Source organism: Lissotriton vulgaris, chromosome 12 (assembly GCF_964263255.1).
Source record: "Lissotriton vulgaris chromosome 12, aLisVul1.2, whole genome shotgun sequence".
Lineage (NCBI taxonomy): Eukaryota > Metazoa > Chordata > Amphibia > Caudata > Salamandridae > Lissotriton > Lissotriton vulgaris.
Window position 1 is genome coordinate 705,024,199 of NC_141700.1, and position 72,089 is coordinate 705,096,287.

The window sequence follows — 72,089 nt, forward strand, 5'->3', positions numbered from 1 at the left end:
GTAGGGGTTGGGCGTAACTCGTGTAATTAAGTGTAGCATAATCACACGCAATTACCTAAGAATTCCGCAAGATTATGCAAAATTACATGAGAAGAAACATCCTACGTCTAGCGCTATTTCTTAGCACAAATACCAGCCCTCTTATCCAAAATTAATGCAAGATGCATGTTGCGCTAATAAATAGTGCTAAATGCAACGGAACACAAATAGCAAGTGTAAGCAACTGCTCACACTCGCTCAATGTGCTCTTGGTGTAGGATTTTCCCCCAACCTATTGCCAGCATTTAGTGCAATCTTCTTAGCACAAATTGCACCCTTACATATGCATTTTGTGCTAAGAAACAGTGCTAAATGCAGCAGAGCACATTTAACGAGCGCGAGCAGCCGCTCACTCTTGATAACTATGATATGGAGGTAGGATTTTTCCATTCAATTGACTCCTAATTACGCGAGCAACACTTAACTAATTAAAAGTAATTCCACATCAGAGTAACACAGCATTCCCAAAATTACTCTGATTACTTCAGCATTATGGACATTCTGCCCAGTCTCAGTTTTAAGACAATAGAGTTTTGGCACTGCTATTAATCCCGGTCCTTCACCCCATACAGAGAGCTAACACTGGGGCTGATTCACAGAACTAACTTGGGACCAAATCCTAAACGTACTACTTTTGGTATTCACAGAAGTTAGGATTTTGTCTTAAGTTTGTCTTAAGACAGACTTAAGACAAAATCCTAACTTAAGTCTGTCTTAAGAAGTTAGGATTTTGTCTTAAGTTTGTCTTAAAACAGGCTTAAGACATACTTAAGTTAGGATTATGTCTTAAATCTGTCTTAAGTTTGTCTTAAGACAAACTTAAGACAAAATCCTAACTTCTGTGAATACCAAAAGTAGTAAGTTTAGGATTTTGTCTTAAGTTAGTTCTGTGAATCGGGCCCACTGTGTCTTGAAAACATCAATGAAAGCATCCAAGATCAACCCTTCTGATGGGTGGTTCCCACCCATATATTCCAACTCTTGCAGTTGAACTAGTGCACTGGTCTTTCTCCAGCACACCCTCCCTGGATTGCCTCCAGGTGACTGGATGTCGATTGGAGTTGCACCATGGGTGTTCACCTCTATATTTGTAGAGGGACCCCTAACAAGCCCCTTCAATAAAACACCACCAAGCACCTCTTGTAGTTGCCATGTTGAGATTCCAAACCCTCCTTAGTTGAAATGCCATATAGTGGGGGCATGGAGCAGAGGTAGGGTGCCTGCAGAGTCATCCACAGTTAATTGTCTACCTCCCCTCAGACCTCCTAGTCCACAAATCATCATCATAGTGGGGCCAGGCCACACCCCAAATCTGATAAGGGCTGTACCTTTAATATTATTTTAAAGTAATACCACACTGCTCTCTGGGAGTTTCTGGCAGTATCAGCACAGTATATGCTCCTGTATATTGTGAATGGCAGGTACCCACGAATATCAATAATAGTAGGTACCTGCTGGCTCCTTGCTAGTTTCATCTCCTCTTCTTCCACCCTGTTTTCCAACTTAGTTTCTGTAAAGTAGTTTAAACACATTCCCTTGCCAAATCGTCCCTTAAACTGTGCAACTGGTGGGTGCCTGGAGGCATCAAGATACCATTGTACAATAACCGTGCATCACATATGGTGTTGATGTCTCCAGTCTCTTTTACATCTGAGCCTTTGTAATTTGAGCCCTGCTTCTCAGTAGTACAGTGCCTGCCTTTGAACTCTTGGGTTTGGTGTTCTTGGTGGTAGCAGCTTTGGTCTGCCCCTAGTTATATTGGTATCAGTGATTAATCCTGTTCTCTGTGACTACTCCACTCACTCCCCTCATCACTGCCTTTTCTCTGCCTTTTCCAAAATAGGCATACTTTTATTTTTTGACAAGAGAGTTGACTCGTGCTTTTTAAAACCTCTCAAAATAGTCCTCATTCCTCTTCTCCCCTCGCCTCGTAGGGCTCGACCTTCTCCCAGATCCGCTGACCTCATACCCCAATGGGAAACATCCTTAACAACGAAGATTGTACAACGACTTACCTGAACAACGAAGCCAGAACCACAACTTACAAAAACCACGAATTTAATTAAGCACGACTTCCCTAAACCACAAGTCTCTCCATTACACTCTGCACCTGTAAAAAATCACTCCAAAGAATTAAGGGATAAAAGGAGGGGTGGGGGCTCTCCCCCAACAAAAAAAAGATAAATAAAAAAAAAGGTTCACGCAATGAGTATTATAATTACAATAGTGCCATCTAACGGGCAAAAACGAGATATAACATTTCGGAGAGAACGACTCCTGCTGGAACTGCAATAAGCAGAAGGGGGACCTGGCACACCTCCTCTTCCACTGCACCAAGATCAGGAAATTCTGGGACTCAATAAATACTCTAATTAATGACGTAACAGGCGCCACACTAACTCTGGACTTTCACTATCTAGCACTGGGGTACACCGACCCATCCAGAACATCCGAAAATGACAGGGACCTGATTGACCTCCTGCTTACAGCGGCGGTCAAGACGGTGTTGAACAATTGGAAAGACACAGCAAAGGCCTCTTTTAAAGCCTGGTTCAACTGGGTTATATTCCTACGAGGAGCCGACACCATAACAACCAACAGCCTACCGAGCTCAGGAAAAAAAAGCGAGATGTGGCTGTCGCTAGACTACTACCTGTCCTCCCATAAGCCACCCTGAACGTCCAGACTAAGCAACACGGCATAAACCACAGACATCACCTACTCTGCGACACAATGTGCCTCCTCTCTCTCTTTACTCTCTATATCTCTACAGCTCTCTTTTCTCTTCACACCACCAGGGGAGCGAAAAGACAATCAGACAGTCTGTAAGGGGCATGGGGAAGTCTGAAGGATTGACGAGAAGAAGCAAGTATGAGAACATGGACAAACGGGTACAAGCCATTCGAGACAATGCTTGCATACCCCCCACCCCACCCCCACCCCCACCCCCCCCCCCCCGGGGCGCTTTTCCCTGTCTTTTCCCATCCCCCATGTGTTTCACTCTGCACCATGTATATATGCTATTTTTCAATAAAAAATTACTTTAATAAAAAAAAAGAAAAGGAAGTCGTGGTTCCGGTAGTAGTTGTTTAAACATACAACCTACCCCAATTCATCAGTATCCTCGCTGAAACTCACTCCGTGTAAAAAAACTGGGTTATAAGTTGAGAAGTTGAACACCCTCTCAAATAATTAAACACAGTCCTTGTTAGGGTGGTACCACAAAAGTCTCCACATTAACCTGTGTTTAACCCTCTGGTAGCATGGCACAAAAGCAGACAGGCTGAACTTGGAGGCATTGTGTAAAATATTTATGCAGCGCTCAAACAATATTAAAGTGTAAACACAACACAAGAAAAATCCCAAACCAATTTAGAAAACGAGCAAAGCAACAAATAAAAAAAATTACCACATAACAACAAAATTCCAATCAGTAATACCAAAAATATGAGTTTTTATGTTTTAGATGAAAATTGTGCCATAAAAGCATATAGCACCACTGGCAGTCACCTTGTCGCACTGGACTGAGAGAAAGTCACAAGTTCAGGCCGACTACGATGGAGCGGGAGTTGGATACATGGGCCAGGTTGGTCCTGCTCAAAAGTTACCTTCTCAAGTCCAGTGCGAAGCATGCCCTTCCCATTGGCGGGAGCAGCGAGGAGGAAGGCTGCTTGAAAATAACGTTGGGTGCGAACTGCCATAGCATGAAGAGCCGGTCTTTGACGTGGGTTCATGTTGACGGTCGAAGTTGAGCTGTTGCGGTCTACACAAAGACCAAGTCTTACTGGAGCCTCTCATTAACTGGTGTCATAGACAGTCGCTCTCAGCATTAAAAGCAAAACCCGCCTGAGCTTTGCGTTGGCTGCAGTAGCAGGCGACTGATTCTCTGAGCAAAGAGGTTACTTCGCGAGCCCATACTATTGGCCACTTCTAAATTTATTACACATTTAAATTATAATGATTTGAAATAAACTTATCAAGGTAGGGGAAAGCAGAAAAAAGGGGCATGACAGGGTGTGAGCTAGATGAATACAAATTTATATAAATACAACAGAAGAGGGTACAAAGGCATGCATCAAATAGACAAAAAGCGACTGAGAAGAACCCTTATTTTCACACAGATTTTTTTCACAAGAACACTTTTGTAAAAGCCCATTTCTTATACTAAATGAAAAAGGAAAACATCATTCAAAAACATTGAAAAGTTTGTATGTAAAAATACAAATGAAACTGGATTGATAGTGTCAACGTTTTGGTCTTAACATGTGAAGTCATCTACAAGACCATGTAGTTCATTAATAAGTTAATTTCGAATCATTACAATTTAAAAGTGTAATTTATTTACAAGAGGCCAAGACTAAGGGCTCTCACAATTCATTGTATACCATTGAATAAGTTTGTATCTGAAAAAATTCCCCTGGGGGCATCATTACCTTATATTAGTACATTTATACCAGGGGTTAGAACTTGTGTGGGTAATTCCCTAGCATACTCCCAAAACTAGCTATGGTCAGTTCTTCCCCTCCCAGTGAGATTGACTCCAAACTGTCTAGGACGACAAAGGCATGGGCAGACCTAGCATCAACTTTTGCCTGTGTGCTGCAGGCAGGGCCCTTGGAATTATAATCAGGAAGGGCATAATTCCTCCCCAGACATCTTGTCAGAAAGAACCTCTCACTCCACCTATAGGCCTCTTTTGTCTCTATGCCTTGAAGCAATATAGTAAACACCACAGACGAGTCATTCACAGTCATGAGACGCTGAACACATGCAGAAAGGCACAATTGGTTTAGGGCAGAAAAATGGCAACTTTCTAAAAGTGCAACAGAAAAAGGGGTTTGGCCCAAAGGCGGCTGAGTAGGGCCTATACAAAGTATATAACAAAAAAAAACCTAGCTGTCACATTTAGGGTGCTGTTTTGGTTTTACCAGACTGAGGACTATCGCTGATTCGAATAGTCTTAAGTATTTACCACCACATGGCTGTTGCATTGAATTTTGACTGGATTTAAGCCTAATGCAATTTTGTCTAAGTTGTACTTTGTATATATTGTATGTGTAAACTGCATGTTTTGTACATTGTGTATATATGTATAAAGAATTGGTGAAGGTGGTGTGTCTCACGGAAGGACATGCTCCATTAATGAAATGAACTTGCAAAAAAGTCTCAAAAGAAAAGGTAATAAATTCTTAAGACTACGAATCAGTGATAGTCCTAAGTCTATTGAAAGCAAAACAGCACCCTAAATGTGACGGTTAGGTTATTTTTTGTTATATAACATTCTAAAAGTGTCATTTTCAGGGTAGTAGCTAAAACAATAAATCAAACTTCACCACTAAAGAGGATTTTAAATTACAATTAATTTGAATGTAAACGCATATCTGTATCTGGTCTCAAACTGAAATGAGCACTTACTAGGTGCAATAGGGTGAGCTAGGGTTATTCTATGGGAGAGATAGTTTTACAGCTGTGAAAACTATAGTCAGGAGATTTTCTGTGCAAGGACACGTAAACTATAAACCCTCATGTCCTACTTTGTAAGTACCAGGCATCCTGCCCTATAAGCCTATAGGACCTGTCTTAGAGGTGAATTGTAAGTATTAAAAGGAAGGTTTAGGCCTGGAATTAAAGTTTATTTTCCTAGGTCAAAATGGTAGTCTAAAACTGCACTACAAGTGGCGGTAGTAGGCCTGAGACATGTTGTACAAATGCTACTTTTTGGGTAGCACAATGAGTGCTGCGGCCCACAAGTAGCATTTAATTTACAGACCCTGGGTACGTATAGTATCATTTACTTGGGACTTATAAGTAAATTAAATATACCTATCAGTTGTAGGTGAGTTGTACCATGTTAAAATAGAGAGCACATGCACATAAACACTGGTTAGCAAGAAAAAGTGTACAGAGCCCTAAAAGTCAACAAAAATGGCTTTAACAAAGGGAGAATATGGAAAGGGAAAAGTCTGGGATTACCCTGCATAGAGGGACATGTTCAACACTCCAGAAGACCTTCCTCTCTTGTGATTTCTTCAACAAGCTCACCCTCTTGTCACATGCTGTCTCTGGGCCTTCCTCTCAAGCCATTGACAACTGTCATTTGTCTCTAGCTGGCCAACTCCCCACCTCACATCTGAGATTCATGCTTAACATGTGTGTAACACCCTGCAGTTTTGCAGATAACCATACACCTTTACACGTTGTTCTTTCACCCTACCACATTGGTGACCACTCTTTATTTCCTACATCCTGTTATGCACCGTCAACCCAACCTTCTGCCCACTGATCCTTGGTAATTTTTCTATTTCACCTTCTTTAAAGCTCTCCAACCCTGTAAAAACCCTGTCCTCCTCCAAAATGTTGTAAATTATATGTGCCTTGCAACCTGAAAACTGTCCTGAGGCGCTCACGTAATTCTTAGATGCTACATGTTTTGTCCTTGTAGATGTTTCTTTCTCATATGTGCCAACTAAAAACCTCACCACATTGGCACAACTTTCCTCAAAAGTGCCTACTCTTTGTAGTACAGTTTTTGGCCTGTGTCTTTTGCATCTGGCCTTATGTCATCAACCCCTGGATATTATTGATGGAGTAACCTCTTCTGTACTCTTGCATCCGATGTGAGTAGCGGTGGTAGCCCTGGTCTGCCTACTCAGCATATTGACATCCCCCATTATCCTGTTCTGAACAAGTATTCCACTCAAACTCTCCCTCATTCCTTTGTCTTTTTCCTGAACGAACCTCCTGTTCATTCTTTGATGGATATGTTACCATGAATCCCAGTATACTTAATGAAACCTCTCAAAATAGACTTTGACTGTTCTGTATCTCTTAGAAAGGCCCCTCTCATGGCTCAACTCATATAGCATATCTTTTGATACTGCCTGGTTCATTCCACCACAGGCAGACAGCATGGCTCCACCCCTTCGGCCAGGGTGTGCTTGGAGCTGTTGCGTTACCTGTCTCCTTGCGCAAAAGAAAGTTTGATAGCAGCGAACTCCTGGTTCATATATTGTGGGTATTTGGAGGTAACACTAGACATTGATGGGCAGACAGATGGGATATCAAAGGGGCAGCAGCAAGAGGCAAGATTGTCCCACCCAAGAGAGATCATCCCACAAAAAAAGTTGCGATGACTTGCACTACTGCAGTAGTGTTGACAACTAAGTAGGTAGCGAGGGCATCTGTATGAAGTGGGTGGTCCATTTGGAAATCTTTTGTGATGATCCTCTCGGGCTGTACACAGTGGGCGATGAGCAAAGCACAAAACACTCTGGCTGGGCGTGGCCCATGGAATAAATAAAGGGGATCTGTGTCACCTGGGTCAGTCCCAGTAGCAACTCTGTGTTGTGTTTAGCATAGGCAGGGCCACTGGAATTTTGCGATTCTGTGGCCACGAATAATTAAGGAATTGACCCATTTGCCACATAATCCTTCATCTGGTGCATGCATAACCTGCAGATTTGAACACAAAAAGATGTTTCTTGCTCAAATGTTTCCAAAGGTACTGGAAATGTGGTGATGTGTGTTCAAGAGTGTTGGATGATCCTTCACAAAAGTTAACTGTTCATCTTCCCGTTTCTTATTTGTGTATTTTTCTGTTAAACTCGTACTAATAAGGCAAAATCTTTGCCCAGGCTGTATCCCCATGTGTAGAAAATGACAAAATAATAAAGTAATACTGTAACAAAAGATGCCTCCTTATATTGCATTATTTCTCTTTTCTTGCCACATAATTTGTCAACCCTGCCATATAATTTCGTTCTTCCCTGCCACATAATTCCAGCGGCACTAAGAATATGTTACCCCTCAAACATTAGTTAGAGTAGGCCTTCCCATACAAGGGCACACAGGTGATGAGGCCTATGGTCACCCTTCCTCTCATGCATCACGCACCATCGCTCTCCGCGAGGCCCCATGACTGAGAGCACTGTAACACCTCCCAGCACCTCCTGGCACACATTGAAGAGTTACAACACAGGCAGGGCAAGGAGGTTTCATTAACACGCATGCAATGAGTACAGCACGGAAAGGGCACGCTTGCTTCATACATGCACAACCGTCAGCAGAGCTAGCTTCCATCACTCACTGACAGCACAGGTACAGCCAGCATCCACCAAGGGCAGACTTCCACCATGCATCATGAGATGGAAAGGTGCAATCTTCTCTCACACACTAAACATGTCCATCACGGGGACCGTGGATCCCAGAGGTGTATCAAGTCAAGCAGCCAGGTAATGAGCGTATTCTTTAAACACAACAAAAAGGTACATTAATAGTGGTGCAAGCTTCCTTCACAATCAGGAGAAATAGTATGGCAGAGCAACCAATGATATGTTGTCTTCAGTACACACATGTTCCGCACACATATAATCACAAACACAAAGTAAGAAGAACAGAACAGAAAGTGTGAATTTCCTAAACACATAAATGCAGGCAAACACAAAGCGACATACACTCACTCACACACACACACTCCAACTCCCACATAGCATAAGAGAAGCACAGGAAGTGAAAGATTACTTCATTGGCCCATGGACATATCTTTTAAGCTCAACAAAATCAAGACTGCTGTTATGTGTTGTAATCAGTTACTTTTTTGCAGATTGTACATAAGGCACTTGTGGGACATATTTGAACAGTTAAGGAATGTGACTGTAAAACATGCATTGGAAATGCAATCAGTCTTGCATTTGTTCGAGTTCGGAGCTATTGGTATTGTAAATGCCAGTGTTTTTTACCTAAAATTGCAAAAAACACAGTTGATGGACAGAATGCAGAACAATGTCTTACATTCACCCCAGTACAAAGATCTGGGCCTAAATCCATCATTTTTTTGCACTCCACACCACCCTAGGTCAGACAATGGCTATATGCAAATCAGTCTTGACCCTGTGCCTCATGGGAACAGTCCAGCCCGAACTGCCAAGCCATGTCTTTCCTAGACCGGAATCAAGCATCCAAGGACCGGTTTCTGGCTATCAGCCTTCTTCAGCCTGGATAGCTTGACTCCAGTGATGTGGAGAGCCTGGGACTCACGTCTGAGCATACCCAGCCCACTCGGGGTGAAAATTGCAAAAAACACAGTTGATGGACAGAATGCAGAACAATGTCTTACATTCACCCCAGTACAAAGATCTGGGCCTAAATCCATCGTGGTTTTTGCAGTGTTTTTTACCTATGAAATAGATTTGCCTCCTCACCCTAGTAAAATAAAGAACTCGGTCATGTGTGTTTTTATGTAGTATTAACACAGTTATTAAAATAAAAACATGCCCTTTCCATAATAAAACATAATCCAATCCAGACTGGCACAGTCTGAAGGAATTAAAATGTATTCCTGGTATAAAACAAGGCCCACAAAAAACTTGACATATTACAACATATGTTGATTGTTTTAATTATTGAATATGTTTTCGTTGTTGTTAATACTAGACTATATGCATCCAGTGTCTATAGTGCTGATATGCCAAGAAATCAGCTTCAAAGCACGTACATAGAAGGAGCAATAAATACAAAGTAGACAAAGGTACACAAAGGAGGACAACAAGGTATAATAACAGGTTCATGTGTGTAACTGCTCCATTTTGTTTGTATTGCTGAGTTTTCGGCTCCTCAATTTGTCATATGTTTAGTAATTATTGCCACAGATATTGTTCGCAGTAAAGCTCTCTCACCCACCCCCGTGGCCGTTCATGCTCTACTAAAGAAAAACTTCAAAATAAACATAGATGCACGGACAGACGCACACAAATGTGCCAGCACAGAAACACACATACACAAAAGAACACACAGTCATGTACACATTCGGGAACACAGCCAGCTGGAGCCGCGTACAGAGATACATCCAAACACACAAGCATACATACACATGCACACATTCATGCACACACACAGTCACATGCAGGCACCAGCACATACATACAAACGAAGACACATGCGCACATAGACATGCATATAAGCAAGCATGCACATACATATACAGCATTACCAAGCGGAGATACATCTACACACTCACACTCGCATGCACATATGCAAGCAAACACACACATGCAAGCACTCCTACATGCCTAAGTAAACAGTCTGACACACACATGTATGCAAACATGCACTTGCACACAAACACACACACACATAATTATCATGCCATCAAGTTTGTTGGGATATGATACGATACCGTACGAACTGTTAAGTATGTATTTTCAGAGGAGCTCTGCAGCTGTATTTCTTTTTTAAGGCAAAACGCAGATCGGTTTCAGGGTGTATGTGGGCTTTCCTTATACAGTTCTGAGTCTGCTGAAGTTCAGTTGAAGACAGCAGCCTTGCAGCCCTGTTGCTGCCAGAAAGGCTGGGTTCTCCAGGCTCTGGCTTTGCCGTCTTGCTCAAGCACGGACATAAATATACGCGCACTGCATACATGAACATGCACCCACACAGTTCTACATAGTTACCTACACATGCACGCTCAGACACATACACACAACAAAGCACAATCACACTCGCATGTATGCATGCTCACCCATGTATATACAGACATAAACACAGACAAGCATGTACATACATATATGCACATACACACACAAAAGCACAATCAAACACACATTAACAGGCAACATGCATGTGCATACAAAGATTCAGACCTGTATGTTCGGGACTGGTTCTTGTTGCATCATTCTTATGCCTAAACCTATGCAGGTAAATTATGTTTCATCCTGTTGCTAAATAAGTCTTCTCTAGTTATCTGATGATGTCGCCTGTGAAGAGTTAATATTTAAGGCAGCATCTGTAAAAATTATCACTAATTGCTAGATTAATGGAGGGGTTGGTAGGACTGACATATGGAGGTCTCGACCACTGGGGATGGTGGACACTGAGTGATGGACATGGTGTGGGCGCTGGTCTGCTCCCCACAATACAAAGAGGAGCTTGGCAGTAGATGTGCATGTTCAGCTTGCGAGCCCCCTCCCAACACTTTCCAACAAAGAACGAAAATAAATATCTAACCTACCACAAGTACAATCAGAAACAGAAAAAAACAAGCAAAAAAAAGTTAAAAACCTGCTGCATCATACTGTTGCCTCTCCTCCATAAACTTAGCAAATGCTTTAGTCCCCGGTGTAGGGAAGTCAAGATCCGTAAATAACACAATAACAAGGAATGTGTTTGTAGGAGAGAAGGTTTAATGCAGCTTCTCAAATCAGAGCCAAACAGTTAATGATAACCTTCTCCCCGTGATCCAACTCCCCCATGCAAAACATAACAATTCTTAAAGAGAACACTATCTTCCACGAGCACAGTGTGCACGTGGAAGATAGATGCATAACAGTATATATGGAACACATCTTCCTCCCTTTTTTTTTTTTTACTTCTCTATAGTCATAACAAAATCTTTGAACCTACCCGGCACATGATGTTCCCTTTTCTCCCTTTGGTTTTCAACATTTTCTTTCGAACAACTCGGAACAGACTTAGGAGAAGCACAAGATCGTACATTTTCCCCCAACTCGGACTCTTTTGCAGTTTTGCCAGAGCAATCAAATCCTTTATACAATGAAATCCTATTAAAATTCCACACACTTCCACCTTCTATTCTGACTGCATTATTAAAGACCTCAATAACCTCCTTAGGATCCGACTAACATTGAGTTCCTTTAGATACATTGATGTTTCCTTTGAGTCAACAAAGTCACTGATGACCACCTTTTGCTTGCTCAGATGACCTCTTTTGTTATCCATGTTCACTTTCATTTTACTTTTGTACCTCTCAACTCTATCCTTTACCACACCATAATCAATATTGTTCCATTTACTACTTGAGACTTTCCCTTTTAACCACCATGGAGCCAAAGTAGTACTAGGCTTCCTCCCCCTCAAAAGTTCAAACGGGCTGACTAAAGTAACCGAATTAGGAGAAGTCCTGTAAGACAGAAGCATGAAACCTAAAGCATTCTTCCAATTCAGACCCCTCTTAACAGAAAGCTGAATAGCCTCTTTCACCACCTGATTAAAGCGTTCCACCTGTCCATTAGCTTCAGGATGGAAAACAGCAATCCTCTTGTGAGTTATTCCACACTTATTGAAAAAACCTCAATGTCCTTACTAATAAATTGCGGACCATTGTCCTTGACAATTACTTGCGGAATACCCTCTCTGCAAAAGACGCTATCTAAAGTCTCAATAATTATCTGAGATGTGACCTCTTTTACTATTTTTATTTCAGGCCATTTAGAAAAGTAATCGATCAAAACAATACCAAAACTCTCTTCCTTAGGCAACACATGAAAAGGCCCAACAATATCAATGCCCAACTTCCTCCATGGCCCATCTGGAAATTCCACAGGAATAGATCCAGCACGCAAAGGAAAAGCAGATTTCTTACTGTTTGCACAACTACCACAAAATCACACAAATTGTTCAATAGAAGAATCAATCCCCAGCCACCAAAACCTTTTCTTAATATGCCTTCGCATTAAAGAGATACCCAAATGTCCCTCGTGGCCAATCTCCATGATGGTGCACCTCAGATTAAAAGGAGGAATTATTTTATCTTCCCTTAGAACAATGCCATTTTCAATAGCCAACTCACCATTAACTTTAGCGAAGCTCATTAACTCCCCAGACAATTTCCTCGTCTCAGGCCAACCCTGAACAATACACTTCTTTACTTCAGTTATCACAATATCTTTCTCCATTTCAGAAATCCATATTTCTTCCCTCAAAACATGCTTATCACTTCCAATCAAATTCACATCCCAAGCAGTTAACGCTAGCTCACAATCATCTTCCTGAAACACACCATCAACAATGGGCAACCTGGACATGCAATCAGCGTGGATATTGGCCTTACCCTGGACATACTCAATACTGAATCGAAAGGGTTGTAATCTTGAGGAAAGTCTTGCCAACCACGCTGACATAGACCTACCTCAACGCGGGGAAATTAGAAACACAAGGGGCTAATGGTCCGTTTTAATTACGAACTCAGTTCCTCAAAGGAAACTCCTAAAGTGCTCTGCCCCCCACACACACGCTAGTAATTCCCTCTCGATCACAGATTAATTCTTTTCAGCTTCCCTCAACGCCCTAGATGCATAAGCCACTATCCATTCATTATGATCATCCCTCTGTAAAAGAACTCCACCCAGTCCTAAATTGCTTGCATCCACCATCACAATACATTTCTTACCAGGGATGAAAGGTTTTAGGCACGGAGCATTGACAATAAACTCCTTCAGTACATTAAATGCAACCGACATCTCGCCAGACCATTTTAAAACAGCATTCTTCTTAAGTAGGCATCTGAAAGGATCAACCTTGACTGAGTAGTTAGGAATGAATTTAGCATAAAACTCAGTTAAGCCCAAAAACGCCACTAATTGTTCCTTAGAAGATGGAAAGGGTGCATTCACAATGCTTTTAATATGCTTCCCTTTAGGCCTAATACCATCTCCACTGATAGTATGACCTAGGTACTCAACTTCCTTCGCCTTGATGTTACATTTATCTAACCTGAGAGTGAGACCCTTTTTGGCTAACGCAGCAATAACACAGTATAAATTGCGATCATGATCCTCATCACATTTCCCATATACCAAGATGTCATCTTGGAAAGCGAGGGCCCCATCCAAACCGTCTAAGGTATCCTTCATTAATCTCTGAAATACAGAGGCTGCACTCGCAAGACCAAAAGGCATGCGGCAATACCTGTAGAGACCCTCAGGAGTAATGAAAGCAGTCATATTTTTAGATTCTTCCGACAGTTCCACTTGGTGGTACGCACTAGTTATGTCAATGCACGAAAAAACTTTCGCGTCCGCTAAAGTGGAAACCAACTCATGTAAATTAGGTAACGGATGGGCATCCACCCAAATAGAGCGATTCACACTGCGTAAATCGACACACAATCTGAGCTCACCAGAAGGTTTGACCGAAATCACAATCAGAGAAACCCACGGTGAGGATTCAATATGTTCTATTATTCCATCATTACATAGATTTTTCAACAAATCCTTTAATTTACCACGAAAAGAAATTGGGACATTTCTTACTCTATGTCGTATGGGAACAGAATTCTCGTGTAGCTTGATAGTGTGCTCAAACCCAAGATACTTGCCCAATTTCCCACTAAATACTTCAGGAAATTCTCCTCTTAGCTTCTCAACCAAAACAACACTATTTTGCGTAGATGGTTCAACAGCAAATACAGGCAGATTTGCCCTAGGGTCAAGCTTAACTCCTGAATCAAATTGTTGTGGCCATCCAAGTAGTGACTTCCCACTTTTTGTCACATAAACTTTGCTTGATGCATGGTTTTTGCTAAACTCCAACTCAGCTGAGAAATATCCCACTAAATCAATTTTCTGGCCCTTACACCCACCAGGAGATACATCCGGTGATATTAAACACCTCCCAGGCCAATTGTCCTCAAAGATCTTGCGGGAAATAATAGAAAACCAAGCACAGGAATCAACAAAGAAGTCTAACTCGATACCATCTACTTTGACGATACAAGATGGGAATTTGGAAACACCATCAACACAACATACATTAATAACAGTGTTGATGTCATTCTCGACATTACCCATACTGAAATCATCGTCAATTGAAATATGCATGTAATTAACTTTCTTCGGTGGTGATTTACAGAATTTAGTAAAATGCCCTTTTCTACTACATTTAGCACAAACTTTATCAATGCCAGGACAATTCTTGTAATTGGCTAAGTGCGAATTACTACTGCATCTAAAACACAACAGTGTATGACTCCGTTTCTCACCATACTGATTCGTACTTTTATGATTAGTATCATTTTTGTTAGAGGTGTAACTCCTTTGACTGGAAGTCAATCTTGGCTTATTCTGTTCTTTCAGTTCCTTATTTACATTAAAACATCACTATTGTCCTTACCCCTAATCTCTTTAACAAACTTTTCTGAATGCTCAATTGACTTATCAATATCAATCGTGGCATTCAAGGATAAGTCAGGAGTAGACCATAGTTTCTCTTGAACTTTTTTACTATTCGTACGCATCAAGATCTGGTCTCTTAACACCTGGCCATAAGAGATATGTTCAAATGCACAAGAAGCTGCGAGTGATCTTTTAGAAGATACATAATCTTCAATAGATTCCTCATCACGCTGTTTGCGAGAATAGAAAATAAACCTTTCCATCACAACATTTTTCTTTTTTCTAAAGTTGGGTAAATGCATACTGATACACATTCATTCTACCCGGGTTAATTAAAGCAGGAAGAGTTATAAATTCTTTAAGTCCAAAACCACCCAAACAGTGTTTCAAAAATGAAAGATTCCTCTCTGCTTCACAATCCTCACCTTCCAGGACTTCTACATATGCTAAAAACATGGGTTCCCAAACTTCCCAAGACATGGGAGGTTCACCTGAAACTGTCAAGAATGAAGGAGGTGGTAATATACCAGACATTTTACCAAGAAAGAAAAAATAAAAATAAAAAAAAATAGTAATATGAAAAAAATAACTTAACTCATTGACTGTGTGTAAATTCGAATCACCAGTATTTTAGTTGCAAATGTGGCAAAAAACAATGCTAAAACCCCTTTCATGTTACCATAGAACGAGCATAACAGTAACTTAACAGGTAAACGATTGACGCGTTACCAAGGAAACCAAGAACAAAAAAAAAATGATTGCCGACGTGCTTAACGTGATGATGTGGGACCACAATGCATCGCCTTCCCACAATCCTTAGCGTGTCAATCCAGGACACAGAGAAGACGCAGCTGAGCAACTACGTGAATGTTCGTACGAAGAATCTCAAAGAATCAGTTGATCCGTGTCTGCCATGCTCCAAAATGTAAGTTCAATTATACACAACAGCATTCAGAGGATGTCGTGAAGAAAAAAAAAACAAAAAAACAAATCAATCCTTAGATTCACGAAATCAGCCGCAGGTGCTATCAAATGCACAACTATAAAGCGCAACTGTAGACTGCCGCAGGAGCGATCAGAGCTCAAGTAAAATAAATTGTAATATATCTCCGGAAATAAAATACGATGTGCAGTAGAACAACACGGTTGAACTAAAGGAAAGCAATACGCCACCGCTCGATTTACGCGGTCGAATTAATTCCCAACAGTGTAGCACCACCGCTCAATAACTGCGGTCGAAAGTAAAATTGAATAAATAGTCTCACGTGAATATACTCCTTATGCAGGATTCGTACCCCTCGTCGCCAGTGTAGGGAAGTCAAGATCCGTAAATAACACAATAACAAGGAATGTGTTTGTAGGAGAGAAGGTTTAATGCAGCTTCTCAAATCAGAGCCAAACAGTTAATGATAACATTCTCACCGTGATCCAACTCCCCCATGCAAAACATAACAATTCTTAAAGAGAACACTATTTTCCACGAGCACAGTGTGCACGTGGAAGATAGATGCATAACAGTATATATGCAACACCCGGGCCAAAGCATCTGCCGAATTTGGAATTAGCAGCCTTCCTAACGGCAAGAAAAGATGCGAAGATGAAGCACGGCAGCTGAAGCGAAACAAAACAAGCAGTGACAGGCACAAAAGCAACAATTTAAAAATAAATTTTCCCAAACCACAACATAAAGGGGCTAGGCAAAGACCATGTAAGGACAAGGAGGAGAGGAAAAGAAATAGCAGCCGCATCAAAGAGGACATCCACTAATTAAGGGAAATTAATATATAGTTCAGTAGTGTTCCTGAGCTCCAAACGGAAGTGATTTATCAGGAGCACGAACGAATGAGTAGGCAGCAAAGAATAGCTATGCTGGAGTAAGCAGCAGGCAGGAATACACTCAGTATAGTGAGCGCAGCAGGTCTTGCAGACAGCGCATGCGTGCTGCCTAGGCTTGACCTAAACATGAATGTGTTTACAAAACTTGCTTAAGTGTTTCTGGAAATGACAAATGATAAAATATAGAATCATGGCTGACCGTGTGAAAGTCAGGAGAGAACCGAGGGTAGAATGTAGCAGACTTGCATGGTTCAGGATTTTTAAGGGACTTCAGATATCCTTTTCCATCACTATCTGTTCCTTCCAAAATTCATATTTTTTGATGCCCTCACAGAACATATCTAATGTTTGGAACAACTCTTTCTCCATGTAGAGACAGCAGCACAATACACTTCCGGAAGTTATCTCTGCACCCACCAGTAACTGGGCAAGGAGATGTATCTTTGCGCATCTCGGTTCCGTACCAAATAGATTGATGTCAAATCGGTATGCGTTGTCCCCAAAGGGCACCTTGAATGGGTGGGAACCCAGGCTCAGGAAATTTGGCTCATCTGGGCTGTCAGCCATCCAGCTGACAACATTGGCTAGTAAATAGTCCACGTTGGATGTGATCGGGAGAACCGGCAGCCAGCCTTGGATTAGCATCTTTGCTGGCAGAAGCTTCTCTATCACCTTCTCGTTAGTGTAAATCCTCCTCACATCCTCGAGCTCCAAAGTCACAGGTGGTTGGAAGAGTTGTCCCTCCTTCTCCAGTTTTGTGATGAAATGATAGACAGTCTTCTCAATTTCATCAACCTTGAAGATCAGTGACAGAGCAGCCTGCAAACATATAGGGGGACCATTACTACAACATCAGGGAAACCATTATTACAAACAATATTACGTATACCATTAGTACAACATCAAGGAGGCCATTACTACAACATCAGGGAGGCCATTACTACAACATCAGGGAGGCCATTACGACAAACACCAGGGAGACCAATATTACAACATCAGGGAGGCCGTTACTACAACATCAGGGAGAACATTACTACAACATTCTTTGTTTGACACTAAGTGCTAAATAAATATGGGTGAATATAGATAAAATGAGCAAACAATAAATATGGATAAATACAGAGGGGAATGTCAACAAAATAAATATCATAAAACTAGAAGCCCTTAAGATAAATGAGTTCATTTCTTATTCCCATACCAATATGCATATACGTTTATATCTTTGGGAATTTACATCACACATATGCAGGGTTACAAAACAAAAGCAAAACTGTTCAACACAAGGTGCCTGTGTTGTTGATAATTCCGAAATTTAAAACCAATTTTAAAAGTAATTCTAGGTGATTTTAATTTCCATTTAGATAATGCTCTTTGCAGCAACACGCAATCCCTCTTTGAAATTTTTAATGGTTGGGGCTGCTCTCAACTAGTCAGAAGTCCCACACATATGGCGACTCATATTCTGGATGGGATCTCTTCTAATGACCCTCAAGTTACTGAGGGAGACCCTGTTCCCCTGACTTGGTCAGATCATTTAGCGGTACCTTTTCATCTTTTTACTGGTTCTTCCAGCAAAATTATTGTTTCACAGCTTAAGCACTGGGTGGAAAGAAGAGATTTTAGCCGCATAACAAATGAGGCCCTCACTAGTTTGTTAAAAAACTACTCTCCTCTTGAGCATCATGATGTTAATCAGGCTGCTATGGCGCTGTCGCAAAAAATGTCTGAGGCTTTTGACTTTTTGGCTCCAGTTAGGAAGCACTATTCTGCTGGACTCAAACCCTCCGCCCCATGGTTTTCGGAGAAATTAAAAAAACTGAGACTAATCTGTCGGCGACTTGAAAGGCGATGGCACATTAACTTAAATTCCGCTGATAAGTAACTCCATAAGGTTTCTTTGAAACATTATAAGGAAGCTATCATGGAGGAAAAAAAGGTTTTTTAATCCAAAATGATCATTTTGTTTAAATCTCCTAGGGAACTGTTTAAGGTTATCAATTCCCTCTCTGTTCCAACAACATCTCACACCGGGGACGTCTCACAGTCTTTCTGTGATAATATCTCCGACTTCATTACTAATAAGATCAGAGATATCTATCTGGTCCTTCAAGGTTCAAATACAGCGAATTCCACCTCTACACTCACAGTACTGAAGGAACCTGAGGCCTTTGAGTCTTCTCCGGCGCTTATGATTTTTCCACTATTAAGGCCTGAAGACATGGATAGATTGTTGAAAAATGTTAAATCGGGCTCTCCCTTAGACGCCTGCCCTCTTAAGATACTTAAACGTTGTCGGGATTTTATTATACCACATCTTTCTGCGGAAGACGGCAGTGGTAAAGCCGTTGCTAAAGAAGCCCTCCCTCGACCCAATGGAGTTGAAGAACAACTGCCCGATATTATTGCTCCCGGTGCCTACTAAGATCCAAAAAAGGCCTCTTAACTCTTGCCTCTCTTCTTATCTGATTGATCACTGATTGCTTGATGATTCTCAACATGGCTTTAGAGCCTTGTATAGTACGGAAACGGCCCTTACAGTGGTTTTCAATAATATCCGTAGGCAGGTGGATGCAGGCCATACTACGTTGCTTATCCTTTTGGACCTCACAGCAGCCTTCGATACCCTCTCCCATGTGAGGCTAGTAGAGCGCCTCAGGGAGAAAGGGATCGGGGGCTCTGCGCTGGATCTCCTTGCCTCCTATCTGAATGATCGAACGCAGATGGTGAACCTTGGACCTTTTTTCTCTGCCCCTAAGACTATAGTGTGTGGTGCCCCTCAGGGCTCCTCTTTGAGCCCTACGCTATTTAACATTTATGTGGCCCGCTCGCCAAAGTCGTGAGATCATTTGGTTTGGATTTCCTATCTTATGCAGATGATACGCAAATTATGGTATCAATTACTCACTACACCATAGTTGCTTCTTCCAACTTTAGGCTCTGTATGGAAGCAGTTGCTTTATGGATGAGCTCCAACTTCCTGAAACTGAATGGGGAGAAGACGAGGTCTAGATTTTTGGCAGCAGCATTGATATCTGGTCCAGCGATTGGTGGCCCAACTCGCTTGGTGCTTGCCCCTGCCCTGTCTCATTTGGAAAAAGCTCTGCATTTTTGTGGACGACTCTCTTTCCATGAGTCGGCAGGTGAGCAGGACAGTTTCCACCTGTTTCGGGATCATCAGAACGTTAAAGAAAATTTCACCTTATCTTTCACTTGATCCCCGCAAACAGGCTATGGCTGCACTGGTGACAACCAGACTGGATTACTGTAATGCCCTTTATTTGGGTTGATTCAGCGGCTGCAACTGGTTCAGAATGTAGGAGCCAGCTTTGTGATATGTATGTTTAGTCCATAAGGCTTTGTTTGGGTCTGGCCCAGAGGGTATCAAAACTCTTTTACATCGCTATATACCCCCTAGGAACCTTAGGTCGGCAGATAAAAACCTGATTATAGGACCAAGGTTTCGTAAGGTCAGATGGGGAGGTCGATCTTTTTCTTCAGCTTTTTACAAACTTTGGAACTCCCTCCCTCATGATCCCTCAGGCCTCTCCTCTCATCTACTCATTCGTAAGGCCTTGAAGACGTGGCTTTTCACTCAGTCTGCAGATTAATTCTTTCTGCCTTCCTTACGCTCAGTTCGTTTTAGCGCCTTGATGCCATTGGGTTAAGTTCGCGCTCTATAAGACCCAATTTCATTCATTCATTCAATTTATTTCTTGATTTTTTAAAGCTTGTTGTGAAACCATTTGGTCCTGAGAAACAAGCATTTTTTAAATTTATTTTAGTATCTATTCAAATGATTTTTTTGCAGTTTTCTAAGACTCAAATGTTGCCCAAGGGCATTAGAGGGCTTTCCTTTGAGAACTAAATTGTGCAACATTTTAACATTTTTATTATTACTATTCTCTTATTTTTTTTATTTTAAGCACAGTGATCTGCCCAAAATCATACGATATTGAGTAGAAGTCAGGACTCAGACCTGGTTCCTTAAAACCAAAGTCGGCAGCTCTGGCTGTGAAGCAACATCACCTCCCCATTGAGGACCCAACATTAAATGCTTGTTTTTGTGGGAACACCAACTAAGACCAGCCCTTCACCCTAGAGGACTGAGTATTACAATAGCTGGTGTCAGTCGCCACAGTGCAGGTGGTCCTATCCCTGCAGTGGAAGCGTCATTGTCTTTGCAGTACGGCCAGCTCCAATCTGCTTTACTAGCTAATACTTTCTCGCCTGAACCGCATGGGCATCAACTCACCAAGTGGCAGGGGTAGCTGAAGTGAGTGACATCACACACCATTTGAACTTTATTTTGACTCAAACACACTAGCTTACAAATACACACACATTCACACACTCTCTCTCAGATAAACACACTAACCTGCAACCATGTATACAATATACATTTAAAAGCATTTTTTACTTACCTTAATTGCCAGATAGGGTCATATTCCAGCATATTATACTTAATTTTCTATTACACTAATATGGAATAATGTTATACACTGTTTGTGTAATAAAAAAATTTGACAGAAAAACAGGGAAAGAAGCTCCAGCCAAAGTCCAATAGGACGAGCTGCCAATGTGTTGCAGGCACTGAACCTTGCATTTGTGAGGCAAGGGGTCGCAAAGGCAGTGACAAGGGCCACACGGGGCAAGCCAGGGGTCAAACCTCCAGAGGGCCCTGATTGATGTCCATGCTCCAATGGAGGTACTCTTGCAATCGCAGAATACTCACTCACTCTGACAGGTAGGCAGCTACGTGCGAGGTCTGTCCACAGTCTTAAGCGGTTGCCCAAAGGCAGAGGTGGAGCTCTGCATTTTTGCTCCCCAAAAGGGCAATGTGCCAGCACTGCACAGGCGTGGTCAGGAGCTGTGAAACTGAGTAAGAGTCACTTCCCTGCCATCACTCCATGTAGTCTCCCGTCTGCCCACATGGGGTGAGAAGTGAGGGATGATAAGAGTGAAATGATAGGGAAGGTCTGGAGCATGAGGATCCGGGAATGAGCGATGAGGAATGAAGAATAAGGATGATAAATGAGGGCTGGTGGATAAGGGATAGAGGGATGAGGAGTGATTAATTAGAGAAGAGGCAGATGAGGAGTGTTATACTGTGCGATGCAGTCTAGTGTTTGGGGGTGGAGTTAAGTAGAGGAATAGGAACGGGAGGAGCCAAAGGACGGACTCGAGGGGCGGTTAGAGGAGGTGCATGGTAGTGAATGGTTACGATGAATAAAGCTCCTTGAATGAAGATAGTGTCTGCCTCTTATTTGTCAGGACGACACTACAGCTGTCGACGAGGGTGGGATCATCGAGCTGTACCACTGCGCGGATCCCCAGGAGCTACGTGACCGTCCAGTGAGGCACATGCTGAAGGTCGCCGTCGCGACAAACGTGCCCAGAGCGAGGACCTCCGCCGGAACTAAAGCGGACAGTCTCGCCGTAGATGCCCTGCAGCTCCGTAACCGGGAACCACGTGGAGCTAGATTGTGAAAGCGCTGTCGAGCGCTGAACTTGGGTGCTCACCCCGGATGCGTGGTGCCCCAGTGAGCTGACCTGCCTATGCGCTGAAGCGTGTGCAGTGGTGCGGTGGTGCGGCGAGCGCGGTTGTCGGGGTGACTACCCCTGTTACAGAGACCGTGCCGAGTGCGCGCTGATTGCCCCGGATCCAGTCCACGTCGCGCTGTGGAGAGCGGTGCCCGTGAGCGCGGGTGCGCGCTGAGGCCTGGGTGTCCACCCCAGCCTTGTGACCTGAGAAAACTGCTGCCGGGAGCCCACTCCAGTTTTGCCTTGCTGCCTAGAAGTGATCGCTGATACAGCGAGCTCACCTGAGCTGACGCCGCACACTGCAGAAGACTGACTGCCCGGTACATGCCTGCATGGAGACACCGAGGCCCCGAATGTGAATGCAAGCCAAATCTCGCTGAAAATGTGATCTCAAAGACGGCGGCCATCTTAGAGTCAGGCGCCTCCTCCTATCCCCTGTTAAGAATATTGATCGGCCATTTTGAAGTCAGGAAACTGGAGTTCTGAAATAATCACAAGCAAATGCAAGAGCCAAAAGCAAACAAGCACAAGTAAATGCATGCTTCAAACGTAAACAAACCCAAGCACATGCAAGTTCTGAAGTAAACAAGCAAATGCAAGCTTCAAACGTAGCAAGCACAAGTAAATGCAAGCTTCAAACGTAAACAAACACAAGCAAATGCAAGTTCTGAAGTAATTAAGCACAAGCAAATGCAAGCTTCAAACGTAAACAAGCACAAGTAAATGCAAGGTGTGAATACAAGCACAAGTAAATGCAAGTTGTGAATACAACAAGCAAATGCAAGTTCAAATGCAACAAGCCCAAGCAAATGCAAGACCTGAGTACAACAAACACAAGTAAACGCAAATCGCGAATACAACAAGCACCAGCACATGCAAGCTTCAAACGCAACAAGCCCAAGCAAATACAAACATCAAATGCAACAAGCACGAGCAAATGCAAACCTCAATGTAACAAACATGAGCAAATGCAAGTCCGGAATGCAACAAGCACGAACAAATACAAGTCCCAAAATAAATTGTCAGCACCAGGTGAAAATAGGCAACTGAAACAAAAGGGAGAAAGAAAATAAACGATCTAGAAACACGAGTAAACAAATGTCAGGGAAGCTTTCTCTCATCAACCATAGTGACTAGTAACCTGCATAAGCCTTTAGAAAAAGAACAAGATATCGACATCGCCAAGTACCAGTGCTGAGGAAGCATAAACCGCCTGCAGTTGAGTGGCGACCATGTTGAACTCAGGAATTCCAAGTCTACCTCACTGAAGCCTACTGAGACAGACATAAAAGCTGGAACATCGAAGAGGGTCAGCAAAACATTACGGGAAGCATAGGGAACGGTCCTATGACACTTTCATACCAGAATATTCCACCATCATGTCGGTGAGAAAAGAAACACATAAATTTAACCCCTGCATTGGAGTACCATCCCCAGTGACACAGACCGGCACCCAGAGTTTAAGTCAGAGATGGAACCGGTGGTTGGACTCACTGGATGCATTTCTCGAAACAACTGGGTTGCGAAGAGATGGAAAACGTCTACTATTATTGCTTCAGTTGGTGGGTCATGAAGGCCGGCGACTGATCAGAACATTTTCAGCAAAGGACACAGAAACATATGGAAAACTCAAAGAGACGCTACGTGCTCATTTCGACACAAAGGAAGACGCGGATCATGAACGCATCGTCTTCAACGCGGCATGATAGGAATCCGGGGAATCATTACCAAACTTCATAACAAGGTTATAAAGTCTGGTGCACTACTGCCATTTCAATACATTCGCAGACGAGGAAGCAATTCGACTCCGGATAATCGAAGGCTGTTCAAAACCTGACACAAAGCGCAAGATCCTTCAAGGGCAGTTCTCGCTAAAGGAAATCATCAGGAGGGCCGAAGCTGGAGAGCGGGCCTAAGCAAGAGAATTATCAAAAGGATTGCACCTTAATGCAAGAAAGGAACATAAAAGAAAGGAGATATCTCTCATGTCTGTGCATAAAGCCCAAGAAACAAACCAAACCAGAAAGAGGGAGGGCAAAGGCAGACTAGAGATAAGACAGCATGAGACACAAAGTGACATGAAATACTCTAATTAAACAATACAAAAGACAGTGGAGGATGGCAAACAAAAGACCAGGATGATCCAGGATTATGACAGTCTCACTGATATAACCTCAAGGAGTCATTCAACGTCAAAGAGTCACTCAACAAATGTTACAAACTATTCTGAAGAAGCATCAAGTGGGACAGACCACACAAATGGAACAGATGACAGCCTGCTCAGCAAGTATGAAGGAAAGACAAATTACAGAAGACTAGACCAGTCATGTCAACCCTGGAAACTGGTACCCGAACACACCCGAGCAACCCACTGTTTATCAAACTGTGTAGACGAGTCCGAAGAAGCATCAAGCAGTGGGAGACGTCACACCCATGGCACAGACGTCAGTGCACCCAACAGGCGAGAAGAAGAAACAAACCACATACGACGGAGTGATTCACTCAGACACCGGAAAAGGGTAGGCAAACACACTCAAGACACCCGTGACAATGAGGAAACTGAGAGGAGACAATTAACATCATACGAGGGAGACAAAATGTCTTGGGATCAAACAAAAGATAGCAATAGCACAGAAGACCATTCGAGAGATGTACCCAAAGAAATGTCCCAAAGATAGCTCTGACTCCAAGAGCAGTACGTCATAGCCTACCAGCAGAAGGGGCTTACCAGTCAAGACCCACCCAAAAGAACGTTCTCAAAGGAAATCAGTAAAAGACTCCTCTGATTCAGAAAGCCTGTCTGTGCAATCACTCGGGTCAACAAAATCAACGTCACGTAAACGCCGATGGCATCGATCACCCGAATGCACAATGGAAACAGAGAACGTTCTCCCTGTCCAGAGCAACATATCTCATGCCGATGATCCAAAATGTTCGATCACCCCGCCACGCAGCATGTCACGTCAGTCACAGTTATATCAAGACACGAATAACATACCGTCACCCCGGATGGGGTAGGCGAGGCTGACTCAAAGGGCTTGCAGAAGGAAAATGAATATATGGGACATTACCAACCACGTTACGAAAGGACTGTCTCATCACCCTGCAAGGAAGGAAAAATGTGTTGACAGAGATAGATCATTCTCAAAACACAAAGGGATGAGAGAGGAACATGCACATGCCCGGATGGTCAAGGAGTTCAACATACCCAAACGCGAGTGGGAGCGGATAAGACGAACAGAGCCAGTGAATGAGTCCCAGAACCGAACCAGGACACTCAGTTTAGATAATGCCTTACTGTCTGATACGCAGGACTGTGAACATGAGGACATTGTTGCCCCTGACCGAAAAGACAAAAGAAGTGAAACCACAAGAGGATGCTCTTGTTAAGACAACAGAAAGATTGACCAAAGACATGCCCACCTCTGATTCGACACTACTGATGCCTGAAGAACGGACTGAATATGAGCTCATACACGGAGATGTAATCCTGCGGCCCAAACAGACTGTCTGCCGACCTGTGCGGCTCATTGAAGAATTACAAACACGGTAGAAGTTAACTTCATTTTGTTAAGAAAGGGGGAGATGTAATACTATGCGATGCAGTCTAGTGTTTGGGGGGGTGGAGTTAAGTAGAGGAAAAGGGACGGGAGGAGCCAAAGGACGGACTCGAGGGGCAGTTAGAGTAGGTGCATGGTAGTGAATGGTTACGATGAATAAAGCTCCTTGAATGAAGATAGTGTCCGCCTCTTTTTTGTCAGGACGACACTACAAGGAGTAACAGGTTAAACAAGCATTTGCAAGGAGAAGGCACTGGAGTGGATCATCTCCTTCCTCGCCGGTAGGACACAGAGAGTCGGCCTCCCCCCATTCAGATCAGAAGCCACCGAAGTCATCTGCGGCGTTCCTCAAGGCTCCTCGCTCGGCCCAACCCTCTTCAACGTCTACATGAGTCCCCTCGCAGCCATCGCACGCCAGCACAACCTCAACATCATCTCCTACGCCGACGACACCCAGCTGATCCTCTCCCTCACCAACGACCCCGCCACCGCCAGAGCCAACCTACACGAAGGGATGAAAGAGGTAGTCGAATGGATGAAGAACAGCCGCCTGAAACTGAACTCTGATAAGACGGAAGTTCTCATCTTGGGATCCTCACCCTCCGCCTGGGAGGACTCCTGGTGGCCCCCGGCCCTAGGCAGCGCACCCAAACCAACGGACCACGCACGCAACCTGGGCTTCATCCTGGACTCCTCCCTCTCCATGACCAGACAAATCAACGCCGTCTCCTCATCGTGCTTCAATACCCTACGCATGCTACGCAAGATCTTCCGGTGGATCCCCACCGAGACCAGGAAGACGGTCACCCAGGCACTCGTCACCAGCCGACTGGACTACGGCAACTCCCTCTACGCCGGAACCACCGCCAAACTCCAGAAGAGACTCCAGCGGATCCAGAACGCCTCAGCACGACTCATCCTGGACATCCCCCGCCGCAGCCACATCTCCGGACACCTGAGAGACCTGCACTGGCTCCCGGTCAACAAGCGAATCACCTTCCGTTTCCTCACCCACGCACACAAAGCCCTGCACAACCAAGGCCCAGGATACCTCAACAGCCGCCTTAACGTCTACGCTCCCAAACTCCAGCTTCGATCGACCAGTCACACCCTCGCCGCCGTCCCACGCATCCGAAGAGCCACCACAGGGGGAAGGTCCTTCTCCTACCTCGCCGCCAAGACCTGGAACTCCCTCCCGACCCACATCCGCCTGACCCAGGACCACCTCGCCTTCAGGAAGCAGCTCAAGACCTGGCTATTCGAGCAGTAGCGGACCCCCCCCTCCGCTAGCGCCTTGAGACCCCCCGGGTGAGTAGTGCGCTATACAAATGCTATGATTGATTGATTGAATGCAATAGGTCTCGAATTTGCGAGAGTTTCAGCTATTGGCGTTATAAATGACAATACCTTCTATTTATCTCTTTTGAAAATTGACACAAATAAAAGGCAATGTCATTTTAAATGGCAATTGTTCAAACTCATTAATGCGAGACAGATTGCATTGCATAGAAGCGTCCACCATTGTCAAGGGCTGCTTGGAAAGTGAAAGCGCGCATGGTGCGCTGAATGTTACAGGAAAGCACATCGTGCCTGTAGTAGGACAAAACTAATTAAAGAAAATAGTGCTTACAGACTAAATAACAGGTAAACATGGTGGGGCGGGTTGGGATCGGAGGCCCTCATCTGTCGACTTCCCCCCCTGCTGTGCCCTACCCTGCCCCACAGCGCATACCTGTGCCAGCCGCTGCTGTAAATAAAGCATCCCGTGTAACAACAGAAGTGAAAGGGTCAGTCCTCATGGAAGGTTACAAATGAAGACAAGGCGGTACTAAGGCAGGATTAACAAGCCTATTAATGAATCAGAAGCCAGCATTTACAAAGGACAATGACACAAGCCAATGAAAAATATGGGTGGAGAGTGGGCGGAGCTTCAAGACCATACTCTAATGCAGCATGCCTCGCACAGCAGTGAATGTGCTACGCAGGCTCGACCTAAACATCAGAGATGTGGGATAAGGAGTGTGAAATATGGTGTTATGGATGGGAAATGAGGGGTGTCCGATGAGAAACAGGATGTCCTAAAGTGGATACTGTACATTGTGCTTTTTGTTAGATCTGGAAATGTTAATATGATCTTTTTGCACATTTTTACTATCCCTGAGTCAATATAACTCAAAATAGAGTCTACTCCAATCGCTCAACATCTCACTTTTTTCATCTAACACGTCTCTTATTATCTCACCATATGCCGCATTGTGTCTTTCTTCTCCTTCTACCTATATGTAGAAAATACATTAATGCTGATTTCGAGTTGGGTGGTAATTACAAAATCTCTATTCCTGTAGCAATTTCTACCTCAGAGGCGAGTCCACTGATGGTATTTCCTTCACTACATTGGTAGTATGTGAAGGAAAACCAGAGGATTTTCTTATACGCCCAATTCTAAACCAAGCCTTATCTTTTGCCTTTCCTATCATCCACTAATGTGTTTTTCTTCCCTTGTCCTGCTTTCACGCTAACCTAGAATGAACTCCTGAACATGGTTTGGTCACGCTAAGGGTTGGTTCTGTTCACTGCCAAGAATTTTATAAGTATTTTTTACCATCTCTCTATCTAAAACCCTTTTACACATGTTTCCTGTGATTGATTCGAACTTGTATATAGACAACAATCGCACTATCCCATTTAGAATTACACTGGGCACACGACAGGGGTGCCCATGCTCATCCCTGCACTTTGCACTTTACATAGACCCATTAATTAAGAAATTGGAGCTAAATGATCGAATTAGGCCGCTAGATACTAAAATGGGACCGATTAAGGTACTAGCATACGCGGATGATATCGCGATTATCACATCCTCACCGGCAGAGGCTATCAGTAAAATAGAGCAGGAGGTGGGGCAATTTGGGCGGGTTGCGGGGTACGGGGTATGCACTAAATAAAACTAAGACACAAATTATAAAGAATACATACACAACATGCACAGATTCACCGGTGGTGGCTGAGGGGGTTTACTTAGGAATAACTATCACTGCTGACCTGGGTAATCTGGTGGACTTAAATATTTCTCCTATCATCTCGAAAGCGAAGAAGGATTTGGATAGGGTACATAATTTGCACATGTCCATAGTTGGCAGTGTAAATTTTATCAAAATGAATTTCCTCCCGAAATTTCTATATATATTTAGAACTATCCCTCTATTTTTTAGCCCACTTTTGTTTAGTAGAATAGAGCTCTTAATAAACCGGTTTATTTGGTCACAGGGTAAAACAAGAAGGGCACTAAAATTTATGGCATTACCAAGAGAGAGGGTGGGGTGGGCACTACCGGATCTAAGACTCTATTACTGGGCAGCAGTGCTGCAGCAAATAACAGGCCTCATCGGTGGGGTGGAGATGGAAGTAGAATTTTACACCGGCTCATTAGACATTTTCGGTTTGATTTTAGGCGAGGAGGCACAGAATGTGTTCCTGAGATACACTGAACCGAGCTACATTAAGAGGACCAGATTCAAGACTCTGGAGGCAGCTTATAAGGTGTGGAAGGCATTTAAAAAGAGTTTTGGACTGGGTAGATAACATGCATATATTAGGTTAGGGAACGACCCAACATTACCCCCAGAGATCTTTGCTGATACTGTTTTCAAGGAATGGGGACGGTTAGGAGTAAAAAGAATGGGGGATTTCATAGGCCCGCTAGGAGTGCGCCAATTCTCAGAGATATAAAGAAAATTTGGGGTCAGTACAAGTATTTACAGATAAGAAGCTTATTGGCTGGAAAGAGAGGAGGACCTTTTGGATTTGGAGACAATATAATACTACAAGTAATAGAAGGGGGGCATGGCTGCATGATAAAAAGGTTCTATGCCGAACCTATAGCACACAGGGGAGATGACTTGGATAATTTGAAGCAAAATGGATGGATGCGTTAGGGATTACGGAGGGGATCTTTGAGAAGTCATTACAGATGGGACAGGAGGTTCTCCGCTCTTCTTCATTGCAAGCCCAGCACTATAAGACCCTGTACAAGCTATACTACACTCCAGCCAGAATTGCACAGTGTGGGGGGGTACACAAGGGATAACATGCCCAAGATGCGATAGCCAGGAGGGAGACATAGTACACATGTTTGGTGAATGCCCCAACCTGGTTCCTCCCGATAAAAGAAATCGAAGGGTTTTTAGATAGATCGCTGAATTGTAAGTTAACGATGACACCCGAAGTAATATTAATGGGATTGGATGGTACTGGAGAGCAACCACAGTTGGAGAACTTTCTGTTTCTAGCCATGGCAGTATTTCGTCTATGCATAGCTTCGGCATGGCGAGATAAGCTCCCCCCCACTATGCAGCAATGGTTGGCCAGGCTTTTGTATATATACAACATGGAAAAAGCGCTATATGCTAGAAAAGGGAAGAAGGGCAGATCCCTTGGTCTTCAGATCTGGAAACCAATAACAGACTGGAAGAATAGGGTGGCAGGAAACACAGAACTTCCATAGGGTTTCCAGGGGGGTGTGCAATGTAAATCAGGAATATTAACTACGCTGTATCCATGGGGTTATGTTTATTTGATCCTCTTTCACGGTTTTTTTTTTCCAGCTGATTTGATTGATGCTCTTATTTACCCATTATAATTTGCTAGGCCGAAATATTGTAACCTGAGATACAGAAATGTCCTAGAAATTCGAAACTTGATTGTATTTTTTGCTTTTTTCATGTCCTGTGCAGGGGGGGGGGGGATTTAGGGGAATAAATGTTGTAAAAAATTTTCAAAAAAAAAACAAAACAACAATCATGCAATCATCACTAAGATATTTTTTTAGGACTAAAGAGACAGTGATCAAGCTGAGACTTTGGATCTAATGCAGTGTCATTTTGTTTACTGCTTGATGGAGGGTGGAGGATGCAAGAGCCAAGGCAGCTGCTTTTGTAAGGTGATGTAAGACAGAGGCCTCAGGGAGTGACCTTGAGGCCATACCAGAATACTTCAAAAGGCTAGACAGTAACGTCTATGTCAAGTCATGGGAAGCCCTCTAGATGTAAAATCTGTATGTGTTGAAAATCCTCACTTGATCTGGCAACAGCAACCATTAGACTATCAGTTATGGCAACATGTAGACACAGCCTCCAGTGTTCCTAAAGTGAACCTGTATCACAGCTCCTTCCCTCACAATCTTCAATTGTCCCTTTCCCCACAAGGCTGGTCCCCATAACCTCTCACCTTGACATCTAGCAGTCTGTACTGTGAAAGCATTGATGGAGGAGGGTCTTCTACTCTTGATAATCTAATATACTTAAGATCAGGGAATTCATTCTTTATATAGTCCTTGACAAAGTTTTGTATCAACCCGGCAACGCCACGACCCCTCTCCCCGGGTGCCACCCTCAGGCCTTCTGGAACAGCAGTGCTTCCATCATCCACCAGGCAGATCGACTCAAAAGCGACCTAAACAAGAGACAATCAGACAGACAGTGAATGGAAAAATGAACATCATCAGAGTGGAACAGCAGAGAGAACAAATGTCATAAAATAGCCACATATGGGAGATCAGAGCCCTAACAGATCAGAGCAAGTAGAGAACCAACTCACTATCACTCAGTCAGAACAGAGACAACAGGCACGATATTACACAAAGAACCAATACCTTAATATGGCCACAGTAGGGCGGCCCTTATGCAGAGCTAGAAAAGAACCAGTCAATGAAATGAGTTCAATAGAAAATTAATTAAATAAAAGTAGGACTCGGATAATAAACAGTCATAGCAAACTCAACAGAGGCATTCACATACAAAGGAGAAAATACAGGGACCAGCATATGGTAAGAGAAGAGATAATGGAAGCCTACCACAGAACAATAAAAGAGACAAGCAAGCCGGGAAGAGAAAACAGAGTCGATATTTTGATAATCATACTAACAGAGTAGGTAGAGCAGAAGCCACCCTGCTTTGAGAGCAGAGAGATGTATATCACTCACTGAAAGCTCAGAGATCACAGACCATCATAAAGCCACCGTATGTACAATACAATGGGAACCACAGCAGAAACAACTGAAGACATCTACAAGTCACTAAAAAGAGAACGAAGACAGCATGTGGTCAGGGCATGAAGGCTGCAAACATCATGCATTCAAGCAGAAAGAAGAGAGACTATTAATAGATCGAAAATAAAAAGCATTAGAGGAGTAAGGGCCCAGACAACATATGCCATAGTATAGTCAAAGTATAGCAAATGTAGACAATCTTATAATGTAAATGTGGAAATTGGAGGAGCAAAAGCAGAGGGAACAAAGGGTTTCCAAAAGACATCATACAGTCAGAGCAGCGAGGGTCAAGACTGTCAGTGAAATCTTGAAGAGGAAAGAACAACACAGAATCACCTTTAAAAGGACTGAGGCTTACATGCAGAGACAACTGAGGACACCATACAGTCAGTATCATAACAGATGCAGCATGTAGTCAGAAAAAGAAGTGCAGAGACTGTCATACAGTTAGAACAGAGAGTACAGGCTTTTATACTGACATGGCGGGGAGAACTAAGACCATCACACAGGCAGGTCAGAAACAACAAAGACCATAACACGGCCACAGCGAGAAGAACAAAGACATCATGCCACCAGAAGAAGAGGAACAAAGGCTTCATGCAGTCCCATGAAACCCCAGCAATTAAAGAAGGAGGCAATGATACAGACAGAGCTGAATGAACAGGAGCTGCCACAAATCACACGTGGAGACCAAAGAGCATCTTACAGTCACAGTATGGAGTACTGGAGCCATCGTTCAGGCCATACAGGGAGAACAAGGCCATCAAACTGCAACCACAGGGGGAAGAGCCATCATGCAAACACAGTATGTGCAACACAGGCCTTCGCACCGCCACAGTAAGGGAAAAGAGCTCATCACACAGTCAACAACCCAAAGGGCCCAGAAGTATCACAAAGCCATGGAAAAGAGAGCAGAGGGCACCAGCCGGGGTACTGTGGTCAACATGCAGCCAGAGCAGAGGGCACAAAGGTCATTATTGCCCTACATAGAGCCACAGAATGGCACATAGTATATAACACAGGCCAGTAGCTTGACCTGGCATCATCCCTCAGTCTCAGAGCAGAAGGAGCCTCGGCCATCATACAGAGACAGCAGGGGGAACTGAGGTCTTTCTGCAACAGTGCAATGGGAACAGATATCACACAGCCACCACAGGAAGAGCAGAGACCACCAGAAAGTCAAAGTAGCGGAAACAGAGGTCTGGGCTTCTTCCTACTCCCTGGAGAAGAACAGAATTAATTATTCAAGCAATGCAGTTGAAACAAAGAACCATGACAGGTGAAACAAAGGCCACATGCAGTCACGGAGAAGGCACGGATTGGTAAGAAGGGTCATGACACAGAGGAAAAGTCCTCAGACAGATATACAGCAGAGGAAACAGATGCCAGCACGAAACCACAGGAGGAAAACAGAGGCCAGCATGAAGGCACAGGAGGAAAACAGAGGCCAGCTTGAAGCCACTGGAGGAAAACAGAGGCCAGCATGAAGCCACAGGAGGAAAACAGAGGCCAGCATGAAGGCACAGGAGGAAAACAGAGGCCAGCTTGAAGCCACTGGAGGAAAACAGAGGCCAGCATGAAGCCACAGGAGTAAAACAGAGGCCAGCTTGAAGGCACTGGAGGAAAACAAGGGCCAGCATGAAGCCACAGGAGGAAAACAGAGGCCAGCATGAAGGCACAGGAGGAAAACAGAGGCTAGCTTGAAGCCACTGGAGGAAAACAGAGGCTAGCTTGAAGCCACAGGAGGAAAACAAAGGCCAGCATGGAACCACCGGAGGAAAACAGAGGCCAGCATGAAGCCACAGGAGGAAAACAAAGGCCAGCATGGAACCACCGGAGGAAAACAAAGGCCAGCACGAAACCACAGGAGGAAAACGGAGGCCAGCATGAAGCCACAGGAGGAAAACAGAGGCCAGCATGAAGGCACAGGAGGAAAACAGAGGCCAGCATGAAGGCACAGGAGGAAAACAAAGGCCAGCATGGAACCACCGGAGGAAAACAGAGGCCAGCATGAAGCCACAGGAGGAAAACAGAGGCCAGCATGAAGGCACAGGAGGAAAACAGAGGCCAGCTTGAAGCCACTGGAGGAAAACAGAGGCCAGCATGAAGCCACAGGAGGAAAATAGAGGCCAGCATGAAGGCACAGGAGGAAAACAGAGGCTAGCTTGAAGCCACAGGAGGAAAACAGAGGCCAGCATGAAGCCACAGGAGTAAAACAGAGGCCAGCTTGAAGGCACTGGAGGAAAACAGAGGCCAGCATGAAGCCACAGGAGGAAAACAGAGGCCAGCATGAAGGCACAGGAGGAAAACAGAGGCTAGCTTGAAGCCACAGGAGGAAAACAGAGGCTAGCTTGAAGCCACAGGAGGAAAACAAAGGCCAGCATGGAACCACCGGAGGAAAACAGAGGCCAGCATGAAGCCACAGGAGGAAAACAAAGGCCAGCATGGAACCACCGGAGGAAAACAAAGGCCAGCACGAAACCACAGGAGGAAAACGGAGGCCAGCATGAAGCCACAGGAGGAAAACAGAGGCCAGCATGAAGGCACAGGAGGAAAACAGAGGCTAGCTTGAAGCCACAGGAGGAAAACAAAGGCCAGCATGGAACCACCGGAGGAAAACAGAGGCCAGCATGAAGCCACAGGAGGAAAACAGAGGCCAGCATGAAGCCACAGGAGGAAAACAGAGGCCAGCATGAAGCCACTGGAGGAAAACAAGGGCCAGCATGACGTCACAGAAGGCAAGGACGATACAAATTCTCACAAACACAGTTTATGGAGCACAAAGAACTTTTTACTGTTTGCTGTGTTTTTTATTGAGTGGAGAAATTTAGCAATAAAAACATGCATTGGCTAATCATTTAATAAATAGAACACATTTCTATTGCAAAATTCAGATTTGTGGTAATTAAGAACAGGAAAAGGATGTGATTCTTTTTTCTAATAACGAAACTAGTAGGACACAGATGCCATTTACAGAGGAGACAACTTCAGCCTTTTTAGGATAAACGTACAAAAGGCAACGATGGGTGATGTTCCAACTGGACTAACTTGTACCGGGCCTCAATCATGCTTTGTGATGTTTAGGTAATGAGAAAACAAGCAGAGATGCCCATTATAGGACCATCCACATGGTTTACTCACCACTTTTCCTTGGCGCTTGGCGACAAAGGTCCTGCGCTTGGTGTCCTGCAGCCAGCTGTGGTATCTGACTGGTAAGTAGTCTGCTCCTTTGTACACGTCTCCAGAAATGGCCATGACCCCCTCATAGTCCTCTTCAGTAGCAAGGCAGAAGTCGAGCTGATGGTTCATTTGTGGTGCCCTGTGATCAGCCATGGGTATTGCTGCGGAAGCCCCTTCAGGGTCCGAAAGAAGGCCTTCTCTCTCCAGGTCAAGGATAGTCCCCAGGAGAGGTTCACACTTGTGAGGATCTCTTGAAGACTCAAGCGCTCTTTCCAGTGCAAGGATTTCACACACCTCACCAATGCTAGCACTCACTCACTTGTCTATACTATACTTCTTCACGCACTCCTCTTGCTTCCTTGCGCGTGCTCACACTCGCTTCCATTGAGAAAAGTGAGGTTTTACTTCTTGCTTCTGGTGCAACCTTTGGTCCTAAAACAAGTGAACAAAGTCCTAGAGTCATAAAAACAATGATTACATATGATCAACTCAGGTAAGTTTGCTGTTGGCTATTGGCATCCTCATAACTAAAGCAGAGAAAAAACATGCATTTACAACATCAAATTTAATATATAAAAATCTAAATGCAAAATCAGTGACACATTTTTTTTTTTAATCAGCATTTCCCACCAGGGTAACGTTTGTGTTTTTTAATTAGAGATTATCAATTTAACAAAGCTTCTATGCATGACTTTGGTAAATGACACTGTAAATACATATTAATTCAACTTTGTCCCATAGTTTCACATAGCAGTACAACAACATCGAGTGTGCAGTAATGTTTCGGCACCCAGACCACAGATGCTGCACCGTCTGTTTTGGAATGGTACAATACAAAATTCACTAATTGCCGCTGGGGCGTAAAGTGGCCAAACCTGATGCACAATTATTTTTTCGTCAGTATTTGATATTTCAGTACATCACGTAGGTCAAAGCTATATGTCACCCAGTAGTAATTTTAATAAATCCTGTAGGGGATTATAGATCTGAAATAATAGACCCCAGTGTCTTTGTTTCATGTCTATATCCCAACATTGCAAAGGTAGCCAGAAACCTAGGTTTTGTGGGGCCTGGCCCCCCAGTGATGATAGCATTGTAAAGTAATGAAACTGAAGGTTCACGAGCACTGTTGATCAGGGTCTTGGGTTGGGGTCTTCGACAAGATGGGATGTTTTTGAAAATATGTTGCCAAGCGAGGTTAGATATTAATGCACAGCATAGGTTCTGTTTAATTTTTTATTTGTGCAGAGATTGTTTAGTACACTGTGGTTGGTATATAAACTATTAATACTATTGTACTGTATTAATTGTTTTTTGCTACGTTCAGATTATTCTCCGCTGGAGATATTTTGGTGAAAGGAGTGCAAATTGTTGCCTTTTTAAGCACATTCGTCAAACCCTATTATAATGCAACTTAAAGACAACAGTGCAGTGGTGTGGTTTTGGTCTCAATTCTACACTCGACCAACACATTCTGTGATTCCAAAAGAATCCCATTTCTTCATCTGACTTAAAATGCAAATACATGCAAGGCTGGTACACTGCCTTTACGTGTGCCGTTTACATGCTAAGCATATGCTAGAAGCCTGCATAATGAGTCAGTCCTTTGATATTTGCAAATATCATGCACATACTCAATTGCAGAAATAAGCATTCAAAATAATAATAGCTTTTCACTTATTACAAACGTCTAGTCCAGCTTTTGCATGCAGTAGGACAGGTACTACATGAATTCAATGTGTGGAAGAAAAAACGTATTGGAGTATGGACGTTGCTAAGTTTTCATTTTTTTATTTATACATATTAAGTTGCTGCCATTTGAATCTGCAGAACACTGTGTTACATTCAGTCAGGCATCTTTCCCAATGACTTCAGACCACCTAGACCTAGTTCATCATGAAGTAACAAAATCTCAATCCAGAATTGACTACCAACCAATCTGCAATAGATTGTCTTGACAAGCTGATCAACAGAGTGGCCTTGGAGCATATCGTCTTAAAAGAAAACAACCTATTCCCCAATCAATCAATCAATCAACAAAATGCTATTCGGTTTTTACAAGGAAAATCATAAAAGTCAAGCAAACACAGTAAAAATTAGCATCAAGGACTAAAGAGGGAATACAGTGGATCCATCATTTCACCAAAACGTGTATCAAGAGGTAAGCAAAGTCTTACCAACACCAACAACATTCCACCATCACAAGAACTGTGTGACTCCCTGGCCACCTTCCTTCACCGCAAGATCACCGACATCCACAACAGCTTCGACTGCAACACCCGCGCACCCACCACCAAGACCACCATCCCCACGACCTCCACCCACACCAGCCGCCTGACCACCTGGTCCAGCATCAGCGATGAAGGCACCATCAAAACCATGAACTCCATCAACTCCGGATCCTCCTCCGACCCGTGCCCTCACCACGTTTTCAACATTGCCAGCAAAACCATAGCACCCCACCTCCGAAAAACAATCAACATCTCCTTCGAGACAGCATCCTTCCCGGAAAGCTGGAAGCACGCCGAGATCAACGCCCTTCTGAAAAAACCCAAGGAGGACCCCAAAGACCTCAAGAACTTCCGACCCATCTCCCTGCTTCCATTCCCAGCAAAGGTGACAGAGAAGATTGTCAAGAAACAGCTAACCCGCTACCTCGAAGACAACAACATCCTGGACCCCTCCCAATCTGGCTTCCGCAGCAACCACAGCACCAAGACCGTCCTCATCGCCGCCACCGACGACATCAGGATCCTGATGGACAAAGGAGAAACAGCCGCCCGCATCCTCTTGGACCTGTCAGCTGCCTTCGACACTGTCTGCCACCGCACCCTATCAGCACGCCTCCATGACGCCGGAATCCAAGAGAAGGCCCTGGCCTGGACCACATCCTTCCTCTCCGGCAAAACCCAGAGCGTCTGCCTTCCACCCTTCCGCTCCAAAACCACCGAGATCATCTGCGGCGTCCCACAAGGGTCCTCCCTTAGCCCGACGCTGTTCAACATCTACATGGCACCTCTCGCCCATGTCGCACGAAAGCACAACCTCAACATCACCTCCTACGCCGACGACACCCAGCTGATCATATATCAAACGACCCGAAGTCCACAGGAGTCGATGATGGTCCCAATGCCGCTACACCCGAAACGCCACCCAAAAGTACGTCGTTCTTGGGCTGCGTCTCGAACAGAGGGGAAAGGGGAAGTGGAAGTGGAAGAAAATAGAGAGACAGCCTTCTATATTGTGTGATGTATTTCTTCTCAGGGTTTAAGTTGAATCTGCACTCTATTGGTGTAAACCTGCATAGGAGATATGATAAACAGACATGCAACACTACTGTTTTCAAATATTTTCAACTATACTGTTACCCACATTTGAATTCTGAGCCTTACCAAAGTGACCCCAGGCTGTGCTTCCTCTCTTGTGTAATGACTTGGTTTGGGTTCTGACTCTGTATTCAGAAATAAACAGCAACTAAGTAAATACCTATTTAATTCACTATATGCTCTTTTATATGTACCAGCTCTACTAAAATATTCACCTTGAACCTGTGTTAAGTCATCCTATAATAAGACGCAATATTGTAAAGAGTTCTCCTTTTCTGTATCCTGAATAATGTCTACTTCTGCAATTCCTGTACTCGGTCTGTACTAAGTAAAAGTCACTCGTTATCTGTCATACCTTGCCAGCTTCTGATATGCTCTACATTGGATGTATGACGTTACAACGCATACTTTTACAACGCCTACCTTTACAACGCATTTTTTACACCGCAACATCCATTACAACGCATACCATTACAAAGCATGCCATTACCACGAATTCTTTGAAACTACCTTTACAACGCATTCCACTACAACGCATACTACATTTACAACGCATAACATTACATTGCATGTAAGGTAAGTATTGGATAGTGTAGGGGTAAAAATTACTATTCTAACTCCAGGGGGTGCAACAGTAGGGTAAGTGTTGGATAGTGTAGGGGTTAAAATTACTATTCTAACTCCAGGGGGTGCAACAGTAGGGTAAGTGTTGGATAGTATAGGGGTAAAAATTACTATTCTAACTCCAGGGGGTGCAACAGTAGGCTAAGTGTTGGATAGTGTAGGGGTAAAAATTACTATTCTAACTCCAGGGGGTGCAACAGTAGGGTAAGTGTTGGGTAGTGTAGGGGTAAAAATTATTATCCACACAAAGCACTACACAACACCAGACCAACATACCTCAACAACCGGCTAAGCTTCCACACCCCTTCCCGCAACCTCCGCTCTGCTACCCTCGCCCTTGCCACAGTCCCTCGGATCCGGAAAACCACCGCCGGCGGCAGATCCTTCTCCTACCTCGCCGCCAAGACCTGGAACGCTCTCCCTACCAGCCTATGACAGACCCAGGACCTCCTGGCCTTCAGAAGACTCCTCAAGACCTGGCTCTTCGATCGGTAGCAGCCCCCCCCCATCAGCGCCTTGGGACCCTCACAGGTATGTAGCATGCATTACAATTGCAGTGATTGATTGATTGATTGATTGGAAATAAAAGAAAATAATATCATTGCAGCTCCAAAAAATTCAGAATACACAAAATTTTAAATCAAACACAGTGAAATTGTTCATCAGGGCACCATAGGATACAGGATAAATAACAGGCATTATATTAGAACAATCCATCAACACAATAAAACCATCCCTCATGGCCCCACAGAATGCAAAACAAATAAGGGATCTCATATCATAACCATAAAACCAGCCATCCTGGACCCCTAAAGTGTAATGGAAATAGCATGGACTCTAATTAATAAAGATCTGAAGTTACCACTGTGCCCAAGGCTTGTCATTGAAGAATTAATCACAACTGGCACTAAGTCTGATTGCGGCCCTTAAAAAACTAAGAACATATAATACAGTATTCTTCAAGAGTAATTGTAAAAAGATGAAAGCAGGTCTAACCTTCCTAAACTTTGCTTTTTAAATAATAGGAACAATAGAAGACTTTCTTGGTACCTCAGAAAAGCTAAAGAACATTAAGAAGTGCATCATGTCCTGTGGAGACTTCCTGTTGTATCCACAAGGTGAGAGGAGCTGCCCTTTGTGTGCCCCACGAGGGTGCGCCAGAAGGTAGTGAAAGAGGTCCAAATGAAATCTGGACCATAAAAAACAATCATGGTTGCTCTTAAACCCTAAAAGATAAGGCTCCGTAGAGGGCCCCGTTTTCAATAAGGAATACACTCTGACACTGAGCTTCCTCAGCTCTACTTCTTCCATGTCCCAAGAGCTCTTATTAAATAAATTCTCCTTCAAACTATGCAGGTCCATCCTGCAGATTTTCTCCAGGTTCTCAAATAGGTCTGACCTTCCCATGCTGGTACAACTTTCTCTGTTGAACTTGAGCCATCAAATGCGGTAAGAATAATCAAGAGAAAGACAGTCCCTTAAGATTTCCTTTCTTCGGGCCTTTCTCTTCTTGAGCCATATTTTCAGCCACAAAGATAATGGATGAAAAGCCAACAAGTCTGAGTGGAAGCCCATACCTAATTCTTCATGGCCTACAAAGGATGATGTACCCTGTGGTAAGCAGAGTATCCGTCTCAAAAATTTATTTTTAACAACTTGCAATGCTTAATGTAACCCCAGATTTCACTACTGTAAATAACCTTGGAGATACATGTAGCCTTATGGATCTGCAAAAGGGCCCCTATGGGTCTACTACCCAGTCTCGAGGCAAAGTTAAAAACAGCGGCAATGGCCCTAACAAAGTCCCCTTTCTTACAATTTAACAGCAAGCTTCACTTCAAAGCTGCATCAAACACTACCCCCATGTAGGAAAAAGCGTCAGTCCTAGGGACCAGCATGACCCCTACAAAAAATGCTTAAGGCTTAGCTGGGCAAGGGCCCACCGGCATTAGAAATGATTTACTATTACTGACCAGTAAGTCCAAAATCTCCATAAAACGGACGGGGTAGTCCAACAAAGATTGTAGACCCCTTGCGGTCCTTGCCATTAGGACAGTGTCGTCAGCTTACAATAGGACGAGCAAACTTCCCTTTACCATCTGGGGACAGTCGGGTTTCGATTTCAAGAGGGCCTGCTCCAGATTATTGGTGTACAAGTTAAAAAGAAAAGGGCCCAAAAATGCACCCTTGATGCACCCCTCTCTAAACAGTGAACTCACAGGTAACTTTAAGATCTTTCGGATATTGAACTACTGCTTTGGTGTCTCTATGAAGATCCCTTAAAAACAGGATGATGTCTTTATCGATACCAATGGAGAGCATAATCTGCCAGAGCTTAGATCTATTGACCCAGTCAAATGCAGACCACAAGTCCATTAAGGTTAGGTAGATGGTACCAGAACAAGTGACAGTATACTTATTCACAATCATGTAAAGATTTGAACTCTGGTCCACTGTGGAACAACCAGGGCGACCCCATATTGGACATCAGCGAGAATATTGTTGTCATCAGCCCAGCTCGATAGCCTGTCTAGTACCATATACCCAACCATCTTAACAACGGAATCCAATAGGGCCTATAGCAATGAGTGCTAGCCCAATCTCCCTTTTTGAAAACCGGGACGATGGTGGATATTGCCCATGAATACAGGAAGCCTATCATGACCATGGCGTTGATAATTGAAATGAGGGTAGGAACCCATGTGTCCAACTTCGAAATGTAATGGTCTGGGGGATCCCGTCAGGTCCTCCTAGGGCCTTATTTTTAGTCAACCAAGATATGCTTGCTCTTACTTCCTCTGCTGTAAACGCGGTCTCGGATTGGCCTTCTACAGTATCCTTGGCATCCCTAGAGCTAAGGTCCGTCTGAAACATACCCTATTCTCCAATCACTAAATTGCCTTCTGGTCAGGAGGAAGAAATGATTTTGGTTTGATTTTAATCCACAATGGGCAAAAGACCACAGTTAGAAGACAAGGATAAATTCCCCTATTACTACTATATCCATCCATTGTCCCTCACCACAAATTAGGCTAGTAGATATTCAAGGAGCAGTTCTAGATTGAATCCCATCCCAACTCTGCAATAGATGAAGCATCTCGCTCCCACCTTAACTCCTTTCTGCACCAACTCCCACAGCGTTCTGTTCTGTCTCCACTCCTTGACACTTCATACCACAGCCCACTACTGGAACTCATCAGGTCCTCAATTGAAATCTGTTACAGCTGGCCATATGAAACCTAGATCATCTTGAAACTCAGAAACCTGACAAATCTATTCTCCATTGCCAAGACCATCATCTGTGAGCTGGGGAAAATGCATACTGATCAACTACCTGACACTAAACTTATCAATAATGAGATCATCAACACAGGGAACAAGGACACTTAACACTACACCAGCACTGGCCCAAGGCATCATCTCTGAAGACAAGGTGGGACATGGAAGTGGCCATGGAGTATGACCTAGCTCCAAAAGTGAAAGTTAACCAAGATGCCTGCCACACCATGCGCAAGCATTCCACATGTTAGGACAGCTAGGCACTTTTTCTAGGCACTTAGTTTTACCCACGGGTTAATATATGGTGCTGGACAATCCTTAATCCAACTGAAACTCCAGCAGTATAACCATATTATGTACCACCACTCAAGTATAACACCCTCACGGTCTGTTGTTTCTTTTAAGAAAACGTGCATTGATGGTACGTCCTTGTCTGTTCAGACAGCCAATGTCAATAACTTGCTGCTGACAAAGATAAGAAACATCTGTCATCACTGAACCAATACCAGACCGACTAATGACAAGAAAGAATTGGTCAGGCATATGCTACACACTCGGGCCCGTGCAGGTAAGAGCGGTGGTGGGGGGGATTGGGGCGGGTGGAAGAGATTTCGACAGACAACCACAAGGGAAAATTAAATAAATAATTTATTTTCCCTCGTCTTCTGTCGAAACCCCCCACCTCCACCCCGCCCCACCACTCTTACTTACATGGGCCGCTGCTGATGCTGCAAATCTGTCACCCCACACCCCTCCACTTCAAACTATTTGAAGTGCAGGTGCAAGTTTGCCATGATACAAAAAAAGTGCCCGTCCAGTCCTCAAGCAGAACATCAATACCTACAGCTGCTACTATATAAGCCAACACTCTACCTACCTATTACAGTGAATGGAGTAGCAGTCCAGATTTCACATACCTGGAAAAGGAGCTGTTTCTTCCATCATTCTGAGGCACATTACCTGAATATTATTAATGTCTTCCATTTACAGTGCTTAAAACAATGGCCTCCAATGAGTAGCTCAGGAGCTACTGGTAGCTCACATGCATCCTCAAAGTAACTCTCAGAGGTGAAACCAAGATGAATCCCTCATTCAGAGAGTCTGCATATATTAATAAAAGAAAGCACTGCTCATTTCAAAACCCGTAGAGTAACAAGCAACCAAACAAAAAGCAGGGTCTCATTATACCACTCAAACTCACACTGAGTCTGCCGATGGGGTCTGCTAAATGACAGCCTGTCTTTTCGCTTGATATGTTAAAACCACAAGGGTATTGGCCATGTTGTAGGCCCTGCTCTATCAGGCAAACTATATGTATGAAAAATGGAACATGAAAGAGACTGCCGGAGCCAGAGTGACAATGCATTAGTTTGGTGCATGACAATCCAGAAAAGCTGAGGATAACAGGGTATGGATTAATAGCTGAGACAAATAAGTGGACTAATTTATGTATATGTGTATGAATAGTTGCACATTTATTTGTGTGCTTGACATTGTGTCCCTCACTAAAAAATAGTGTAGTTCCTTGAATGCTATGCCTTTAGTCAAGGACCACCAATACTAAATGCAATCCCCGATTCACAAGGGTTCATCAGTGGCACAATTGTGTCTCTTTAAGGCTTAATAGTGCCATTAGCATAATAATAATAGTCATCCTTGACCTTTTTGGATGTTCCTCAACTAGTTTCAGCATTTTAGCAGCTATCATGGACATATTACATGCATAACTGACCACAGGCGTCATCGACCCCCCACTTTAGCAGCTACAGTGGGGTTGGATTTATTGATGGCCCCCTCTTTCTGTAACTTGGCAGACAAAGACTCATAAATAACGTGTAAAAGTTGAGTGAGTGAAAGGATGGATGGGTGTGTGAATGAAAGGGCGGATGGGTGTGTGAATGAAAGGGCGGATGGGTAGATGAATGGATGGATAAATTAGTAAAATGACTCATGTAAATATAGATTAGAGAAAGGGAGGGTGAATGGATAAGTGAAAGGGTGGATGGATGATGAGAAAGGATGAATGGATGAGTGAAAGGGAGGATCGATGGATGGGTGGAGTGAAAGGGTGGATGGATTAATGGATGGGTGGATGGAATGAAAGGGTGGGTAGATGTATGAGTGAATAGGTGAATCGATGAGTCAAAGAATGGAGCTGGAGGGGTCATGAACCCCTGACTAGCAGGTACAGTGAGAGTGGGATTTTAGATGGGTCTTTTCTCTCGGCAACTTGGCAGACAGAGGAGGAATGAGTGAGTGAAAGGACGGATGGATGTGTGAGTGAAAGGGTAGATGGATGACTGAGGGAAAGGATGGATGGATGGATGAGTGAAGGGGTTGGCGTAGGGATAGGCGAGTAACAGAATAGATGAATGAAAGGGATTGTGGATGGATGGAAAAAAGGATGGATGGATGAGTGAGTGAAAGTATGAATGACTGAGTGAAAGGGAGGGCAGATGGATGGATGGGATGAGTGAAAGGGAGGAAGGACTGATGGATGGAGTGAAAGGATTGATGATGGATGGAGTGATAGAGTGAATGGATGGGAGAGCGTAAGTATGGATGGATGAGTGACTGAATGGAGGGATCGCGATGACGTGCTAAGCACGCGAGGGATGAGCGTGCAGCAATGTCCCCTGAAAAGTACCGTCCCTCGTAGCTTATGCGCATTGAGACCTCTCTGCCGTAAGCTCTCTATTGTTGTACATGGTTACACACAGTTCCTGGATTTTGGAAACACAAGGCGCTTTCACAGAATTCCACAAGCCCCTTGTTTGTTTGGCAAAGAGCAAAGGGAAGTGAAATGTTTCCCGTTCGAATAATTATCAACAACACTTGGTTTCCTCAGCTCTGTAAGACGATGGGCGACGCTGCAGGCATTGCTGTGAACCTGCTCCTTGTCATGGTAGAATTTTCAGACAGTCCTTGTATTACAACTTACGGCAATCAGAATGCAGGTTCATGCGTGTACTGTCAAAGTGAGACTTCAAGCCTAGCATGCTGCTATCTGGAAAAAACGGAACTGGCAGAAGGTCGCCCTTGTGACATTGGGCTCCTTCACAACCATGCCTGCAGCGGTGGGTTCGTGCAGCCTCCTGACCACGCACTTCACAGCGATTGGCTGCCATGACCACAACCTTCACTGTGATTAGCTGCCAACACTCCCAACCAGGAAGTGTTGGCAGCCATCTTTTGACTTGGTAGAACTGAGTCAATCGAAAACATTAGAAAAAAGATTTAAAAGAAGAAAAGGGGGCAGGGTAGAAACACGCTGACCCCCTAGGCCTGCTCAGGAGGTCCCACAAAGACCCCCAGGCACAATTTTTTCTTTTTATGTTTTTTTAAACGTCCGAAAGCGCGCTGGGTGCCCGAAAAAGGACGAAAAATGTAAAAGAAATTTAGCGGTGGCTCCCCAACTTCATTTAAATGTGCTTCCGTGTGGGCCAGATTCTGGGGTCAATCCTATAATTATGTTGCGGGGCCTGCGGGGCCTCCGCAGCCCCGGGGACTGCCACCTTCCTGGGGCTAATGGTGCGGGAGGGCACACAACCCTCCCACAGCCCCGGGGGCCGTCACCCCCCCAGGGATTGCTTTGTAATAATTGGGGAGGCTCTGAGGCCTCCCCAAGCTCCAGGGATCTCCACCCCTGGGGCTTTAATTAAATATGGAGGGGGGCTTCATGGGCTACCCGAAGCCCCGGGGAGCACCACCTCTCTGGGGCTTTGAAAATAGATGGAGGGGGGCCGTGCGGCCCCCCCTGCTGGAACCTTTGACGGCCCTGCAGACCACCATCCCCCAGGGCTGGCTTCTGCAATGTCCTGTCGAGCCCACCCGGGACATTATTGTTTACTATGACAGGGTGGAAGCACGTCTCCCGCCCTGTTATAGCAAAACCTGGTTTGCTTCCTAGAAGCGAGAGGAGGAAATCCCGCTCTGGCTTCAATGAAGCAAAGCAGGACTGCTTTTGGCAAGGGGAGCTGTATGTTAGCAGCTCATCTTGCCCAAAAGCAATGCTGGCTCCCGCAGGAGGCGTGAAGCTGGCTGGGACCGTGGGGGCATTGGGACTCCCCCCACGGTCCCTAACGAAGAGGCCAGGCCCTGGACGTGGGGTCCCCGGGGCCAGAAGTGGGCAAGAGAAGGGGGACCAAGCAGCCCCCTTCCTAGTGATTAATGAAAGCATTTAAGAATTGGGCATGCCCCGGGGGATGGGTGGAAGTAGACTTTTTTTTTTTGAAATGTTTGGAGTGGCGATTCTAACGCGGTGCTCAGCATGACCCCCTAGTGTGAACGTGCTGGGTGCACAGCTCTCAACGTGGCCCCCTAGTGTGCACACGCTGGGTATGCAGCTCTCAGCGTGGCACCCGAGTAATTCACAGGTCTTTAAAAGACCATTTACCTGTAAATGAAGCTTTGTTGTGATTTCAGCTCTTCTTAGAGCCACTGCATCTCCACTCTGCCTATGATTGGAAGAATTAGCCCACCCCCGGAATTTTTATCAGCCTACCCCAAAATTTGGCTCTAGTTGTGCCCCTGACTGGCGTACGTTGGCTCTGCCCCACTCCACTTACACTTACAGAATTCCGTAGCTTCTATCCGCCGTATGTCAATGATCCAGCTGTGGGGCTGGGAATATCTTGCAAACAGGATTCTATGCCTTTCCCGAAGCTGGGTTTGCAATCCTGACGCTCCCCCGGGTTGGCAGCCAATTAGATCCAAGCCAACATATATACTTATCCAATCACTCTGCCAATCCCAAAGCACTTATAAATTCCCTATACCCTCTCCTTGAAGTACTCTAATCATCCAGCCTCTACCCATGTACTCCTAGAATGACCCGGACAAAGTTACATAACCAAGGTCTTCCCCACTGTCAGAGGTAACATGGTTGCGTTTGCAGTAAGCATGGACGAATTTTGCGAACTCGCGATCCGCGAATTTGCGGATTTGCGAATTCGCGATCCGCAAAATTCGCGAATTTGTGCGAATTTGCGGATTTTTGTTTTTTTGCGTGTTTGCAGGGTTTTTTGCGTGTTCGTGGGGTTTTTTGCGTGTTCGCGGGGCTTTTGCGTCTTCGCGAGCCGCTTGCATAGCGAAGTTACCCATGCAGTCGTTTATGGGAGAGAGAGATAGATAGATAGATAGATAGATAGATAGATAGATAGATAGATAGATAGATAGATAGATAGATAGATAGATAGATAGATAGATAGAAAGAAAGAGAGGGAAAGAGAGAGGAAGAGAGAGAACGAGAGAAAGAAAGAGAGGCCGGATCTCTGAAGGGCCAGATTCCTGAGTTGCCCGTACAGAACATACAGCTTTTTATTTTTAGCAAAATGCATATGAAAATTGTGCTGTAAAGGTCTCTTAGTTTAACACCTCCTGACAACTCAAAATGGGTGTATTTGCCATCCTTTCCCTTCTTCCTGTTTTTTATATCTGTAAGTGCTTCCTGATGAGGTTTAATTCCTTGGACAGGTGCCTCGTTGCCTACTTGTAACTATTCTCTGACCCTGCTTCAAGGGTCAGAGCAGGGTCAGAGAATAGTTACAAGTAGGCAACGAGGCGCCAGGAAGCAATTAGCAGCAGGTGTCCAAGTTGAAGTTAATTTGTTTGTAACCCTTTTGTAAAAGGTTACAAAGAAATTAGGTTCAACTTTTGCACCTGCTGCTGTAACCCTTGCTTGGCTGAAAATTCGTCCCCGCTGATTCGCGGATTTTACTGCGATTTCGCGAGATTCGCGGATCGCTAAATCGCAGAAAATCCACCAATTCGCCCGCGAAACGGATTTTACGCCTAGGGACCAGGGCCATCATGCATACATAATGAACACACGGACATAGTTAGATAGATAGTGGAACTGGCTAGGAGCACGCGTGCTCTGCCCCTTTTATAACCAGGGTCACATGTCCAGTGACGTCTGTGCTGGATGCATGTGGGGCGAGTGTAACCCAGCCCTCAGGGAATGGTTGGTGCTGGCAACAACTACAACAGTGATAATCGGATCACACACAGAGATTCAATCATAAAGGGTCCATGATATGTGGTGCACTAAGGTAGGGGTACCAGATCTTAAATCACACACAAAAGATTGTATTGTAGGGGCACCAGACATGAGCGTGCTGATGTGAAGAAATTGTTAATGTCCCTTTGGGATATTCCTGCTGCATGAAGTGACGTTGTTGAATCCGGTGTCTACAGCACAAAAGTCAATCATAAAGGGTCCATGAGTTGTGATGCACAGAGTTAGTGGCACCTGAATAGCTTAGGGTGTGCGCAGCCAGCGATGATGACGTGTCCTTGCATTACAGGACTGGATTGGATATGAGTGAGAGCTGCTGAACTGGAGTGTAGGCTGGAGGCAGTGGTCAGCAAGGGCCTACAACCCCTTGGTGTTGACTTGTGGTGCATTGAGTTAGTGGCACTAGTGGCGCTTAGCGTGTTTGGGTGAGCCTTACTGGGAGCAATGTCATCTGCCTAATGAATTCTGTGTCAATAAGGCCACATGGTGGTGACTTGTGGTGCACTGAGTTAGTTTTACCTGAAGTACTCAGCATATGCGCAGCCAGCTATGATGCATGGTGCAGACGGGCCGCACTGGGAGCAATGTCTGTTGCATACTGGACTGCTTCATCTGCAATCGCGACTCGATCTGAATTATGAGCCCTGCTGTCGGCAGTGTAGATGGAAGGCAGTAGTCCGCACACACATCGAGGAATGCTTTTTGCCACTTCTTCTTGACAAAATCCGAGGACATAGAGTACAATTCTCTCTGCAATTAATAAATCTAGACTGAATTTGAATTGTGAGCCCTGCTGACTGCAGTGTAGGCGTATGGAACAAAAGATGAAATATGTATGGAATATATTATCGAAATATGTAGGTTTTGGGGACGTTATAGTTAGTTGTCTACTGGACTCTGAAATGAATGAATCAAGACTCAATTTTAATTGTGAGCCCTGATGACTGCAGTGTAGGCCGGAGGCAGCAGTCAGCAAGGGACCACAGCCAGGTGGCATTGACTTGAGCTGCACAGAGTTAGGGGTACCTGAGCACTCATCGTGTGCGCAGCCAGCGATGATGCGTGGTCTGAATGGGACGCACTGGATGCAATGCCTGTAGCCTACTGTATTGCGTCATCTGCAATCGCGACTATCTGAATTGTGAGCCCTGCTAACCACAGTGTAGGCCGGAGGAAGCAGTCAGCAAGGGCCAACAGCCACATGGCGTTCACTTGAGCTTCACAAAGTTAGTGGTATCTAAAACACTCAGCGTGTGCGCAGCCTATGATGATGCGTGGTCCGGGTGGGCTGCAATGGTAGCAATGTATTTTGCCTAACGAATTCTGCCTTAATAAGGCTAAGTGTCAGTAACTTGTGTCGTACTGAGATATTGGCACCGGAAGCGCTCAGCGTGTGCGCAGCCAGCGATGATGCGTGGTCCGGGCAGACCGCACTGGTAGCAATGTCTTTTGCCTAATGAATTCTGCCTTATTAAGGCTGCGTGGCGATGACTTATGGTGCACTGAGTTAGTGGCACCTGAAGCACTCAGGAAGTGCACAGCCTGTGATGATGCGTGGTACGGGTGGTCTGCACTGGGAGCAATGTCTCTGGACAACTGGATTGCGTCATCTGCAATCGTGACTCGATCTGAATTGTGAGCCCTGCTGTCTGCAGTGTACATCGAAGGCAATAGTCTGTACAGACATAACTCTGTGGTGCTGTGCCGCTGGGTTCATTTGTCGAGGAGACTGGCGGTCATGGTAGCGGCCTCATGGCAGGGTGAGGGCTGACGCTCTGGCAGATGCATTGGCCTTCCCAGAAGTGAACCACGCCCAGAGGCCCGGCCTATTTAGTCACACTTCTACGCTGGAGTGGCGTAAGTTGGACCAGCCCACTCCACTTCCGCTTACAGGGGGAGACGACAAAACTACATGACCGAGATCTTCCCCACTGCCTGAGGTAACATGGTTGCGTCCACTGTCCACAACAGTAAAAGCACCAGCAGTATATGTACACAGAGAGGTCTGTGCTCTGCACATTACCGCTACACTTGGCATTGTGTGCATTGTTATTGATGGGTGACTTGACTTCTTCACACATACTTGATTCCCACATCTCCCAACATTCATTTTTATTTCATCTTTTTTCTTGTGATTCACATGTAGCTACAACAAAATCCGATTAATCACAAGGGCTTGTTTTAGAGCCATCCCATAACCCAACAGTTGGGACTTATCGCCGACTTGGCATGTAGTCTGCCGGGTTGTGTTCTTTCCCTGGCTTGTGCACAATCGTGAAGTCATAGTCAATCAACCTTATTCCCCAGAGTTCTATCCTGGGTGGCATTTTGGCTTATGGGCTGCCATAAATCATCATCAGCACCTTGTGGTCAGTTATGATGGTGAATGACTTCCCTAGATAAACATGTGGTAGTGTTCACACGCCCATACCACTGCTCTCCTTTTCTGGTTGCGAGTACACCTTTTCAATGTCTGTTAAGCTTTTGCTTGCATACGCGACAATTTTCCTTTGTGAATCTCTCCCTGGCAGATGATGCGCTAGTATTGCTCCTAGTCCTACTGGGCTGGCATCGACAGTCAGATCAGTGCAGAGCAGGGGACAAAGTAGGCCAGATGTTCCACAGTCACCACTGCTTGTCTTATTTACTCGAATGCCTTGTTGCATTCCTGAGACCAGATGAACTTCTGTCCTTGTTTGGTCAGTTCTCTTAGTGGTGTGCTCACTGTGGTGAAGTCCTGTATGTACCACGCACGGTAGGCCTAGAAATGATCTTACTTCTGCAACATCCGTCGGGGGATTGGCGTTCTTCAGTGTTTCAACTTTGCTGGGGTCTGGCCTCATCCCTTGCTTGGAGAAAATGTGTCCAAAGAACACCAGTTCCCCTCTCCCCAGCTCACATTTCTCTCCTTTCAATGTTAGGCCCGCTTGCTCCAGTTGTGTGCACACTTGCCGCAAAGCTGTGTCATGTTCTTAGTCTGTTTTCCCAAATACCAAGATCTCGTCACTATAGTTTAGGCTGTTCTGTGCCGGCCTTATCAGTTGCTGTATTGTCTTCTGGAATATATCCGCTGCCGATGAGAATCCGAAGCTCAGTCGCTTGTAGCTAAACAGACTGAGGTGTGTGGAGAATGTAGTGATGTTCCAGGATTGGTGGTCCAATTCTAATTGATGGTACCCTTTGCACAAGTCCAGCTTAGAGAATCGGTAGGCCCCAGTGAGGCAGCTGATCATGTCGTTTAGGTGTGGCCCTGGGTGACGTTCCCTTGCGATTGCGGTATTTAGGATCCTCATGTCCACGCAGATGCGAATCTTTGAGGTGTTCTTCTTTGGAACTGCCACAATCGGAGGACACCCAAGGCGTTGGCCCTTCGGAAGGATCAAATATTTCTTGTGCCAGAAAGCTAGGTATTTCCTCTTCAACTTGTGGTTGTAGGTGAATTGGTACTCGTCTATGATATTGGCCACCAGCTTGATTGCCTCATTGATGTGTAATGTTATCTGTTTTCCTTTCAGCTAACCAAGACCTTTCAGTATAGCTGGGTATTCTTGTAGGACGTTTTCCATTTCCGACATGTGGTATGTCATTGCTAGTAGCCCCATCACCTGTGCCGTCACATTGCTTTGCAGGCATGGTTGGGATGCCACCCTTGAGCACATGTATTTGTTCTTGGTAGGACCTGCCTTCGTATGTTAAGGACTCCGTAATTTTCCCATATTTTCTACCGGGCTTTTCGAGCCCCACATAAACACATCCATGGTCGACAGAGATAGCTGTAGTTTCACTCATTTTCTTGTATTCTGATATGCACATGATGTTGCATGTTGCTCCACTGTCAAGCATAAAATTAGCTTGGTGGTCCCCTACGCCGATGTCCACAGTGGCGGTTTTCTTTATTTGTTGCTTCTCCACAAGATGAACGTGCTCTGTCCCTTTGGCTTCTCTGAGAGCGTCTGACATTCGATACAGTCTCGCCTCCCTCACAGGTGCTGCCAATTCTTCTGACTCGTCAGAGGAGCTGCAATTGGCTGTTTCCATATGTCAGGTGTACCTGTTACTGGTCATCCGTGGTCTCATTGTTACGCCTCTCTCACTTTTGAACTGTCTGGTCATGTTTGTGCTTTAAAAGTGCGAGCCATCGTCAATATCTTTTACAGCGTCGTAGGTTCCTTCAGAATGAGTCCTTGGAACTCCACTGATTGACATTCTTAATCTTAATCTTATTGCTTGCTCATTGTCAAATTTGTCAAACTCAGCATGTGACCAGTTTTCTCAGTCTCGTTGCAAAATCATCTAGGCTCTCTTCACTTTGCTGGCATGCCGTGTTGAATGTGTTTCTCTCAAAGTCAAAGTTTCGTTGGGGGTCAAATTTCTGTATGAGACACTGTATCACTCCCTGTATCACTCCCTTGTAATCCGCTGTTTGGTTAGCAGGGAATGTTAACAACAGATCTTCTATTTCACCCCCTGCGAGATTCAGAAGCAGGTACAGTTGCTTGCTATCCTGGACGTCCATGGCACTCATGTAGCGCTCAAATTTTTGGATCCATCTTTTTCACCGGATGCCTGCTTGCGGCTCCGATAGGCTGAATGGTAAAGGCCTGCGGAAGACTGCTTGCGTGCTAGGCTTCTCCTTATTGTCGCTCTTTTTTTTCCTAACCACTCCTCTACTCTTCTTCCTCTTATTTTATTTATTTCCTTATTTGTCTCTTTGTTGTGCTTTATTTCCACTTCTTTTTGAGTCTTTTCACTCTGCTTTTCTGTTTCCCTATCTATTTCAATGGCCGCCTGACTTTAAAATGGCCGCTGCACTGTTCTTTGCTCTTATTGGCCAAGCAAATTCCCACCGGCTGATGTGTTTAGAATCTTCAAGATAAGAAGCAGTGAACTGACAATACTTAGAGTCTTGTCGGCTGACAAGCACCATTTCCAGTAAAGGACCAGACGTACCACTTACGAAATTATAAGGCTGTCCTACCCTTTCCAGTCCTGATGTAGACACGCCCCAGATGCGCATAATCAGCACATCATACTAGGGTCGAAACTTCAACGTACTATGTTATATATCAATCTACACAAAGTCCCAAGGAACAAAAGAACAAATTTAATCCTTTAAGACTATTGTTATTTGAAGTGGATACCATGAATAACTTTCTTTTTATGTATATATATTGTTTTCACTTGTCACATTCAGTCACAAACCACGACCTGCACCTTCTGTTTAAATACAGTTTATGTTTTATGTATATTGGACAGCAAACCCAATGCCTTGCATAATTAAGATTTAAGAGTGAATTGATTACTAAAGAATCTCTTTTTATACATTGGGATCAGTGCTTTATTTATTTATTGATTTATTAGTGTGAATCAGTGTAGATCCTGCATGGGATATACACTCAAATACAGTGTATTTACTACCATGTTCAATTGAAATGCTTTTCCCGACAGAACCATTATTGACCTCTCAAAATGGCCGCCTCTTGTTTCTGGCTTCTGATTGGCCCGCTCTGCCTATCCTCAAGATGGCTGCCACTCTCGCGATAGTTTGTTTGGACTAGCGTGCGTCTTTCTGCTTTAATTCTCTATGAGCACTCTCGGGTGCTGACACTTGCCGGCTCTTCAGTTCGCTGGCAGATGTCTTATTTCTTGCCTCTTGCATGCCGCCTCACAGCGCTCTAACCGCTACTTCGGCGGCCGGGGCTCCCGCGTCGCTCCTTCTTGGCTGCTTGACTGGGACCAGGGTGGGCTCCTGGCTCCGCTTCTTCTTCTTCACAGTCACGCCAAACTCCACGATGTTCCTTGTGTTGGCCAGCGGACCAGGGTGGGCTTCTTGTTCCGTTGCGCTTTTTCTCGGGGAAACGACTATTGATACACTTCCGCTCTCCATCCATCCATCCATTCGGCCATTCTTTCACCTGTCCATCAACCTATCCAGGGGTTTTTCCTCATGTAATGGCATAGGAACTAACCGTGCCAGCAAGGTTCTGCATGTGATCCAACAACTTATGTTCATCAATGATCACAACCAACCACATAAAAAAACTGAAATGACTCCATACAATGGTTTGCTTTGAGCGCACAAGACTAATCACAGTAACTAACAGTAATAACACTAAACTAACCATTAACCTTGGGTTGCGGACCAGCATGTTGACTGGCGTAAAGTGCTTAAATGCCTCTTCTGGGAAAGTAAACGCCATATAAATGCAATTACAAACTATACGGCACACACAGCATTACGTTTATGATGTATTAGGTAGTCTGATAATGTGCTGCATGGCTAAGCATTTATAAATTCCCAAAGTCAACACCTATTGGCTATGCCAATGCTTGTTATGTATGGGGGGGGTGAGCTTAGTAATTGGTCCCCACAGTGGAATTTATACTATTTTTTGGTGTCTGCCGCCATGGACTGAAAAACAAAACAAGGCCCGCCTCTGGGGCAGTCTGGACTTTGCAGCACAGATAACGTTTTGCACTCTAGACGAGAGAGAGCAGGGCCGGCTTTACTGCTGGTGGCGCCTGGTGCAACAATCATTTTTGACTCCCCACACCCTATGACTGCCTCCTTCGATTCTCTCACTTTCACTGGGCAAAAATGTCCCTCATCTCTCCAATCATAAATTATTGCTAAACCAATCTCCCCCACCTGAGGTCAGTGCCCTCTCCACAGGCCAGCGCTCAGTGTGGCTGCACCTGTCGCACTGCCCTAAAGCCGGCCTGAGTAGGACGGAGTGCAGCTGAAAATAGAGCGTCAGTAACATGGCAGAGGGTGTCCGACCTGCCCACTGCCAGGTCTGCCTCGTGCTATCACAACCACTCCGATATTCCATGTACAACATGGCAGATGTTCCAGGGAATCTCCCCCGCAGTCTCCATGAGGCAAAGCAGAGTGGAACACACTGCCAGTGTATAAGGCCGAGAGATGGAATTGTGTCTGCCTGAGCGTATACATGGTGTTCACAGCAACTCCATTGTGAAGGGAAGTGCAGCGGTGAATCGTTAGAGTACACCATAGGACATAGTTGGTGAAACTAAATAGGATACGTCTTTGGAACTTTCTGCATTTTTTCAGTGGATATAAACAATAAAAGCATTGTAAATGCAATTGGTCTTGCATTTGTTTGAGTTGGAGCTATAGGCACTGTAAATGGCAATGTATTTTACTTATGTGTGATGGAGTGTATGTATGTGGTGTTTAGTGGAATTATGTGGGTTGGATTGGATTAGTTAGTTGTGTAACTGTGTAGCGTGTAATTATGTGGTGTGGAGTAGATTTGTGTAATGGCATTATGTGGCATGGTGTGCTGTGGAAATATGTGGTTAGCAATTATGTGGCATTCAGTGTAGTGGTATTATGTGGAGTGGGATTGTGTGTTGTGGAGTGGTAAGTGGTACAGTTTAAACATGTGTTGTGCTGTTGGATTTTGCAGCACAATGTGGAATTGTGTGGTGTGCATTGGATGTATGTGGCGTGTTGAGTAATTGGTTGTTGAGTTGTATTATGTGGTTTGGTGTTAAGTTATGTGGTGGGGATTGGAAATGAGTGAAGCTGTATTGTGTGGTATCAAACTGTGTATATAGCTTTGCGTTTTTGGTGATGGAAAACAACAAATACTGAGGAGCTAAGCATAAGATCTGTGTGTTAAAAAAAAATGAAACAGTTGAAGCTATTGGCATTGTAAACGTAAATGTCTCTTACCTATGTGTTATGAATTGGAGTGGATGTATGTGGTGTGTACCAATTATGTGGGTTGGATTGGACTTGTTAGTTGAGGTATTGCGTGGTGGGAAACTGTGTGGGATGGATTTGTGTAGTGGAATTATGTGTTATGGTGTGTAGTTGTATTATGTGGATAGTAATTATGTGTTTTTGGGTGTATTGGAATTATGTGGAGTCGGCTTGTGTGTAATGGAGCGTAAGTATGTGGAATAGTATTTTATGTTATGGAGTGTTATGGAGTGGAGTTTAAAGAAGACATTATGTGCAACTGAATGCCTCTTTTAAAAAAAGAATTAACAAAAAATGTCTTCTAGTTTTTTTGCCCAATGCTGGCAACCTCATCCTGCCTATTGGAATGCTTATTTGTTATAGCTTTTTTGTTATGAATGGAGGGACATGACCAATAGGAGGGTGGAAACTGAGAAATAGTACCTAAAACAACACAAGCAGTGGACAGACAATAGGAGAAAATCAACAGATGCCAGATTCAGAGGGCACCTTGAGGTGGTGCTAAGTAATGCTGAAGTGGTGTTGAGGTGGTTGTGTGCTGGTGCAGATGGGATGCTCAGGTGATGCTGAATGATACTCAGGTGGTGCTGAGTGATGCGTAGGTAGCGGTGTGCTGGTGTGTGAAGGTGTATTGCTTTGCCCACTTGCGTAATCTGAACTTACGCACACCACTTACTCACAGAGAAACTCCAAAACTCCACTGGAGGTAAAAATGAGCTTTATTAATATTGTAGGCAAAGGCAATAAGTCACTGCAACTAAGAAAGTCTTAGGCACCGAGTGAAAGGCAATAAACAATGAATACACCACACTATATACATAAATATGAAACTGTGCATACAGGTATATAAACAGTTAATGTACAAAGCACCTCACCAGATTCATTTGCAGCACCGGAGACTTCAACATCCCTAGGCCAAGCACTGAACACCAGGTCGGGAACCCGCAGACCGGCAGCTCAGGGAGTAATCTCTTCGGGCACCAAAGTTGTCCCGCGAGTGCGTCCACTCCAAGACTAAGTTCCTGAGCTCCACCCCACAGACCCCGCTTTTTATAGCTTAAATCAACCTGTTCGAGAAGCCTCTAGCAGGCGCTCTCGCCCATCTATTCACAAGTGCTGGCCCCCATCTCTGCATCAGACCCACCCAGACAGACCTGGCCAGATTCTGTTTAGGCGGTGTCGAGGCAAAAGACATTCCTTTCCCACTCTCCAGCCTTGGAGACTGGCACGGCCATCCTCCCTCTGTCCTAGCGATAAGTATGGAATGCATGAAAACACTCTGAAGGTACAACATAACCTCACGAGGCATCCTCACGAGATGCCTCGCACCTGCTTGTACTGGTTTACGTGAATAACATGTTTATGTTACTGCTAAAGTGTAACTCCAGGTCAAGGCAGCTCAAGATGGAAGTGCGATGCAACAAAATGGAAGATCAGAGCATTGCATGGAATCGAGGTCAACATATGATTTAGCACGTTTAAAATGGCAAATGCAACACAGAAGGGGATTCTTAGTGTTACTGAGGTGGTTTGAGTGAGGCTGAGGTGGTGCTGAGTGATGCTGAGGTGGTGCTGAGTGACGATGTGGCGCTGAGTCATGCTGAGGTGGTGGTGCTGAATGATGTTGAGGTGGTACTGAGGTATGCTGAGGTGGTGGTGCTGCATTGGTTCTGAGGTGGGGCTGAGCTGATGCAGATCGAATGCTTATGTGACTTATTGCGTTCGTAAAAGGCTCATGGCAAACCAACACCAGGATACAAAATGCATTCTCCTAGGAAGCTGCTGCACCAATTCTCCCCAGATTTGAAGTGTGGCCTACTCAATGGTTCGGATGTCATCACTGTGCCAAAAGCAACTGTCGATATTTGTGACTCCCTTTGCTATTTCGAAAATTGCTAAATGCAATTTCTTAAATACTGAACCTACTACACAAAGAATTGCTATTTATTTTGGGATTTATTTTGTACGTACTGTTTAGCTATTACCAAATAGCTACTAACATGGATTTGTTTTTAGGTAAACGCTAATAAGTATTTTTGTACATATGGCCCATTGTTTTCAAGAGTGGTAGTCCAAGGTGTAGAATTGAACTGAATCAGAACTAGTTGTCCCAAAATGTAGTCTTAAATTGAAACTTGAGATTGGTTACAGCGACCTAGGGCCCCATGCGTCAAACCAAATACCGGTCGCAAACTGGCAGATTCTCAGAATCCGCCTCTTTGCCACCAGTATTTTGGCATTTGGGATGCATCATCCCAAATGCAAAAATCGCAATTTAAGGAATCTCTAAATTTTGATTCCTTAAATTGCGATTGCATTTAAGGAATCCCAAATTGAGATTCCTTAAATGCAATGCATGAAAGTTTAAAAAGTTGCGATTTTTTCAAAGTTTCATGTTGCACACACACATGCCCTTAGGGCATGTGTGTGTGCAACATATGTGCAGAGATCAATTTCAGGGGTGCAACAGGGTGTCATGTTGACACCCTTGCACCCTTGAGATTGCATGAGCAATTTGCGAGTACCTACTGGTACTCGCAAATTTCTCATGCAATCTCCACTTCACTCCTATGAGCCTGTAGGCCCATAGAAATGAATGGAACAGCATTCCTTAATAGCGACTAGCAATTTGTGAGTAGCAATTAAGGAATGTTTAGGAATCGCTATTTTTATAGCGATTCCTACATGCATAGGCTTTTGCGATTCCTAAATAGCGTTTCCTTAAAAATCGCTTTTAATTAATCGCAAAAGCCTACGTTGATTCATGTGCCAGATAGTCATTAGGTAATCGTATGTATGTGACTACATCTCATCTTTTGTATTGAATTGACCCATAAAACGACTAGAACATACAAAACATACAACCACAACTCACAGAACGTGACAAATAGACCTATAAAGGAGCATACCAAAACACACTATAGGAAGTAATCATGAACTGAATCAGATTCCAGTTTTTTTGAAATCCCAAAACAAGCAATACTAGAGAGAGACTAGTCTTCAGATAGCACATTGAAGCCATACCCTTGAAAGTATGAGTACTACACACTGGTAACAAACTAAAATAACTTTATGACATTATAGATCATCCATAATTTCCTTTTCAAAAGAGACTTGTGACATCAAAATGACGATCTGCTCAACTGAAATTATTTAATACCTTTGACGTCATTACACCTGCTGCCTGAGCATCATTACAGTTGCAGTTAGCACAAAGCAACAAAAACTGGCTTTTCATTCTTTTGATATGCTTTTTGCAACAGGAACAGCAATGAGTAGAAAATAGATATTATGGCAATATATTTGTTTTAATGATCTGAAGTTCATTACAGTAAAAATAGAATCACTTTTTTCTTTTTTTAAAAAACGTTCTGAACCTTACCCTTTGTTTAATATGACTTTGGTTACCCGGATTCTCTTATTTTTCTGCAATAAATAACGAATTGCATTAGAGAGAGAGTGGATAGAGAGAGAGACAGTGAAGAGATAGCCAGTGGAGAGTGGAGAGAGAGTGGAGAGAGAGGAGAGAGAGTGGAGAGAGAGTGGAGAGAGAGTGGAGAGAGAGAGTAGAGAGAGAGTGGATAAAGAGTGTAGAGAGAGAGGAGAGAGAGAGTAGAGAGAGAGGAGAGAGAGAGTAGAGAGAGAGGGAAGGGAGTGAGTGAGAGGCAGTGGAGAGAGAGACAGTGGAGAGAAAGTGGAGAGAGAGAGTGAGAGAGTGGAGAGAGAGAGAGTGGAGGGAGAGACAGTGGAGGGAGAGACAGTAGAGGGAGAGACAGTGGAGGGAGAGACAGTGGAGGGAGAGAGAGTGGAGGGAGAGAGAGTGGAGGGAGAGACAGTGGAGAGAGAGTGGACAGAGTTGAGAGTGGAAAGAAAGAGAGTAGAGAGTGGAGAGTGACAGAGAGAGAGTGGGGAGAGGAGAGGGAGAGGGAGAGGGAGAGGGAGAGGGAGAGGGAGAGGGAGAGGGAGAGTGAGAGGGAGAGGGAGAGAGAGATATGTTGGGCCCTTCTTCTGTAAGGCGCAGCGCTGACCACGCTGCGCAGGACAAAAGGACCCGGGACACTCGTTAGTCATTCCGCGTGGTCCGGACTAACCCCGTGACCATGCCTCCTTTATTTATACATCGCGCAGGCGTGACGTATCACGTCCGCGCTAGCGCACGTCTGCGTGCGCAAAAACTAGACTGCAAGTATGCAGTCCTTAAACATTACACTCCTTTTAACCTTTATTAAAACAAAAGAAGAACACACCAGATAGTCTATTATAGATCACTATGCTTCATCTGGACAGGTGAAAAACCAAAATGCCCGGCAGGCCTGTTACCAGTCTGATGATCAGGCATCACAGTCTCAGCCTACAGCAAAGTCAACCAGCTGCGAAGAGGGGGCTGGGTTTCTCCTCAGCCCGTAGCCTGCAGCCTCTCCTCGAAACAGTATTCTCCGTGGAATGTCTTGTCTGGCTAGAGCGGGTGACGGCTCACACCGGGAGGGCTGGGGACTCTCAGTGTTGGGCCTCTCCGAATCCGGCGGGCTCACCCCGGATCGTCCCTCGGTGTTCCCGTGCACACTCGCCGGGGAACTGGTGTTGGGTGTTGTAGGACTTGGCATTGCTCTGTCCGGTTCCTGACTGGGCTGATCTTTGGATGGGACAGAGGCCCGCTTGAAAAAGGACACATTGCGTGTGACGGTTTATCCGTCGCGTTGCGCTGTTACCATTGTACCTGATCGGCGTGTGACCGTCCAGGGTCGGGGTTCGAACGGGAGCCTGAACTTGCTCCCAGGGTATCGGTCTCTCACATAGACTCGATCTTTTTCCCAGATTGATGATTCCTTGGCTCGACGTCTGAAACTGGCGTACTCATTTGAGCGTTTTCTGTTGAGCAGGGTTTGCCGGGAGTTTGCTTCGGTTGGGGTCCAGGTGTGATGATGGGGAATGGTGTCTCAGACTATTCTACCCATTGCCGATGGGCCTGGGGCGGCTGTGGTTGTGCGATGGGGTGTGAGCCGGTATTCCCTCAGGAACGTATAAATGGCCCTCTCCAGCGGTGCTTCTTCAGCGTGGGAAATCCGGATTACTTTGTTGAGGGTCCGCATAAACCTTTCTACCTCTCCGTTTGCTTGAGGCCATCTGGGGGTGATTTTCCTGTGCTGGATCCCCCACTCCTGGAGATAGTCGGCAAACTCTTGACTTTGGAATGGCGGTCAGTTGTCGGTCTTGACCTGTTCGAAAATGCCGTGGGTGGCAATGATTTTCTCGAATTTTGCAGTTACTTCTTTGGCAGCAAGTGACATTATTATTTCTACTTCTGGATATTTGGTCAGGTCGTCAATGACAACGAGCATGTAGCGGCCATCCGGGAGGCGTCCGAAATCGGCACTCACTCGCTCCCAGGTCCTTTCCGGGTTATCTTCGGTGATCACCGGGGGTGGTGGTTCAGGTGGACCTGCTGCTTGGCACCAGCGGCACTCCTTGACCAATTGCTCGACTCTAGTGTCCATTTCCGGAAACCACACTTTTGCTCTGAGTCTGCTTTTCGTTTTCACCATTCCCTGGTGGCCACGGTGAGCTAGTTCAATTGCCTGTTGTGTTAGACTTGTTGGCATTACGATTCTTGGTCCTCTGAGGAGGCATCCTTGACTGTCCACTGACAGTTCATCCTTTACCTTGAAGATGGTTTCCAGAGCATGCTTGGCTTCAGGAGTCCTCTGACTTAGTGATGCGTGGAGTGTTCTCCAGCCATTTTGTCTCAGGGCAGTTATCACTAGCTGGAGAACTTCATCACTGCGGGTCGCCTCTACGATCATGTCGATGCCCATGGGTAGTGGTCGTGACCGTTCGAGGATAATTCTCACGTATTCCTCCGTTTCTTCGGCATCTTCTTTTTCTTGGGTGGTTGCCGCTCTCGGATCCCTAGAGAGGTAGTCGGCCGGGTTGGTTGCACCAGGCTTGAACTCCAGTTTGTAATCATACTCTTGAAGTTGCAGGATCCACTTCTCAATTCTGGGTGGAGGCTTGGATACTGATCCTCGGAACAGGGGAAGTAGAGGCTTATGGTCGGTGGAGACAGTGAATGGATGTCCATAGACGTACACATGAAAATGCCTGCAGGCCCAGTGGATTGCGATGGCCTCTCTCTCAATCTGGGAATAGCGTTGTTCGGTCTCAGTTAGCGATCGGCTGGCATAGGTTATGGGCGCCCAGTCTTCACCACCTTTGCTCTGTGTTAGCACCGCCCCTAGTCCATATGGGCTGGCGTCTACGGCTATATTGGTTGCTTTGGCAGGGTCGAAGTAGGAGAGGGTCGTGTTGGCAGACAGAGCCGCCTTAGTGTTCTGAAATGCTAGCTCATGCTCTTCTCTCCACTGCCAGGTGGTGGTGGACTTGGTGAGCTCCCGTAGTGGTCTGGTGAGATTGGACAGGTCTGGGATGAACCGCCCGCAGAAATTCACCATCCCCAGGAAGCTCCGAACCTCCGATGTGTTGGTCGGCGCTGGGGCTGCTTGCACATCTCTCACTTTTTCAGGGTCTGGGGCCACTCCCTTGTCGGAAAAAGTGTATCCGAAGAAGCTGGTTTTGTTCTGTAGGAATTGACATTTTTCCCGATGCAGCGTAAGGCCTGTCTCCTTAATCCTTTGTAATACGCTTCTGAGCCTCTGGTGATGTTCCTCCACGGTGTTAGCGTATGTCAGCAGGTCGTCGCTGACGTTTAAGACTCCTGTGAGCCCGCTCAGGACCTCTCGAATTGTATTTTGGAAGACTTCGGCGGCACTTGATATTCCGAAATTGAGTCGTCGATAGTGCCGGAGTCCTACATGAGTGGAGAAAGTGGTGATGTATCGGGAGTCCGGGTGTAGGGGTAGTTGATGATACCCTGACCGTAGGTCCATTTTGGAGAACCACTTTTCTCCATTTAGCTCTCCGAGGATGTCGTCTATGGTAGGTGTTAAATGTCTTTCCCTTTTCACCGCTGCGTTGGGCAGGCGCATGTCAACGCAGATGCGGACATGTCCTGGCTGTTTGGGTTTACGCGTTACCACGATCGGCGACACCCATGGGGTGGGCCCACTGACCTTCTCAATTATGCCTTGTTTTTCGAGGGTCTTCAGTTCTTGTTCCACCTTTTTCCTTAGGTGGAATGCTATTTGTCTATGCCGAAGAGCCACGGGCTGAATGGACCGGTCGATGTGTAAAGATACTTCTTCTCCACGGAGACATCCAATGCCCTTGAAGGCGTCTTCAAATTCTTCCAGGATCATGTCCAGTTCTTCTTCTAATACCGCCATGGCGAAAGATATCAAGTGGAGTTCCTCGGCTGTTTGGCCGCTGAGTAGCATCCCACTGCCTTCTTTGGTGACGTAGATGGTTGATGGTGTCCTCTTATCTTGGTGTTGTATCTCTGTTTGGAAGCACCCAATTAGCAGTATCGGTGTCTTTTGTCCGTAGGCAAAGACTCTGATCTTGGTTGCTTTCAGCGTCGGTCTGTCTCGCAGTTGGTTGTAGACGTTTGCCGCCATGAGTTCGATCGAGGCCCCTGTGTCGATCGTTGCTCTCACCTCTTGGTGTTGTATCATTATTCTGCACTTTGGAAGCCTCCGTTTTTTCCTCTGCGGCTGGTCTATGGCAAACACATAGTGCACCGGATAGCTGTTAGCGTCGTCGTCCATGTCTTCACTCTCTGTGTCCTCTCTTACGGCATGGGCAGCTTCAGTCTTTTGCTTGGAAGATCTGCATACAGATGCGAAGTGGTTCATGCGCCCGCATGACCCGCATTTTCTCCTGCGCGCTGGGCAATCCTGTGCCCTGTGTGGCACGCCTCCACAGTAACCACATTCTTTTCGGCGTTCTGGCGGTCTTCCTCTCCCAACGGGGCGTTGCTTGGGCCGCACCACATTGATTTGCTCGGCCACATGAACTTGCTCCGTTTTGATCGGTCTGTGTAGTGCTGCTTCCATATGCGAGGCTCTCGCCTGGTATAACTCTTTGGACCGGCCTAGTTTTAGAATGTCCGCCAGTGTTTTCCCATCCTCCTGGAGGATTTTCACCCTGAGGTTGGAGGAGTAACAGCCTTGAATGATCTGGCCGCAAATTTCTTCTTGCTCGTCGCGGAAACCGCACGTGCTCGCTAATTCCTTCAAACGACCATGGAATGCGTCAAGGGATTCCTCCGCTTCTATGAAACGCTCGTAGTCCTTACTGGCCATCGGCTCAAAATGTGCGTTGAGCGGGTTGAGAAGCGTGACATAGGTATGAGGGGTGGCCTCCACCAGGGTCTTATAGATCCGATGAATGTCCTTTCCACCGAGGTGTAGAAGGAGTGCCCTGCGCCTTTCACGCGCTGTGCCTGCCCCCTCAAAGTAAAATTGTAGCCTCTCCGTCCAGTCCTTCCATCGTGGGGCTAAGGACGCTGGGGCCCCGTCGACCACAAACGGTTCAATGGGCGGGATGGTCGCCATGGTGGTGATTAGTAGCTAGCCGCTGCACTGTAGGTGCGCAGGGGTGGGAGTCGCAAGTCTTGGGCTCTCCTCGGCCTGAATCTCTGCGCGGGCAGCTGAGGTGCGGTGGAGCGAGCTCCAGTTAGGAGTAGCTGGTCTGTGGGCTCCTGGGGCGCACCCTTGTGAATTGCGAGGGAATCGCAGGGTCGGCCTGTGCCTCACAGGAATGGCATTGCGCAGGTACCTGGATCATGGTGAGGGTGCACTGCCGTCTGCACCAGGGCATGTGCACGCTGTTGTCGCTCCTTTCAGCGCCTCTGCTGCAGTGAGGGCAGCCTGCGTGGTGTCCATGTGTGTGCCGACACTCTCTTTCGGGGCCGACCGCCTTGTCACTGGCAGCCACGTGTGGGGCCTGCGGAGGTCGGGGTGCGTGATTCCTCGGCAGCGGCGCTTGGCAGGTCGCCGCTCATTGCACAGCATGGGCTCTTTAGGTCCTCGTCGCCATTGTCGGGCCCTTCTCCTGTAAGGCGCAGCGCTGACCACGCTGCGCAGGGCAAAAGGACCCGGGACACTCGTTAGTCATTCCGCGTGGTCCGGACTAACCCCGTGACCACGCCTCCTTTATTTATAAATCGCGCGGGCGTGACGTATCACGTCCGCGCTAGCGCACGTCTGCGTGCGCAACAACTAGACTGCAAGTATGCAGTCCTTAAACATTACGAGAGAGAGAGAGAGAGAGATATTATATATATATATATATATCACTTATGTCATGGCCTAGGACATCGTTTGACATCCCTCATGACATCTAAATTGAAATCATTGATGACATCACTGGGGCCGTACTAATAAGAAGCATTGGAAATGCAATAAGTCTTGCAATTCTTTTGAGTTAGAGCTATTGGCATTCGAAATGGCATTGTCTTTTACCTACCAAGAGAGAGAGTAGTAGAGAGACACTGAGGTAAGGAGCTTATGCCTGGAACGCAAGAGAGGAGTACAAAAGATAGAGAGGAGTAGCAGAAAGTCAGTGGTAGGTACGGAGAAAGAGACAGGATTTTTTTTCTAAAAAGAAGTGTTGGCTGGGGAACATGAGACATGCAGTGAGAGAGAGAGCGTGTGGGTGTGGATCAAGGGACAGGGACAAGTATGTGGAGCACCTCCCTGCCATCTGCAAAACAGCAAAATTCATTAGTGACATATCCACACATGGGCGAACTGAGAAAGCAAAACAGTCCTAGCAATTAAGTTGGACCTGCTGCCTGTGAGGGTGGGAGGGGGTTGCTGATGGGAAACACAACAATTTGTTACTGAAGATCTGAAGGGATGAAACAAGTTGATGATTTTTTAGAACATTTCTTCCCAGCTTGGTTTGCAAAAATATTCGGAACCTTCAATTTCCACAGAAATTGACGTCTCACCTAGTTGAAAAGAGATGGGCTAATATGTAAGCTGTATTTTGGAATGCCTTAGCCAATGTCCACACGTGCTGTGACCTCTATCCTACTGAAAAGAGCAGCACTAGAAATACTCTTGTTGACTGAGAAGAGTTTTTAAAGACTAGAGGTCCCTCAATAACATGATCAGAGCTCACGGCATTAGCACATTGCGTTCATTAGACACAGAGTTTGGAAATTTATTGACAACAATTATTTTGGCTTAGACTGACATTACTTAAAATGAGCAGTGCACAAGAGGATAAGTTCGAGTTCAGTTGAAATAAGGGGTCACTGCAAGTCCCCAAGCCTACAAGAAGACCGTACCTCACCAGCTCTAGAATTACCTTTGTTAACCCCTTGCTCTCCTATGCTGATGACGGCTGGGGACCGTCATAAACCCGCCCACTCGCGATTTTGCCGCATAGGCGCAGAATCGCGGCCGCATGCAAGGGGTTAAAGAGATGCTCTGTTTGCTTCATTGCAGGCCTCCAAGCACATGGCTTGCCTGGTGCTCATCAAACATGGTGCCTCACATGCACACTTAAACAGACCTGCAGGAAAATTGTGCCTCCAGAAGAGACCAAAATAAAACAACTAAAAGAAACACCACAGTACCTACAGAAGAATGTCTGCCCTGAATCCATTTATCCACACAGCCCAAACTGGTCTTGGCTTTCACCAACTTCTGAGTATGTCCTCTGTAGAGTGTAGTCTGACTCAGACACCAACTTCTTCATCATCCAGTCGACGGAGTACTCAAAACTTCCTCAGCCATACTCCAACAGAAAATACTATATCAGCTCCAGCATCCTTGATGCCTTTTATCAGAAGGTCCCCTGTGTTCCACCTGCATAGGAAGACAGGGTCCTCCCTCAGGAAGACCATGAAATCATACATCATGTTCTCCCGTACATGCTGAGTTTTCAACTTTACTGGTTTGGATAACCTTACTTTGGCTTGCACCCCCACTGGTATCTGGCATCTTTATTTTCATCATTGGGAAGGCCCATGAATGGCATTAGTAGTGGACATGTGTGAACACGGTTTTTATCAATTCATTAATTCAACCCAGCAATCGTGTTACAGCTCACAGAATTGTTCTACAAGGGTGATATAACAAAGGGAATGGAAGCTCAGCTCCTCGGTCCTTAAATATGAATTCATTTTATCTGTACACCAATGTCACTAACAAGGGTGATGAGTTTTCTATCATTATGAAAAGCCTCCATGAAACTGGTTTATGGCAGGTTCAGTATTGACAAATTCCATAATAGGTAATGCTAGCAACTTTGAAAGAACAAGCATTTGCAATGCAATAGGTCTCGCATTAGGAAAGTTTGAGCTATTGGTCTTGTAAATGACAAATCTTTTATTCATGTGTTGGTTTTGAAAATAGCGAAATTAATAGCTTTGTCATTTACAATGCCAATACTTTTATCTTTTGCAAATGTGACACCTAGAGCATTTGTAATGCAACATGTTTTGTATTTACGTGACTTAGATGTATGGATATTACAAATAACAATGGCTTTTAATTTTTTTAAACTATTAATACTTAAATAAAAGTTATTGTAATTTATAATGGCAATAGCTTAAACTTTTGTAAATAACTTTTGTGAAGATTATGTTCAGTGTATTTTATTGTGACGAAAATCCAAGACCAGAAGTGAAATATTAACATCTTTTTGTGACATTTGTAATAAAGCTTGAAACATTGAGAGAAAATATTTGAACCAGTTGTTGTTGAATGGTTGCGCAGATTGATACTGTGGTGCCCCTGAGTGATGCTGTGGTGGTGAGATAGATAGATAGAGTGAGGGCGATAGATAGAGTGAGGACGATAGATAGATATTGTGAGGACGATAGATAGATAGAGTGAGGACGATAGATAGCGTGAGGGCGATAGATAGATAGCGCGAGGGCGATAGATAGATAGCGTGAGGGCGATAGATAGATAGCGTGAGGGCGATAGATAGCGTGAGACGATAGATAGAGTGAGGACGATAGATAGATAGAGTGAGGACGACAGATAAAGTGAGGACGATAGATAGATAGAGTGAGGACGATAGATAGATAGAGTGAGGACGATAGATAGATAGAGTGAGGGCGATAGATAGAGTGAGGGCGATAGATAGATAGAGTGAGGGCGATAGATAGATAGAGTGAGGGCGATAGATAGAGTGAGGGCGATAGATAGATAGTGTGAGGGCGATAGATAGATAGCGTGAGGGCGATAGATAGATAGCGTGAGGGCGATAGATAGCGTGAGGGCGATAGATAGCGTGAGGGCGATAGATAGATAGCGTGAGGGCGATAGATAGCGTGAGGGCGATAGATAGATAGAGTGAGGGCGATACATAGATAGAGTGAGGGCGATAGATAGAGTGAGGGCGATAGATAGATAGAGTGAGGGCGATAGATAGAGTGAGGGCGATAGATAGAGTGAGGGCGATAGATAGATAGAGTGAGGACGATAGATAGATAGAGTGAGGACGATAGAGTGAGGACGATAGATAGCGTGAGTGCGATAGATAGCGTGAGGACGATAGATAGATAGCGTGAGGGCGATAGATAGATAGCGTGAGGGCGATAGATAGATAGCGTGAGGGCGATAGATAGATAGCGTGAGGGCGATAGATAGCGTGAGGGCGATAGATAGCGTGAGGACGATAGATAGATAGTGTGAGGGCGATAGATAGATAGCGTGAGGGCGACAGATAGATAGCGTGAGGACGATAGATAGAGTGAGGACGATAGATAGATAGAGTGAGGACGATAGATAGATAGAGTGAGGACGATAGATAGAGTGAGGTAGATAGATAGCGTGAGGGCGATAGATAGATAGCGTGAGGGCGATAGATAGATAGCGTGAGGGCGATAGATAGATAGCGTGAGGGCGATAGATAGATAGCGTGAGGGCGATAGATAGATAGCGTGAGGGCGATAGATAGATAGCGTGTAGATAGCGTGAGGGCGATAGATAGATAGCGTGAGGGCGATAGATAGATAGCGTGAGGGCGATAGATAGATAGCGTGAGGGCGATAGATAGATAGCGTGAGGGCGATAGATAGCGTGAGGGCGATAGATAGAGTGAGGGCGATAGATAGAGTGAGGGCGATAGATAGCGTGAGGGCGATAGATAGCGTGAGGGCGATAGATAGCGTGAGGGCGATAGATAGCGTGAGGGCGATAGATAGAGTGAGGGCGATAGATAGAGTGAGGGCGATAGATAGAGTGAGGGCGATAGATAGAGTGAGGGCGATAGATAGCGTCTGGGCGATAGTTAGCGTGAGGGCGATAGATAGTGTGAGGGCGATAGATAGCATGAGGGCGATAGATAGCGTGAGGGCGATAGATAGATAGCGTGAGGGTGATAGAGGTGTGTGGTTGTGTGTGTGTGGTTGTGTGTGGTTGTGTGTGTGGTTGTGTGTGCTTGTGTGTATGTGTGATTGTGTGTGGTTGTTTGTGTGTGGTTGTTTGTGTGTGTGGTTGTTTGTGTGTGTGGTTGTTTGTGTGTGTGGTTTGGTGTGTGTGTGGTTTGGTGTGTGTGTGTGTGGTTGGGTGTGTGTGTGTGGTTGGGTGTGTGTGTGTGGTTGGGGGTGTGTGTGGTTGGGTGTGGCTGTGTGTGGTTATGTGTGATTGTGTGAGTGTGGCTGTGTGAGTGTGGCTGTGTGAGTGTGGGGTGATGTCTGGGGTGATGTTTGTGTGGGGTGATGATGAGTGGGGTGATGTTTGTGTATAGAATGCAAAAACCACAGTTGATGGACAGAATGCAAAACAATGTCATACATTCACCCCAGTACAGAGCTCTGGGCCAAAATCCATCGTTTTTTTGCACTCCACACCACCCCAGTTCAGACATGGCCATATGCAAATCAGTCTGACCCTGTGCCTCATGGGAACAGTCCAGCCCGAACTGCCAAACCATGCCTTCCCTGGACCGGAAACAAGCTTCTGAGGACCAGTTTCTGGCATTCCAGCCGTCTTCAGCCCGGCTTGCTTGAATCCAGTGGTGTGGAGAGCATGGGACTCACGTCGGATCATACCCATCCCACTCGGGGTGACAAATGCAAAAACCACAGTTGATGGACAGAATGCAGAACAATGTTATACATTCATCCCAGTACAGAGATCTGGGCCTAAATCCACTGTTTATATACCATAATGCTACAGTCATTAGACCGGCCAATTGAGGGCGTAATTATAGCATTAAAGGGGCTGAAACCGGATGCGCGCATTCAATTCTGAGAAGCCTCTGAAGAAGAAAGAATGGACGTTCGAAACGCGTCAGGCGGAGGAATTGGCTGTCCTATGTATGTGAGCGGAGAACAGAAGTCCTTGCATACCCGGATTAAAGGCTTACCACCTTATGTTTGTGGTTGTGTGCTGATTCAACGAGTGGGAACTGGTGGTTTGGAGCTTTGAATATATATACACACATATATATATATATATATATATATATATATATATATATATATATATTAAAAAATCGCTCCTCGTCTCCTCTCAGACACAGAAAAGACAGAGCATTTATAGGGGAGAGTCCTTCGATTTTATTTAGACTCTCAATGCAACAGAGGCGTTTCGGCAGTCGCCTTCGATTGACTATGGAAAGAGACAAGCTTACAGAATAATCATGACAGTGGTGTAGATGTTTCTCTTTTATATAGGACTTGTAATAACTTGCCTTAGAATTGTGGGTGCATAAGCAGATTTCTTAACATAACTAGAATTTAAGGCTCCACTGACAGAAGGGCTGGAAAGCTGAGTTTACTTAATGATTTGAGCACAACCAGTTGTCTGAAGGTATCAGCTTCCGCAGTGTTATTTTAACCTCAGCACTATCAGTTTGAGTGATTCAATCACATGGTGAGACAGAGACTTAGTTTGCCACACATGCTTCTGTTGACTGTTGGTCCCTAGCTCAAGGGCTATCAAGTGCATATTATTGTTTGTGTGCAGAAAGGATCTTTGAACTATGTCTAATTGATTATCTTAGGTTGTTAGATGCACATCAGCATTATTTAAAATGATTTGAATTTCAATGGAAAGGGCACCCCACTACTTTAAAGTTTTCTGATTTAGGACAGTACTTGCAAATGTCTACGAATCAATTGACTCAGTTTTAGGATTGTTATAAAAGGAGATGATTGGTGATTTACAGACTGATTCATCAAAGGGCCGTTTTGCGAGTCAGTAATAGCGATTCATAAGAAATCGCTATTACTGACTTGCAAAACGGTATTCATGTAGGAATCGCAAAAAAAATTGCGATTCCTACATATTCCTTATTTGCGATTAGCAAATTGCTAATCGCAAATAAGGAATAACTCCCCATTCATTCCTATGGGCCAAAAGGCCCATAGGAATGAACGGGGAGTATTCCTTATTTGCGATTAGCAATTAGCTAATCGCAAATACGATAGCGATTTAAAGGGTGCCAGGGGTGTCCAAAGGACACCCTGTAGCACCCCTGAAATGCAAATTCAACAGGTGTTGCGCACACACATGTCCAAAGGACATGTGTGTGTGCAACATGCAACTTAGAAAAATGCTTTTAAAAGCATTTTTCTAAGTTTTCGCTATTTACCACGAGGTTTGACCTCGCGGTAAATAGCGGCCGAAATTTGCGATTTCACAATTTTAAAATGTTTCAAGAATAGCATTTAAGGAATCTCTAATAGAGATTCCTTAAATGCTATTCCTCGCAAATTTGCGAGTTTCTAAATAGCGATTTTTGCATTTGGGATGATGAATCCCAAATGCAAAAATTGCACTCGCAAAGGGCCAGATTCTCAGAATCTGGCCCTTTGCGAGCGCATATATGAATGATGAATCAGGCTGTAAGTGATTGAAGAGTCGGTTTTGAGACTCAAGGAGTAATCGTTTCTTCTTATTCGCTCAATAGTTTTTTTGCAAGGTCAACAATAGCCTGATTCACGTCTGATAACTGTCTGTCTTGTGCACTGTACAAAATTGGGTAATTTGTTCAGGGGGGATGGTGAAAACAAAACTCAAGCAGCAACTACAATCCTTGTTAGGGTGAACCTCAAAAGGGACTAAATCGACCTGTGCTTAATTCTCTGGTCGACCCGTCTCAAATGTAGCCATCTTAACTTAGAGGCAAAG

General features: G+C 44.9%; 1 protein-coding gene across 1 annotated transcript; it reads right to left on the reverse strand.

The window, feature by feature from the left end:
- Positions 1 to 16,299: 16,299 nt before the first annotated feature.
- LOC147678048 (histidine N-acetyltransferase-like) lies at positions 16,300 to 35,527 on the reverse strand. The gene is made up of 3 exons (XM_086945944.1): positions 35,070 to 35,527; positions 31,109 to 31,333; positions 16,300 to 17,600 (listed from the first exon to the last, which is right to left on the reverse strand). The coding sequence occupies exons 1-3, from the start codon at positions 35,259 to 35,261 to the stop codon at positions 17,052 to 17,054; spliced, it is 966 nt and encodes a 321-aa protein (XP_086802070.1). The 5' UTR covers positions 35,262 to 35,527; the 3' UTR covers positions 16,300 to 17,051.
- Positions 35,528 to 72,089: the final 36,562 nt, after the last annotated feature.

Excerpts from the sequence above, each read along its gene's own strand:
- LOC147678048 (XM_086945944.1), bottom strand. The coding sequence starts at position 35,261 with ATGGCTGATCACAGGGCACCACAAATGAACCATCAGCTCGACTTCTGC. Across the intron at positions 31,334-35,069 it reads CCAAGCGCCAAGGAAAAGTG|GTCGCTTTTGAGTCGATCTG; the intron begins GTGAGTAAACCA and ends TCTCTTGTTTAG. Across the intron at positions 17,601-31,108 it reads ACAGACTGCTAGATGTCAAG|GCTGCTCTGTCACTGATCTT; the intron begins GTGAGAGGTTAT and ends ATATGTTTGCAG.